Source organism: Arachis duranensis, chromosome 7, assembly GCF_000817695.3.
Source record: "Arachis duranensis cultivar V14167 chromosome 7, aradu.V14167.gnm2.J7QH, whole genome shotgun sequence".
Taxonomy (NCBI): Eukaryota; Viridiplantae; Streptophyta; class Magnoliopsida; order Fabales; family Fabaceae; genus Arachis; species Arachis duranensis.
The window spans coordinates 71,125,241-71,197,329 of record NC_029778.3 but is presented as its reverse complement, the minus strand read 5'-3'; the positions used below and the strand labels follow the sequence as shown (position 1 = coordinate 71,197,329).

The window sequence follows — 72,089 nt, the reverse complement described above, 5'->3', positions numbered from 1 at the left end:
TTCTCGACCCAGGAACTTGAATAGAGATTCAACTTGAACTGGCATTTTAGCACTTCTCCTAAGTTTGATTTTGATGTATTAAGAAGAACAAGTTGTAGAGGTTCTAGTAATTCTGCAATAATTTTTTGTTGCCGATTTATGAATTGACTTCATATTATTTCTATCCTTTTGTTTTCACCATATTTTCCTTTTGTTTTTAATGTAGTGGATATGGATAGAAAAATTTCTAATCTCAATGCCATTCATCAGAGTCTTCTTACCCGCTGGACTGCTGAATCAGCCAGAGAACAGGGATCTTCATCAGCTACTCCTTCCGATGTCATAATTAAAGATGAGACCCCATTTCCGGTTAATAATCAAACTCCTTCCGATGTCATAATTAAAGACAAGTCCCCAATCCTGGTTAATATTCAAAATATTCCTGAAGAGCCATCGCCATCACCACTTCATTCTCTTCCAGAAAAGAATAGAAAAAAAGGCGAAGATACTGAGGCAGGTTGTGCTAGTGAAGTGGTGTCCGACCATGATTTTGGTTTCGTGTTAAAGAATACTTTTGATGCAGGTGGTTTTATCGACCAGTACCTTCTGAATTCATCAACTGTGGAGGTGTTGGAAAATATTCCTGCTAATGAGAACATTAGTAGGATGCAGCGAATGCTCCTAAAATCGGCAATCTTATGTCGCGACATGGAGAGGAGCTTTTCCGATTTGCAGAAGTTGAAGGAGAAGCTTGTTGCTAAAGAAAAAGAGATAGCTTTTCTCACTGCCCAAAATATTGAGCTATCGAGTAAAACTATTGAATTGTCTTCTCAAGTGTCAAGGTTAGTAGAGGAGAAAAAGACAATATCTTGTGACCTGAAAGCTTCTGAAAAGAAGGCCTCGGAGTTCAAGAGGAGCTTGGAGATTTCTAGGGACGAAATGGGTATTTTGAAGGATAACTATAAAAAACTTGGTATAGTAGTATTGGAGGGAGTGACTGATGTTGAGAAGAATATCAAGCAGCAAATTCAGTTGTTGGCTCCCAACTTGGATATTTCTAAAGTTGGGGCTTATCGTCATGTTGTAAACGGTCAAATTGTTGACCTTCTTAACTAGTGAATTTGTGATTGTAATAGTTTAAGCTTTTCTCTTTGTTTTTGTTTTCAATGCTTGGTAGTCTAATATTGCCTAGCTGCGATTTTTATACTATGAAGTATGAACTTTCAGTTATGATTGAATTTCGAGAGTGGATATTTCCGCTCTTATTTTAATATCGCTCTTATTTTTTTATAAATTCATGTAAATATAAAATAGAAAAAAAAATCATGTGTGAAGTGACATAAAAAATGTGATTGACATTATCATTTTTTTTCTAATTTTTAGTAATATTTACTTTTTACTATGTTCGTGCACCAATTGTTTAACTCGGATGTAAGGTTGAATAGTTTAAACTTTGATTTTGTGAAGAGTTTGCGTTTCAATATATTTGCATTTAATGGATCAATAAAAAGAGGAATTGGATTCGAAAGAGACAGAATAAAATTGTAACGTGAGAGTAGAGATAAAAGATAAGTATTAGAAATCAGCAGATTTTATAATTTATAACTATTAATTAATTACCATTAGTGTTTTTAATAATGTAAAATTATTTATTTTTTTTATTAATTAAATATTGACTAATCCACTAAACTTTCTCATTACGAAATTTGGCCATTTCAAATAATTTAAAACTCTAGCATCGATATTATTGTTAATGCGAATCTCGTTAAAACCATAGTTATAACTTATAAGAATCAGATTGGCCAATCTGACTGAAAATCCGGTAATTTAACCAGTTTGGTTCGACATGAAGATCATAGGTGCTAATACTCCATCCAGTCAACCATGATCAAAGTCGCTGAAAAATATACGGTTAACATGAATCGGTACGGTTTGGGCTGACTTCGAGCGCGTATACGCTGCACACGTAGTTTGTTAGCTGACGGTGCACAATTGCACATGTGGAAGCCTTTTGAATAAATTGATTAAATTCAAAAAGGTACTTCAGCTGCTGAGATTCGAAGCCAAGGCATAGTTTCCGCTCACAAGTTATAACCTATGCTAATAATTAATTGGTGTTCGTTGTAGTATCTAAAAGATATTGTTTAATTGTTAAAATAAATTAAATAATTAATTTTAAATTTAAAATATAAAAATTAAAAAATTTTAAATATTTTAAAATTATTTTAAAAGATAATTTAAGTAAAATTTAGATACTAAATAAAAAATAATATAAAATTGGCCTAATTATATACATTTGTCTTTGGACTGGAGGGCATGTATGTCATTTTATTAGTAGTATTATCATTAGTTAATACATCCCGTTGAAATAATTTTTATAAGGAAGATTGAATGATAATTATTATTCAAAATAAAAAGTAAGATCTACTCTAAATAAAAAACGATTTATAATAACCAAAGAGATAGTAGTATTTTCCATAATTATATGAATACCTAATTTAAATTATATATATAATTTAATTAATCATTTAATAATACTATTNAATATTTATTTTATTATAAATTTATATATGTATTTAACTATTATTGGGTCATTAGGGACGGAGCCAAGCACAACGATGAAGGGCAATTGCCCCACGGTGTTTTTAATTTTTGTTTTAAAAAATATAATTATATATAATATGTCTCTATTTTAAATTTTAAATGGTCTCACTACAAATAAAATAAAGAGGAGTGTTAGGCGGTCAATAATTTTTGTGTTTGGTAATCATCAATTGACCATCAATAATATCTTTAATGGTGTGAGATTAGATCCAATAGTGGGAAATTACTCACTTTTCTTTTGATGGTTAAGTGCAGGTCACAAAACACAAAAGTCGTTGCCCCTTAGACTTTTCCTAAAATAAATTCAATTAGTTAAAATTTTAAATTTATTTTTTTATTTTCTATCATTTTGACTATTATTTAACCTAATCAAATTTAATTATTGTACCGTCACTCTTTTATTCTCTTAAACCCTCTTCTTATTTTTATATTTTCAACCTTTTTTTTCTATTCCTTATCTAATGATCATCTTCTCTTCATCAAAAAGTAAATTTTAAATTCTCCAATTTTTTTATATAGCTCTCCATGACTCTATCTATCTTTCAATTTCATTATTTCTCTTTTTGATATTTTCAATTATAATTTTTAATTCAAACAATTATAGTTTAGGTATTAATCTAATTTTTTTTCGTGACTTTATATATTTTATTTTATTCTCGATTTATTTATCTTTATTACTTATTTTTTATCTTTTGTTCTATTATATGTATATTGTTTATAAAATTTTAAAATGAACTGATTAATTTACTATTTAAAATATATTTTTTATTTTTAAAAATAATAATAAAAAATATTTGAATTACAATATATAATTAAACAGATGCATAGAATCTTTTATCTAACATTATATTAAAATTAAATTAAAAAATATATAACAAATTTAATTATTTTTATATAAACATATTTTTCATATAAAGATTTAATTTTTCTAGTATTTATATATAATTCTAATTTCAAATTATAAATACTAATGTATTATTAGGCGCTAATGTGCCAGTTAGTTCAGTCTTTTATTATTAAATATGTATAAAAAATTAGTTAGGATAATAAGTTATCTATAATTTAATTAAAATATTTTAATTTTAAGTTTTAGAAATAAAAAATATTTTTTTATAAATTATATATAATGAATAGTATTTTAAGAATAAAAGTGTTCACTAACTCTTTTTAATTTTTATATCTCCATATAATTAATAATATTTAACAAAACTTATTTAATATATATATTTTTGCCTCCACTCCTAAAATTTTCTGGGTCCGTCACTGCATGAAATTCTGAAATCAAATAACAAACTCAGGTTTATTGATGGTAGCTTAGATAAATAGAAAAGCACGATCCCATATTTGAGGCATGAGAACGATGTAACACATATGTAGTTGAATGGATCAATCGTTCACTAGAACCTCACATTTCTAAAAGTGTGAATTAGAACACTATATGTAAGACCCAGAACCTTTGAAAAGTCTTATTATGATCAAGTCTCAAATCATATATTTATTTATAGCCTTAATTTCAGAAATTATTTTATTAAAGACAATTAAGGCAAGTTTTGATTTATTGAATTTGAGACGATTATTGGATTATTTTCTATATTTAAATTATAAAGTTGGCAGTTATGAAATAATAAGGATTTTATATGATTTGGATTAGATAAGTAATATTTTAAATATTAATACTGCTATTTTGGAAAATGAAGGAATTAAGTATATTATTTCTAATTATTTGACTTGGGCATTTTATTGAAAGTAATTTGTAAAAAAAATTGATGAGCAAATAGTGTTTTTCTATATGCAAGTAGTGTTGGATTTAATTTGGGTTTCAATTACTATATCATTCCCAATTTTATGTGAAATTACAAAATTACCCTTGTACCTAATTTTACCCTAATCCTAAAATTCAACACACACAACCCTAACCCTGGAACCCTACCCGGTTACCCGGTTCCCTGAAACACACACACTCCCTAATACTACAGCAGCAGCAGCTGAAAGATGAAGGAACGAAGAATGAAAGGGTTAGGGGGAGAAGGAGGAAAGGCGGCGCGGTGGGTGTCTCTGCCACCGTCGCCGCCGTTGCTATTAGAGGAGAAGGGAGATCTGAGAGGGCGAGGAACAGATCTGAGAGGGGAGGAGGGCGACGCAGCCGCTGAGCCCGTCACCGTGCCAATCGTCTTCCTCGCCGCTAGTGCCGTCTTTGTCACCGATGATGGAGGAGAGAGGGGAGAGTGCTCACGAGGAGCTCCTGCAGAAGCCACCGCCGTGCATCCTCGTGCCGTCGTTGGAGATCTGGCCGTCGTCGTTGATCATCCTTGCGCCGCGTCGGAGACAGAACTACGAACTGAAGGGAGCGCGACCCACAGCCACCAACAGAGAAGCAAGAGTGCGGGGAAAGTGAAGCCACCACTGTCACCGTCGCCTGTGGAGCCGCTGCCGCACTTGACCTCCATTGCTGTTGCACTTTTACCGCCGCCATTCTTGCCGCTGGTAAGCTGCGTCGGAAGGAAAGCGCCGCCGCCGTGCCCTGTTAGAACTTCTGGAGCCGCGTTGGAGCTTGCTGCGAAAAAAAAAGGACGAGATTAGGGCTAGCGCTTTTGTGCCTGGTAAGGTCCTACAACAGCTGCTGCTCTTGCTCCATTTTGGTTTATTCTGCCTCTGTTTAATGGTTATCCTTGGTGCCGTTCTGTCCGTTAGAGCTGTTGTTGTCGATTTGGAGTTGCTGCGGGATGGGGCCACTAGGAGAGTATTGCTGCTACTGAACCACGGGCTCTGCGGCCGAGACTCTGCCATTGAAGAACACTCTTCCAGTAAGGATTTTAATTGAGGTTTCTATCTTTTTGGATTTCGAGAAGGTTTTAATGCTGCGTGGTTTTTATATTTGATCCACCAGAGCTTCTAGCTGCCGCCGGAGCTGTTGCCGGGCCTATTCGAAATCGTAGCTGCCTAATTGTATTATTTCAGTAAGAAATTATGTTTCGAAAAGTCTCGCGTTAGTTTTCGGTTGTGTTTGGTTAATAATGAGTTTTGGTAACGTGGGGTCGAGTCCTGATTATTATATGTTGCGATTAGTGTTGCTATGGTTATTGCGAAAGTGGCTGGGAACTGAGGTTTTGGTTGCCATAGATTTTGAGTTGAGGCGAAAAGGACTCTGAGACGTTTGAGTTATGGATTTGCGTGTTGAGGTAGGGGTGCTTTCCGAAAACTATAGTTTATTATTGGAATTATTATATATGGATACTGATGTGATGCAACGTGTATTTGGTAATTGTATCAGCCTTGTGTATTATTTGATTGTCTCAAAAGCTTATGAATGTTTGTTGGCTGTGCGGCTTTGTGAAATGGAATGTTTGTAGTTGATTCTTTAAATATTTAAAATTTGAGTTTAATCCGTTGGGGATTAATTTGAGCTGAGTTGACTCTCTTGATAATGTGAAAGATAGAATACTCTTAAAATTCAGCCTGGTTTGCTTTAATTGATTTGGTTTTGATAAATGATTTGTTGCTTAACCGATTCTTTAAAGCTTTGGAAATGAGTTAAATCGGTTGATATCGAGTTGATTTTGAAATAATTTCCTTGAGATATGCCACTGAGGCGACTGTTGGATTTACCTTGTTTTTGAATTGATTTCTGGTTTTGAGTTGTTGAAAAGGAATGAGGAACGGTTTAGTTGGGACCCGAACCAGGTGGCAAAGTCCAAGTTTTAGGGGAGGTGCTGCCGAAATTTCTATAAAATCAGAGTCCTTATTGAAATGTTGTTTGGAAAAATGTTGAGTTAAAGACTTCAACTATTTTATTTGAATTATCAAGAAAAGGATGATTCGTGCTTTTGAAATGAGTTATTAAAGCGGAAATTGTGATTTAGTCTTGCTTCTTAAGAAAGGCCTTGTATCTCTTTCAGGAGAAGGTTATTTAGATGAAACTTGTATTTTAAAGCTGTTTGAATGTGAAAAGGGTTTATGCCTTTGAATTTGAATTGGGGGTTTCAATTAAAGAAGTTTCAATGACTTTGAAAGAACCTGAATGCCTATTGACAAGTTTCATTTTGAAATGTTTTGAGAAATGTTTTAAGTACTCTTTGAGTTTTGAATTCTTACAAGACTAAAACAATTTTGAACAGTTGAAACGTTCTAGAATTTATCATGGGGGTTGAAGTTGGTTTTGCCTAAGTAAAGGAAACAGATTTGAAAGAAGTGAATGATTACGTGACTCGTTTTGACTTAGATCCTATTTTATTACTCAAATCAGGAAGCCGATTTGAGAAAAAGTGATTTATGGCTTAAATACCAATTTTACGAATTGATGATGTTGAAAGTGGAAGTGTTGTTTTGTTGTGAGCCGGAATGGCTGTGTATGCTATGAATATTGGCTGGTTCTGGATTGAACCTTGAGCCGGAATGGCTGTGTATGCTATGAATATTGGCTGGTTCTGGATTGAACCGTGAGCCGGAATGGCTGTGTATGCTATGAATATTGGCTGGTTCTGGACTGAACCGTGAGCTGGATGGCTGAGATGGGTGAACTGAACTATGAGCTAGATGGCTGAGATGGATGTTGATCCACGGATAAGAATGAATGCATGTATATGCTGAATTATTGATAATTGTGATTTGCACTTCCACTATCTGAGATACGAGTTTTCCTGGGTAGTAGCAGTGGCTAGCCACCACGTGCTCCAGGTTGAGACTTGATACTCTGTTGACCCTACGTCGTAAGTGTGGCCGGGCATTGTGAAAGTCCCGGATGAGCTCGCCCCCATAAATATTCACCAGTGAAGGTGATGGATATGGATCATGATTATGATCAAATTTATGATGAGTATAACTCAAGTTGGGGATGCGCGACAGAGGGACAATCCAATGGTTAGCTACCAAGACTTGTCGGGTTGGCTCTATAACCGACAGATGATATCATCAGCCACTAGGGACAGGCATGCCTCATATGCATCTATGTGACATTGTTTGGGTGTGTATATTATACTTGGTTTGCCTATGTGATTAATTGCTAATTGTTCTACTTGTAATAACTGTTTGTTTGTGCTTGCATCTTCCTAATTGTGTTTGCTACTGGGACTCTGTTGGACTGTGATGATTGGTTGATGGTTGGATTGTTTGGGCCTAGGGCCGTGGTTGGAATGAGATGAACCGATGGTTGATTTCGGTTTTGTGTTTCTAATTTGGAATAATCTATGAAAGGCTATTTTGTTTTAACATAGATAAATCGTTTTGAAAGGCTTTTGAGTTTTTGAGAATTGAATGGTTCCTCTTTTAGAAAAGATTTCCGACTTTACTTTTATTGTAAACCGTTGTTTTTGAAAAGAGGCATAAGACGGTTATTAATCACTGGTACGGTTTATCTTCATGTATCCTATTACAGTAATTCCCAAAAACCCTCTACTGAGAACCCTTTCGAGGATGATGTTCTCGCCCCCCTATATTTTTCCCCTTTCAGGATATGGGCGCTGAAGTCATGAAGAGTTTATTTAGTTGTTGTTGAAATGATCTGTATTGCATTAGCTTATTATTTATTGTACCCTCAACTTTATCCTGATATATTTTGTGAGAGGGATAGGGATTGTATTGGTTAATGTTTGTACTACTATTTATATATATGTATATATATATGGATGTACTCTTTATGAGTTTCTGTAAGTTGTATGGTATGTATGGATGTTCGTTGTAGAGTAAAAGTATTTTTGGGAGCGGTATTTCGGTTTAAAGTATTAAACAGGCTCATATTTTAGTATTAAATAGTATAAGTGTCATCGTAATGTCCGAGCTATCAGAGTTGCGGAGTCGGAAGCGTGAGCTTTGGTAGTCAGGGTGTTACACTATAGCACTGTATCTTTGGGAAAACCTAAAACATAGGTATTATAAAGGTGACCACTTTCGAATCGCTGAGCTACAAGAAGAGTTATATGCAACTAAGCATGGAGAAATGAGAGTGACAGTGTACTTCACGAAATTGAAGACGATATGGGAAGATCTGGATTGCTTTAGAGCAATTCCGTCATGCGAGTGTGAAAAAATTACAATTGTAGACTAGGAGTGATAAGGAACTTTAGAACTGAAGATCAGGTTACTCGATTTCTTAGAGGATTGAATGAACAATATCAGGTCACAAGTCATTCTCATGGATCTGCTCCCAAATGTCAACACTGTTTTCTCTCTTCTCACACAACAAGAAAGACAGTTTCAAAGCCTAGATTTTGTCTCAGAACCAAAAATGTTAGCTCAGATAATCACTCAACCTGCCACTCTCTTGAACACTGTAGAGGCCTCTCAAGGCAGAGGGAGAGGGAGGGATAGAGAAGGCAGGAATCTAGGCTTTGGAAGAGGACAGGGAGGCAGAGGCAAGATGCAATGCTCACATTGTGGCAAGGTGGGACATATTATTGTACATGTTACAAAAAGTATGGATTGCCACCATATTTTAAGCAAAGATATAACATAACATTCACTAACATGAGTGCAGCTGAATCTGAATTTGAGGGAAGCAATGATAATCTCAAAAACCCTTACAGTGGGTAAGATAGTGATGTAACAAGTTTTGATTTTACACCTGAACAAAAATCAGCCTTATTAGCACTTCTCCACAAGAAAGCACAGAAACCAAATCACAATGTTGATCCTCACAAAGAGCCTTTGCCAACACCTCATCTAGATAAGATGGTATATATTATGCATTTCACATCAAACATTCTTGCATTAAATGTTTCAAATAAGAAATTTGCATCATGGGTAATAGACACGGGGACAACTAACCATGTCCTTACTCACTCAATAACTTTCATACATATCATGAAATAGTTTCAATCCTTGTAAAATTTCCTAACAGTGCATTAGCCATCAACAAAATTGTTAAAACTATCATATTCACAAACGAACATTACCTTGTTGATGCATTATAATCCCTTCCTTTATATTCAAACTAATTTCTATTTCCAATGCCACATCACATCTGCATTGTCATATGAATTTTGATTACTAAAATTGTAAGATACAAGATACCAATTCAGAGAAAGTGATTGGAGTCGTTAGAGTTTATAAGGGACTTTACACACTGAACAATGAAGCAGTGAGGCCCAATTTTGCACAAACAGCAAGCATCCTTACCTTGCCAAAGTCAGAAATAAAAGGAATAAATCTTTGGTATTTTCGGTTAGGACATTTACCTTTTGAAAGACTCCATGTAATGAAATATGTTTCTCCTTTTATAGACTGTAACACAAAAATTGATCCATGTGATATATGTCATCTTTCAAAGCAAAAAAAAATTGAGTTTTTCAAATAGCAATACTATTTCAGCAAGCATATTTGTTCTTCTTCATATTGATATTTGGGGACCTCTTGTGATTCCCTCAATTTTTGGCCACAAATACTTTCTAATAATAGTGGATGACAAATTCAGATTCACTTGAACTCATCTAATGAAAACCAAACCTGAAACTAGCACAATAGTAAAAAATTTTGCAAAAACTTACTATGCTGAAATTGGGAAAATGGACATTAGAATAGATAATGGATCAGGATTTTCAATTTGCAAAAACTCAATTCAGCAGCCAAGTAAACATTAGAACAAATAATGGACCAAAATTTTCAATGGAAACTTATTATGCGAAAACTAGAATAATACACCAAACTTCTTGTGTTAAGACCCTTCAACAAAATGAAATTATTGAGCGGAAGCATCAACATATTTTAGCTGACAAAAGAAGTTTGACCTTTCAATTTGGAATCCCAAAATGTATTTGGAATTTCGCTGTCCTTCATGCAGTTTATGTCATAAATCGGGTTCCAAGCATTTTTCTAAATAGTGAATCACTATTTCAAATCTTGCATAACACCACCCCTGATATCTCGACTCTGAGAGTATTTGGTTGCTTAGCTTATGTTAGCACCATCACCTCAAATAGATCAAAACTTAATTTGAGAGCTCAAAAATTAGTATTTTTGGGATTCAGGGAGGGTGTTAAAGGCTATGTACTCATGGACTTAAAAACTAGACAAATTTTTGTTTCAATACATGTATATTTTTATGAAGATCACTTTTCCTTTACTCATGAAACTTGTAAGACCCCAGATTTTTAAAAATTAAATAATTAGTTATTTATGATCATTATATTTGTTGAAATTTTGTTTTTTAAAAAATTATTTTACCAAAAATAATTAAATAGAATTTTATGATTATTGAAGTTTAATTTAATGATGACTTATTCTATAAATTTAAATTATTTATTAGAAACTATTTTAATAGGCAAAATTTAAATTTATTATTATTATTATTAAGACAGAGACTAAGAGACAGAGACTGAAATAAATTTTAGTATTCTGTTTGGTGTAAAGTGGGAGACAAAAATTGAAACAAGAATGAAGCTCTAATTTAATTTGCACAAAGGGTAAAATTAAAATTAGTTAATTGAAATGAAGGTATTTTAGGTATAAAATATTATTAAAGTTTTAGTCTTCGTCTCTAAACATTTCAATATCCTATGTCCCAACTTTTTGGAAGTACTGAAATATTGAAATTTTGGGGATAGAGACAGAAATTTTAGTACCAGTCTCTGAGCCAACAAGCATGATACTGAGTCTTAGTCTTCCAGTCTCTGTCCCAGTATCTCAAAACAAACGCTACCTAAAGAAACTAAAAGAAAGAAAGCCAAATATGGCTTAGCCACCACAAATTTCCATTCATCCCTATTAGTCTTAATCATTTTCATTTCTTTCATTCATACCACGGAAAGAACTTGAAAAAAAAATAAGAGAACAGAGACTGTGAGTGAGAGAAACTAAGAAACCTCCATGGAACCGTGACTTCCAACCTCGATTTCTTGAGCTCCGTAACTCCAATAAAAAATCTAATCCGATAAAGTGTTCGTATCTTCCTCCTCTACATATTAGCATCAGTTTTGTTCGATAAGAGTTGACGGTAATGTAGCTCCCCCTTGAGTTCGGCCAATTGGAGTTCTAGGAGACACAGATGATTTCTGACGTTATCTCCTTCAACAGCTCGGTCAAAAAGCTTCTCCGGAGTTTTCGTTGTTTCGATTTCATACTTAGGTAGGGGATTTTATTTTAAAATTAAGAATTTTTTATTTAAGAATGCCAAAAAGTATAATAGATAACTGTAAATATGTTAATAATTGTACTGATATTGAGTTTGAATTTTGGCTGTGAACAATTGGCTGTGACTATGATTGAATTGTTGGTTGTGATTGTTGATAAATTTGGTATTGCTTTCCAAATTGAGGTTGTGATTGATGCCTTGGTTTGGTTGTTGACTTGAAAAGTTATGAAAGTAAGGGATAGGAAAGATAGATTGTAATTTTTGTGGTTGCGCTTGCTGATGAGAATTAATAATTTATCATATGCTTGATCGATGATGAATAAAGACTTATTATGTGTTCTAACGATGATCAGTGTATATGAAAAAGTTATGTTTGACATAGTGCAGAAAGGTGAAAATTTTGATTATGATTAAATACTTGAAATTGTAAAAATTGTTGAATTTGGGCTCTTGGGCTGTGTTGGCAGTGAAAGCAACTTTGAATAACTAAAAAAAGGTTAGATGTATGATTTTGGAAGGGTTATAACTTTAAATGTGGAATATGGTATGTAACATTGTTGAAAAAGTCCAAGGCAGAATTTCTGCATAATTGCCAGTAGAATAAATCAGTTTCTAGGAGAATACCAGGTCATATTTTTTTTAATAAAACTATTTTTTCATGAAACTTTAATATGTTTTGGGCATCATAAAAAATTCAGAATTTATTGATAAGTGGTTTGGGAGAAATGAATTTTTGAAGATTGATGGTTTCTACAAAAAAAATGCTGTTTCTTTACTGCAAAAGCACCAACTTCCAACCCACTTAATTTTTAATCCTGGTAAGTGTTTGAGCTGAAATCAAAGGCAATTTCAAGCTTTGGGTGCCCACAATCTTCAGTTTAAATTTCATATCAATACTCTTTCTAACCAATTAGATATGTTGCAAAGAGTGTGGGTAGCTCGCTGGATTGTGAAAACAGAATTCTAAAAGACAGGACTATGTTTCTAACCTTATAAATTTTCTATATGACATGGTAATAATCTGGAACTTGATTTGCTAAACAGCTGGAAGAGTTATTTTTGAGGTCATAAATTTTGAAAGGCAATGAGTGAAAATTAGATTTTTAATTATTTTAATAAATTTACTGTCCCATGCTATTTTTCTGTATTTTCTTAAAACAATAACAGAATTTTAAGAGAAATGATACAAGTTTTAGCTATGACCAAATTACCTCAACACCAAGTTTTTATTTTCTAAATCAGTAGCATTATAACAACCAAGGAAAGTTTGAGGTTAATTGGTGATGTGGAGGTATGTGTAATTAAGCGATGATGCGGAGGTACGTTTAATAATATAGGGGATGTGGAGGTGTGTATATGTAATTGGTGATGTGGAGGTATAATGAAAAAAAAAAAGAAAAAGAGAAACCATGAATGAAAAAGATAATTGAAATGGATAATGATTTATGAAAATGGTATGTTGAATGGGCCCTCGTGCCAAATTGCTAATGCGAAAGTACATGCCTAACTAATAGCCTAAGGTTGTTAATAAGGGAATGTTCGCCTAACTGATAGCACTGTTTCTTACTGTGATGTACATTGAAATGTTATTGTAAAATGGCCTAACTGACACGGATAACCATGATACCAAGGTATCCTAATTGACATGGGTTCGCCCATGATGATACTAATGTGCCTAACTGACACAGTAAAAAAATCATATTCGGGATTCATTCCGAGTAACGTCGGGTTGCGGGTAGACAACTGACGCATAAGCTCATGGCATGCGCTAGGAACAGCCATGCATCATAAATTGTTTGCGCACTTGTATTTGATTGTGGTTGTTTATTTAATCTTCCTGTGATTGTGTTGTTTGTCTTGGTGACTTGCTTGTGTGCTTAATTGGATATTTTTTTGATGTTGTGAACTTAGTAATGTATTAAGGAATTCTGTTTGTGGTTAATGAATTATTAACGTGACTGAGACTTTATTTAAGTATGTGAATTAAAGGAAGGGCTTTAAACGCCTTTAGGTAAGACTTAGGAACAATTTTAAAGGTGTACTAAAGAAAACTATTTTTGGGATATGAGTTAACTATTTGTATTTTATTTTTGTATTTTTACGGTATTCACCTTCCCTGCTGAGAACATACGAGAATGACGTTCACACTCCCTACAGATCTTCTGTTTCAATGACAGGTTCATGAATCCTTGGCGAGGAGCCACGATCGATCCACAGAGTTTTATAAATATATGTATTCGTATTTTTTTGTAATTGGTTTAGTCCTAGATTTTATTTTTCATTCGCCGCTTATTGTCTTTGATTTTTAGAGGGGTAGGACTTGTATTTGAGAATCTTAGAATATGTCTATGTAAATAATGATGTGTGTTTATGTATATATCAAGGTTGCGAGAACCGGACCGGTCAATAAACCGGTGTGTTCACTGGTTTAATGGTTCACTGGTTCGACCGGAGTTCAACCGGGGTTCAACCGGAGTTCAACCGGTTTAATTAAATATTAAATAAAATTATTAAAAAACCTAAAAATAATTTTAAATATATAAATTCAATAATTTCTAACTTAATAAAATTTAAAATTTCACATAATAAATTATCCATAACTTAATATTAGAGGTTCACAAACAACTTCAAACATCAAAGTTTATAACTAAACAACTTCATAGATCATTAAGGAAGAGAAATATAGTGATACTAAGAATTTAAAAAGTGCCACGTTCAACTCTTAAGTAGCAAGTTTAAAAACAGAGCAATTTCTAGAAATTTGGGCAGCAAGTAGCAGTAAAATATAAGCACATGAATCCAAAAATTACAATTAACATGAGAAAAGCATGGATTGCATGTATAGAGGCAGCATCAAACTTAATTTCACAAGTACACAAGTACATTTCAGCAGGGCAGCAGGTAGAATCAGGTCACATGAAACAGAAACAACACAGCAATGATCACACCAACATCATTCAGCAAACAAGTAGTATTAAGCCATGTTGGATAATCAGGAATAGAGCAATTATCAGGCCTAGAATCCTCTAACCATAACCTAGCTATCTAACAGCATATATATCTATTTAATCAGCAATCTAAGTAAAATTAACAACAGAATTAATAAAAGAAAGTAAAGAAACAGAGCAAGAAGCAGGGATGAGGCAGGGGACCTAGAATGTAACAGAGACAGACAGGGAAATAGAAAGGGGAAGAAGAGCAGAAGTAGTGCCGCCCAGAGTTGGTGGTGGCCGGCTGAGCTCGCGACGGTGCAGAGAGCGGCACAAGCGGCGGAATGATGCAGGGCAGAGAGATTCAGCTTCTCTCTGTGACAGTGACGAAAGCTGAGGGGGTAGAAGCAAATCAAAATCGCAAACACATAAATCAGAGAATCAAAAACCATGAATAAATAAATAATTCTTCAAAATCATGAGGCAGCAAACAAGCAAATCAAAATCGCAAACAAATAAATCAGAAAATCAAGCACATGAAATCAGAAGGTAGAGAAGAGGAATAACTGAATAAGTGAATAACAGAGTATTACTTACCTGCGGCGAGTAATGGTAATGACGAAAGAAGAGCCGGTGGTGGTTGCGGTGATCAACGCCGTCGTTGCTGTGGCTGCGGTATGCGGTTGCGACGACGATGGGCTGCTTGATTGATGGTGGTGGCGACGTCGTGATTCCTCTTCTGGCTTTTGGGTGTTACTGAAGAGTGAAGATTAGGGCTGTGAAGAATTGAAGATTGATTGATTAGGGCTTCGTTGTTTAGGCGTTTAGCCTTTCTTTTTTAAAAAAAAATAGACAAAACGACGCCGTTTAGGGTTTTACCTTCAAACCGAAAACTTGTTAAAAAAATAGACGGTTTGACCGGTTCATCGGTTAATCACCGATTTGACCGATTTTTTCACCAGTTTTTTGCCAAGCGGTTTCTGACCTTACCCGGACTGGCCAGGTGACCGGTTCTCAGTTAATCTGGTTGAACCGGTCGGTCTGGTTTGATTTTCAGAACCATGGTATATATATGTATCATTTGGCTAAGTGGTTAAAAGTAAAGACTTTTCATTTTCTTGATTAATTTTCGGTTCATATTCGTAAAGGCTCAATATTAAATAAAGATAGTATAAAATAAAAAGGTTTAGAGGTAAGCAGCACCCGAATTTTTAGTATGATCATCAGGTACTAAAAGAGGGGTGTTACGAAACTGACTCCTTAACTACAACTGCATCTAATTAGCAACAATCCATGAGTATTGACCCCTTTTCATATGAAATTTTTCAACCTCATGCACCCTTTAATATACACACAAACACACCAAAATTTAGCTAATCTTGAGTCACACCCAAAGGAGCATGAACTCACTAGCCATTCTTCACATAGTGATGTTTTTCATAACACCACCACTACTATCTCTAACACTAATGTTAATAATAAAATAAGTACTAAAATACCTATTGGTGAGCAGAATGTGTAAAGAAGGACCTCGAGAATAAGAAGACCTCCTTCTTATCTTCAACACTATCACTGCCTAAATAATACCACCAAGCCCATCTCTTCCGTCAATGCCCACTATAAGTATCCTCTATTTAATTTTTTGTCATATGAGAAAATTTCTAAAAATCATATAGCATTTTCGATTGCATTGTCCACAAACACTGAACCCAAGCACTATGAGAAGGCTATGTCTCAACCTTGTTGAAAAATGCTATTAAATCTGAACTTGATTCATTTGATGAAAGCAAGACTTGGAAGATCACCTCTTTGCCACCTGGGAAGAAAGTTATAGGATGCAAATGGGTTTTCAAAGTGAAATACAACTCTGATGGATCTGTAGAACGTCATAAGGCACGTCTTGTTGCCAAGGGCTACACACAAGTCCCTGGCATTCCTTCATAGAGATCTTGATGAAGAGGTGTATATCGTTGCTCCACCAGGGCTAAATGTTGGCAAGGGACAAGTATACAAGCTAGAGAAGTTGCTCTATGGACTCAACCAGGCCAGTAGACAATGGAATGACAAGCTCAAATCTATTTTGTTAGAGCTTGGCTACAAGCAGTGTCATTCTGATTATAGCCTCTTCACCAAATGATGTGAAACTGGTTTTACTACAGTCTTAGTTTATGTGGATGATTTAGTACTGACCGGAGATGATATTCTTGATATCAACAAAATCTAAAGTGTCTTGGATGATCGACTCAAAATCAAGGATATTGGAGACTTGAAATTCTTCCTCGGATTGGAAGTAGTGCGTTCAGATAAAGGGATCGCGTTGTACCAGAGAAAGTATGTTGTGGACATGCTTACTGACTATGGCTTTGCCGATTGCAAACCAATCTCTACACCTATGGATTATAGTGAGAAGTTGAGCAAGGATAGTGGATCTCCTCTGCCCAATTCAATTGAATATAAAAACATAGTTGGTAAATTATTATATTTGACCAATGCACAACTAGATATTAGCTACGCCATTAGTCGTCTCAGCCAGTACTTAGTCAAACCGACAAGCTTGCATCTACACTCTGCTCATCGAATCTTGCGATACCTGAAATCTGCACCTGCTCAGGGATTGTTCTTTCCCACTTCTACTGATTTATGCATCACAGGCTTTTCTGATTCTGACTGGGCAGCTTGCCCAGACACACGACGTTCAACTTCTGCCTATCGTTTTTACTTTGGGCCCGCTTTGATCTCTTGGAAAAGTAAGAAGAAGAATACTGGTTCATGCAGCTTCTCTAAGGCTGAATATAGAGCCTTAGCTACAGCCACCAAAGAGGCTATCTAGTTGGGATACTTGATGAAGGACCTTGGAGTGCCTCTAACTAAACCCATCAGCATCTTTTGTGATAACCAATCAGCCATTCACATTGCATCCAACCCAGTTTTTTACGAGAGAACCAAATACATTGAGGTGGATTGCCATGTGGTACGCAATAAGTTCATGGAAGGATTTATTCATTTGATACCTATCTCGACCAAAGAACAAGTGGCTGACTTGTTGACAAAGCCGTTGTCCCCTGCTGTTTTCTCAATGCTTCATTACAAGTTGGGACTGCTGGACATCTACACTCCCAACTTGAGAGATGGTGTTACTTGATAGAGAACCTTATGCAGACTCACATACATATAATGCAGCAACACACAATAGAATATAACATAAGTAGATTAGTTACTGAGTTTGTTATTGTTATTGCCATCTAGAAATAGTTATTAGAATTGAATTGGTACTATATAATCTTGTTGCCATAGCGATAGTTAGTTTTGTTCTTTCACTGTAGATTAAATTTATGTCAACTCTATTTCTTCTCTCAATTCTCTCTGTTTGTGTGTGTTCTCTCTCTGCTTTGTTCACCCTTTCATAGATCTCTCTGTTTGTGTGTGTTCTCTCTCTACTTTGTTCACCCTTTCATAGTTTTATTTCTAGCACGAAATTCGTTTTTTCTTTTTTTTTTTTGCAATATTTTTTCCCTTTTTGATAATCTTTTTGACAATATCTTTTGTCATAGATTACAGATCAAACCTTTTCGATGTATACCTCCACTTGCAACCAACATCTTTTTATATATAGCTTCTCTCTTATATCTATTTTATACAATTTAAATAAAGTGAACTATTTTTTAAGTCCCATATCTTGAATTCTACCAAAATTAATGGCTATATAATTATTAATGGCCAATTCTTGGGTGTAGATTTTCGTTAGATGAGTCTCCAAATGACATTTATTCTTTAAGGTTGTGTTTGGTTAGTGTATACCAAAAGACATAGACACTGAGACATCAATAAAAAAGACATAGACCCAAAATACATGTATACATATTTTATGTTGGAAACATAAACACACAAGACAAATAAATTATTAAGAAGTCTATAATATCCTCATCATCTACCTTCACCACCACCATTATCAGACTCTTCATCAACCCCTAAAAATAAATAACAAAAAAATTTAAAAATTTCAACAATAAATTCAACCATCAATGACGGCAAGAGCTCTATTTAATAATCAATTAAATAATTTTTTTAAGAAGAAAAATTAAAACAAATCTGAAAAAGAGTGGACAAAGAGAAAGAGTAGGAGAGATACGGCAGGAGAGAAGCAGAAGTGGCAGACGTAAAGAAGGAGAAGAAGAACAGCTAATCTGGAGATAACGTGAAAAATAGATCTGGAGGCAACTATGGCAAAAGGCGACGGCAACGGTGATGGAATAGAAGCGAAGAACAAAGAAAAAAGAAAAACAGGAAGGAGGGAATAAGGAAGAGAGGCAACAGTTATTTGGTTAGAGAAAGGGAGGAAAAATGTGAAGATGGTGGTTTAGGTGTGAAGGAGAAAAGGAAGAAGATCTAATGCAGAGAGAGGTCAAGCGTGACAAATAGAAGAAGGAGAAAGAAGATCTGTAAGGAGCATAATTGAAAAAAAATGAAAAAAAATTGTGCCTATATCCAAACATTTTTTATCCACCCCTTGATCCAATACACAAATTTTATATATTTGTATACTTGCGTGTCTATCTGTGTCTGCTAAAAATTTATATCTTAGTAAACAAACAATAAATATGTATTATTGTGTCTATGTCTTTCAAATCAAATGTTACCTAACGAGATAAAGACTAATCTTAATACAGACAGTGTAGCGTGATTAATTTGTAGAAAAGTGGTCAGATCCCTTATATAAAGTTAGAATTGTTAATGAGCATTGTTAAGATTAATTAGCAAGCCTTTTTTTTTGTTTCTTTTGTTGGGCTTTTTATCACTTAATAATTTTTTTTTTTTGTGCAAGATAGCTTTTACAGACTCACGTTATTTTATTAGGAAAAAACTTTTTAAATGTAACGCAGATACAGACTCATGTAATAGCACTGCTACAACTATTTGCACTACTAATGATATCTATAGAAATAATAATACTTGTTATTAGTACTTATAATATTGATAACAATCATAAATATTATTACTTTGATAATAACAGTTCAGATAACAAAATAATAACAATAATAATAATAATAATAATAATAATAATAATAATAATTGAAAGATAAATTATATTATTCATATTATTAACATTATGATTTAGTACGATTCGTACGAAAAGAATGAACCAAAAGAAAATAAAATATACTGCCTATTTTATAAAAGGAATAAATAATTGTTGTTGTTAGGGGTGTATATGACCCGATCCGATTTGAAGATCTGGTTTGATTCCGAACATTTTAGAGACTAATTTAGTGTGATTTTATTGGATTTAGGGTCGGATAAGGGTCTCAAAAATAGACCCGGTTATTATTTCGAGTCGGGTCCGGGCCATAGTTCGGGTCACCTGAATTCGGCCCGGTCATTATACACAATTAATATTTTGTGTTATTAATGATGGATGATGGCTATTCTTATGTGAAATTTAAATACTGTAAATCTTAATATTGTGTGTTATTAGTCATTATAAGATTATAAGTTCATTTTTATGTTTAAAATGCATAAGACTTTAGACTAATGCATAATAGTGTTATTTGTATTGATTTAAATATTTAGTATTATTAGACAATATTAGTATTGATTATGGTTATGTTTTAATTTTAGAGAAGGGTTGGTTCTTATTATATTTTTTTAAGTGAATTTTACTATGTGAATTGTGAAATAATAGTTGGAGATTAGGTGATTTTTACATGCTAAAGATCCAGTTTTCACTCGGTTTTTATTCGGTTTTCACCCGGTCCGAAGATGCGTAGGTTTCATCGAGTCTAGGATCGGGTTAGGATCTACAAATTAGGCTCGATCTATATTTTAGTCAGATCTAGATTAAGCCAAACTCGATGTGGTCCGACCCATGTACACCCTTAGTTGTTGTTAAAGAATAAACAATTTTTGAAAAGTAAAAAAAAAATCAGAAAATAATTGTTAAGAAAATTTTGAGATATATAAAGTGGTGTATGTATTTAAAATAAATAAATTATCAATTCTTCGTGAACAATTTGACTAATATATAAATTGAGTAGTATATGTGGTCATTTTTTTTAATAATATTTTGAATTTCCAATTAATTTATGAAAAATATAGAATAATGCCCTAGGTTCTTAAAACATTGTTAGTCAAATATTTTAATGATTAACAAAACTCAGGCGTTAAATAAAACTCCAAAGCAATATTATATTGGATTAATCTGTATTTACATCAGACTACTTAACTATATAAAGAAGTTGATATAAAAATTATAAAAACTTCAAAAAGTTATTATATATTTAGTAAATAATAATAATTTTATTATTATGAATTTTGTTATCTAAACTGTTATTAAAATTGTTATTATCAAAGTAATAATATTTATGATTATTATTAATATCAATATTATAAGTACTAATAATAAGTATTATTATTATCTCTATAGATATCATTAGTAGTGCAAGTAATTATAGCAGTGCTACTACATGGATCTATATCTGCACTGCATTCAAAAACTTTTTTCCTAATAAAACAACGTGAGCCCGCAAAAACTATCTTAAACCAAAAAACAGTCATAAGTGACAAGAAGCACAATAAAAAAAACAAAAATAATGAACCTGTTAATTAATTCTAAGAATGCTCATTAACAATCCTAACTTTATACCAATGGCCTGACCATTTTTTTCTGAATCACGTTACCCTGTCTCGACAGTCTTTGTCCCTTCAAGAGATAGATGTCATTTAGGTAGCGTTTGTTTTGAGGTACTGAGTTAGAGACTGAGAGATTAAGATTCAATATCGTGTTTGTTAGTTTAGAGATTAATACTAAAATTTTTGTCTCTGTCTCTAAAATTTCAGTATTTCAGTACCTCCAAAAAGTAGGAACACAAGGGACTGAAATTTTTAGAGATGGAGACTAAAACTTTAATAACATTTTATACCTAAAATACTTTTATTTCAATTAATTAATTTCAATTTTACCCTTTGTGCAAATTAAATTAGAATTTTATTCTTGTTTTAATTCCTGTCTCCCATTTTGCACCAAACAGGATATTGAGATTTATTTTAGCGCAATTCTTAAAACATTTCTAGTTTAATAATGAAATGACTGAAATAATAATAAACATGACCAAGCTAAAATGCAGGCGATTTCAGCTAAGGACGTAATAACTAATTTGAAGCTGATTGGATGTTTTTTAACAGTCATAATAGACTATTAACAATGAGTGGTACTTGACTAGTAAACTGGATTTGGATTTAGTATTTTTTTTTGTAATTGGTTACATGGTAAAATAGGTTATATGAATCCCAACAAGGTGTATATATGTTGGAATAAATTATTTCATAATCCAAATTATTTATACTAATCACAAAAAAATCAGGAAATAATTGTTAAGAAAATTTTGAGATATATAAAGTGGTGTATGTATTTAAAATAAATAAATTATCAATTCTTCGTGAACAATTTGACTAATATATAAATTGAGTAGTATATGTGGTCATTTTTTTAATAATATTTTGAATTTCCAATTAATTTATGAAAAATATAGAATAATGCCCTAGGTTCTTAAAACATTGTTAGTCAAATATTTTAACGATTAACAAAACTCAGGCGTTAAATAAAATCCCAAAGCAATATTATATTGGACTAATCAGTATTTACATTAGACTACTTAACTATATAACGAAGTTGATATAAAAATTATAAAAACTTCAAAAAATTATTATATTTTTAGTAAATAATAATAATATTATTATTATGAATTTTGTTATCTAAACTGTTATTAAAATTGTTATTATCAAAGTAATAATATTTATGATTGTTATTAATATCAATATTATAAGTACTAATAATAAGTATTATTATTATCTCTATAGATATCTGATGGTTTCAGTGGCTAAGAGAAGGGGGTTGAATCTTAGCCCCCTTTTTGCTTGGTAATACTTCTTGGACTTAGATGAATCTTTTCTGTTTTTAGCTCGTCCCTAACCACGAGACATTTTTATTTTATCTCATTACTTGATACGAGACATTTTTTATTTTTCATCTGAACAGTAAAAACAGAATTGAAGTAGGAAGAGAAAGAGAAGATTACACCCAGATATATCCTGGTTCAGCTGCTAAGTGCAGTGCAGCCTACATCCAGTCTCCATCACAACAATGATGGAATTTCACTATAATCATCCAGATTACAAATTGTAAAGTGCTAACCCAACTTACAAGGAGATTCCCATAGAATCATGAAACACAACACAGATGTACAAAGAAACTCTAAGACATCTATGGCTTTTTCTTTTAATTTTGCACTCTCTGCCTTTTTCCACTCTATACCTTTTTCTTACAAACCTCACTGTTTGCCTTTTTTCATGAGACTCAAGACATGACAAAATTAAACAGAAAAATATTAAACAGAAAACATTAAAGGAGAAGAGAAATCTGTTAGCTCAGGTAGCTCTGAGAACTCTGTGCCTTGCACTCTCAAATTTTCTCCTTGCTCCAAACAGTGGTTGTTCTCTCTTTTTAAAGAAGAGAGAAGCCTCCACACTTGAAGCCAATACCCAAACCAACTTCTTCCTCCTTCAAGAAACAGAACCGGTTCGGCCACATAGAGAGAGAAGAGATAACTATGCAAAACCTAACATGCAATTACCTCTAGTCCTTTCTTGATCATCACTCTTCATCAATCCGAGCTCTCCATCCTTGGCTTACTCTCCAAGATGGATTTCTGGCCCTTGATGCTTCATGATGATGATGACTTCATCTGCTTCAATCTCTACTTTAGCCATTACTTCACCACTCTAGCTACTTCCTGTGGTGGTTGAGCAGAATCAAAGACAAGCCATGCTTCAAGAATCTCACATTACTGGCCGAATCTTCTTCCTTCTTTTTGAGTATGAAGGATCCGAGATTACCTCACCAAATCTTACCACATTTGGTGATAATCTCAGCCACATCATACTTTTCTTTTTCTTTTTCGTGCCATCAACTCGATGGTTTTTAGGCTTGCTTTCCCTTCCTTTCGGTAGCTCCAAGTAGCTTCCATGGCTTCCTGGTTAATGACCGAAGAAAGAAGAAGAAAGAGATGAGAGAGAATGTGAAGTTAAAATAAAAGCAATTAAATAAAATATAACATATTGAAAGGTTGCTTTTACTTCCCTAGTGGTTTAGTGTGTAGCGTTAATCATAATGATTCCCATCAAATCAAAGTCAAGTTCTCTCTCATGTTTCCCATGTTAGTGAATTAAATTTCAAATCCTTCCAAAGAGTGAAATGGAATCCGTTGGAAGCATTGAGACTTTTTCTTTGTTTCATGGATTCGGATAAAGCATGGAAACATTCATTAATGTTGGGCTTGGTAGCAATAGATTTCATTTTGGCCCAACTAGTAATATTTGCTTTCCTGATGGATTTTTGGATCAAACATTGAACAAATAGGAAAGCTTTCATTTGGGTTTGTAGTAACAATAACTCAATCTGGCCCAATAACAAGAATAATAATTCAGCCACAACAAATAAAACATTTTTGCATCAATTCTGAATGTACTTATATAACACTTGGGTTGTCACCAAAAAAAAAATATAACACTTGGGCTTGCAATGATTTTTTCCTTATTTTCGGTCCAAATTAAAAATCCTGCAAAACAAAATTATTAAATAACATATGTTAAATGAAAATCAAATTAATAATTTTGTAATTAATTATTTTAATAATATTTACTCATCATAAATACTAATTTAGAATTTTCCAAACTCATCGATATGATTAGTAGTGCAAGTAATTATAGCAGTGCTACTACATGGATCTATATCTGCGCTGCATTCAAAAACTTTTTTCCTAATAAAACAACGTGAGCCCGCAAAAACTATCTTAAACCAAAAAACAGTCATAAGTGACAAGAAGCACAATAAAAAAAACAAAAATAATAAACCTGTTAATTAATTCTAAGAATGCTCATTAACAATCCTAACTTTATACCAATGGCCTGACCATTTTTTTCTGAATCACGTTACCCTGTCTCGACAGTCTTTGTCCCTTCAAGAGACAGATGTCATTTAGGTAGCGTTTGTTTTGAGATACTGAGTTAGAGACTGAGAGATTAAGATTTAGTATCGTGTTTATTAGTTCAAAGACTGGTACTAAAATTTTTGTCTCTATCTCTAAAATTTCAGTATTTCAGTACCTCCAAAAAATAGGGACACAGGGAACTAAAATTTTTAGAGATGGAGATTGAAACTTTAATAACCTTTTATACCTAAAATACTTTTATTTCAATTAATTAATTTTAATTTTACCTTTGTGCAAATTAAATTAGAGTTTTATTCTTGTTTTAATTCCTGTCTCCCATTTTGCACCAAACAGAATACTGAGATTTATTTCAATCCCTGTCTTTTAGTCTCTATCTCTCAGTCTCAGTCTTTCTGTCTCTGTCTCTCCACCAAACGCTACCTTAAGGATTCATCTAACAATATATATATATATATATCACAATTCCTAAAACATTTCTAGTTTAATAATGAAATGACCGAAATAATAATGAACATGACCAAGCTAAAATACAGGCGATTTCAGCTAATTAAGGACGTAATAACTAATTTGAAGCTGATTGGATGTTTTTTTAACAGTCATGATAGACTATTAACAACGAGTGGTACTTGACTAGTAAATTGGATTTGGATTTAGTATTTTTTTTTTTGTAGTTGGTTACATGGTAAAATAGGTTGTCTGAGTCCCAACAAGGTGTATATATGTTGGAATAAATTATTTTATTAATCCAAATCATTTATACTAATCACAAAAAATTATATATATCATAGTGCGAAAACGTATTTTTAGTCATAGAAATTAAAAATTAATTGAAAAGTTGTCTCAGTCTTATTCAATTAAAATCTTTTATATTCTTAATAGGACGGTTGAATTGTAGTTCTTCTGATGGAAAAAGAGTTATTGAAGTCACTATTTATATTTGAGTATGACACTCGTTAAATTCTAAAATCCAAATAAAAGTAGTATCTAAACCCCATAAAAATAATATTTAGTTTCATTCTCATTTAAATCCAAATAAAAAATAATTGTGACCTCTTCAATTTAGCATTTATAAATTATAACAATAAATTAATTCATTGTTATATAAATTATTTGATTTAAAATAGCATAATTTATGATTATAATTATAATTGTTCATAAACAAATTAAAAGATTAAGTAATTTCCTAAGAGTATGCAGGAAAATAATTAAATAATGTTTATAATGGCAAAGCCACAAAGGTGTCCAGATAGATATTTGGATGATCAGATAGGAAAAAAAAGCATCGACAATAACGGATCCAAAAAATTTTGATAATAGGACGAAATATATATAATATTATAATAATTTTTTTTATGTATACGTAGCATAATTAGTGTTATAATTATATTTTGTTATTGTAAAATATGATTAGGTTTCAAAATATCTAATTACAAATTAAAATATTAAAATAGTAATTTAAATAATAACATATAATTTAAAATTTAATTTTTTATATTTCACATTTTGAAACCTTGACAATATAATTAAAATGTCTTTTTTTGTATATGTCGTTAAACAATCATTTAAAACTAAACTTTCATACAAATTAGCTCTTGATAATATTCATAATTAAAAAGTTCATTCAATTAGTATAGTTATTATGAAAAAAACTAAAACTAATTTTAAAAGAAGAAACACAAATAATGGATAGATAATATTCTTTCGAGTCGATTTCTAAAAAAGAACACCAATCTTATTTAAATTTAAAAATTGATCATTATAATAGACATTTAATATGAAATTCTCAAATTGTCTATCAAATATCGAAAGTTGAATAAAAATTTATTGTGAGGTCAAATTTAATAATTTAATGGAGGAAAATAAATATTATTATTATATACTACTCAATAAAATTTCAAATTGTAGTGGGACTCTTGCCCCCACACCCACATGAGTGAATCCGTTCCTGGGTATGGATGTAATGAAAATAATTTTATAGAAAAAAAAGAATGAAATTAGCGAGACACTAAAACGTGGTTGAATGCTTGTTGGAGTGGAGAATAAAAATAATGTATATTAAATTTTAACAAAAATAATGTATATTAAATTTTAACGTTTGTGATATCTGCGGTTTGCGACGTTGTGAAGGAGGATAGTTAAAGAGGACGCTGTTTACTGTTTTTTTCCCTTGGACACTTGCATTTTTCTGTTTATGTGAAGAGGCATCAGACAATGCATCGGGGTTGTGGTATGTGCGGTAGGGTAGACGTTGATGCTGCAAAGCTGGGAAGGGAAGGCTAGGTTCGTGGCTGGCAATTGAAGATTCACTGTAACGAAATTCCACCCACAGCTAAGCCGCACGGGATTGAGCTGCTTAGCCAACTTGTTCGTGGCCGTACACCAAAGGCACGCAGCAACACGTTGGAGTTACCTTTTTCGGATAACGGACTAATTGGTCACCCCCTCATCGTGCTCTACATATTCACATGATTGTGTCAAAATTAAGGTTTAAATTTGAGCCTTCCTTATTTTTAAATCAATATCTGGATACTTCATAATTTCTGAATACAGATGTACTAGTCAGTACACTGGTACATGTGAAAGCTTTCCATATATATAGAGAGAGATAAATGTCTCTATATAATCTATACTAAAAAATTAGCTTTAATTAATTTTTTAAATTTGCCAATAAGTTATATCTCAAATGACATAGTCTCTTCGTACTCACCTAAGAAGTCGTGCGTTCGAGTCTCCTATCTTTCCTATAAAAAAAATTTCTTAAGTTTTAATAACCAAAGCATAGCATAGAACTTCGGAAAATCAACCATGACTGTAGAATCCTAGCATAGAATTTACCATAATCATACATATAGCATAGGTTCTTGCATTGTAACGACAGGACACCAAAACGTACAAAAGGAGCCGGAAGATTTTTAGCTGTGGAAGCAGTTAGCAAAGTCCGACATAGCTATCATCTTATTGGTTATTATTAGCACTCATTGACTTATAAAAGTCATATAATTTCATATTCCAAAGTTCACACCATGCATTCACACACATTCAGTATTTCCCTTTATAAATCAACATCCTAAGACTAGTAGTGTTTGCAAGTGGAAATAAAACCCTTCTACTTATTCTCACATTGATCAATTCTTAAAATTTGTTCATATTCTTCAATATGGCAATTGATGAGGTGGTTCTGCTTGATTTTTGGTCGAGCCCTTTTGGTTTGAGGGCAAGGATTACACTTGCTGAAAAGGGTATTAAGTATGAGTACAAAGAAGAAGACCTGAGGAATAAGAGCAGTCTTCTCCTTGAGATGAACCCGGTTCACAAGAAAATACCGGTTCTCATCCACAATGGGAAATCTATTTGTGAGTCTCTTAATATTGTTCAATATATTGATGAAGTGTGGAGTGATAGATCTCCTTTGTTGCCTTCTGATCCTTATCAAAGAGCTCAGGCTAGATTTTGGGCTGACTATGTTGACAAGAAGGTACTTTTTTTTTTCATTATATTTGTTGCACTATGGCTAATTCGTAAATACTTTTATAAGTAAAAAGTATTGTATTCTTGGTTAATTAAACAAATTTTAGCTCTTTATTTATTATATTATTATTGGTTCGGATTTAGAGTTTGAAATTTAGAATTTAAAATTTAAGGTTTATCATTTAGGATTTAATATTTTGACTTTAAGATTTAAATTTAAATTTCAAATTTAAAATTTTAATTTTAAGATTTAAATTTTAGAATTTAAAGAGTACTACGATCCTTTTTTTTTTTTCTAAACGCATTAACATTCTACACTATATATATAATATAATGATGATTTATCATCATTATTCATTTTGATTTTTGGTCTAGACTAATTCAATTTAAATAAAAATTTGACTGAACTAAAATATCTGGCAATGACTAATTAAATCTTATTTCGTAGAAATTGCATTTAATTTGGATAATATTAAATAGGTAGAAACTTACATATAATTATCCTGCGAAATTGATAGTTGAGAATTGTTAGATGATAATTTAGTCAAATCTATTAAATCATCTAACGACTTTCAACTTTACATGATTACAACTGCATGTGAGTGTTCATCTATTAAATAATATATTGTTTTTATTTGTATGTTTATAATTATTTTTGTAATGATTTTAATCTTGCGTGATTGATCCATGATCTATCACTATGTAATTTGGAAATATCCTATCTATGTGAAAATAGGCAAAAAGTGTGTTAATACATATCATTTGCAATTTTTCTGTCATACAGATCTCTCGCATTTATATGATGTAATATATCAAGTGTGTTAATCCTCACAATGTCAAATAGGTTTTCCCTGCTCAGAAGAAGTTAGCTTTTGCGACAAAAGAAGAAAAAGAATCTGCAGAGAAAGAATTCTTGGATGCCCTTAAATTGTTGGAGGAGCAATTGGGTGACAAGGATTATTTTGGAGGAGACAAGTTTGATTTTGTGGACATAGCATTTGCTCCATACTATAGTTTTTTCAAAATTTACGAGATTGTTGGGAACTTCAAAATGGAAGAAGAGTTCCCTAAGATTTGTGCTTGGGCGAAGAGGTGCATGCAAAAGGAAAGTGTTTCCATGTCTCTCCCTGACTCGCAAAAGGTCCTTGAGTTTTTTATGGAGATGAGGAAGAACTTCTTAGGAACAGAGTAGGTTTGAGGACCTAATGGTCATAAAACAAGTTTGCTTGCTTCACTTTTCAATTGTTTCTGTAATAACAACCCATAAAAGGTAAATAAAAGTTTATCTAATAAAATGGCACTTAGATGGTTGGAGCCCTGGTTTAAGTGGCACATCATGTGCTTCCCAAACAACTATATTTGAGTTTGAACTTAGCTGAAGTCAGAAGTGGAAAATAATCCATGTAGTATGTGTGTGTATAATGTGAGTGTGTTGTGTAGTATTTAAGAATTCATAGTAACTTCTATTTTAATAATACTATTTTTATAGATGTTTTTTTTTTCTGTTATAATTTTACATAGATATGTGAAGGATTACCATGTGTTCATAACACACAGTAGAAGAAAAATAAGGTAATTCTAAAGATCTATTTTGTGCTTAAACTTTATTCCAATAAACAATATATAATATAGATCACATCTAAATACCTTTAGACGCTTTAATAAAAAACTTTATTCTCCTTCGATGGTACGAAGGCGCTATGCGTATCCACACCGAGACCAACCTTTGTTGTCAACTCCTTGACCAATGGACATCTGATCTAAATTGAGAAACCTCTTGCAACTCTTTGCACGCCATAAAATTCTTCTCCAAGAATCAGGCTCACATACATTTATGTGTGTAGAGGTAAAGGAATAAAACCCTTGTGTTTTACTCTCACACATTTTCTCTACTCTTGATACACATATATATAGTATGAGATTTGTTAGAAATTCTAAATCTGAATCCTTCAAATTTATGAATCATATCATAACTTAATTTGAAACAAAATCAGTTAGGATCTCATCCAAATTTAGAAATAGAATAACTAATTATTCTCAAATCTCATTTAATATTTTCAATTATCATACTATTATTATATTCTTGGTGCTAGTAAAAAATATAATAATATTTCATTTGAATTAATATAATTATGTATTTGATCAAATCAAAATAATAATTAAATAATTCTATAGCAAAGATTAGAACACTCGTTAGTGTGTGACCCCATAGGTTCAATACTAAGCGGGTAGTAAATTAGTCGTACTAAATTTATTAATCAAGGTTGGCGTCTAGTAACACTCCTCAACGATCCGATAGTATGAAGTAACATATTTTTATTAAGAACCTTAGAAGAATAAAGTATAATTCCTTCCATCTTTCTAGCTCTTAGTTAACCCTTAGAGTATGGTTTAATTGTCAAACTCTAATTTGTTACCATTATTATAATGAACTGAATGACTTAAGAAACTATTTCTTCATTCGTTCAATCTCCTTGACCAAGGTTTTATTCATCTCAGTCATTATAATCATAGAGCTCAAACTCTTTACGGAGAGTTGACGGATTTCTTATTGACTAATCATTAATTCTACAAGTATTTAAATTATACCCAATATCCATTCAACTAGCACCCTAGGGTATTAGGTGTCCGGAATCAAAGTATAATAAATACATTGTTAATTATTATGATAGTCACAGGTCAAAGAAAACTCTATTACTATGTTCATCTTGAGAATATCCTATTGACAAATATGCGGTAATTATAACCATTAAGAATTCTCAAAGTGAGTCAGTTCAATGGTCATATATCTATATGCACTATATATATATATAATTTAATAAATGAGATCTATTACTTTTCATCCAATGAAGACCATTATATATATATTGGTCTTTCCGGATTATTAATGTCCTTTTTAATAATCCTATGACCAAGAACAATTTAGATTAAATTATAAAAGATTTATCTCTCAATATTATGATCATTATCACAATGATAAATCTCTAAATTTAATCAAGAACCTTATTATATTAACATTTTAATATAATAACAATAACAAATTATTTGACACATGATTGATTGGATTGTGGTCATACTCCTTATTCCCAACAATCTCCCACTTGCACGAGAGCCAATCATGATAGATTGGATCTTGGGCATATTATTATCTCAATAATCTCCCACTTGCACTAGAGCCAATCAATCATCTATATAATTTTTCAATGCACATTTGTGTTTGTCAAAACACCTTTGCTCTTGAGCATGCTTGTTTGACCTTTTGTAAAATACACTTAATGTATAATAAATATCACGTTTTCTCAAAACATGAAATCTCTCACTATAATAGTGCATAATTTTATTTTAAGGACAATCCTTATTAAACTTGATTATAAAAAATTTAAGTAACCATTAGATCTATCTTTATAGAATTGTATCATGATACAAACAGGTTACTTTTTCAAAAAGTTAGTTTGACAATCAAACTTTTTATACTTTCAGGAGAAAGTATATCCTCTATTGAGTGGTATACAATTCTAATAAAAGTAATTGCACTCTCACTCTTTCTTTAAGATGTAATTCCTTTTTTAAAAAAGTTTAACCGCTTATCACAAATACTTTATCTTAAGAAGGGTGATAGAAATAATACTCATTATTTCTTTAGGATAACCAATAAATCTCATTTATCAGACCTAATTTTCATTCTATTGTTGTGCAATCTCTTAACACATATAAGACATCTCCAAATTTTAATGTTCTTGAGTTTAGGCTTATGCCATTTCCATATCTCATATAAGTAAAAATATTGATTTAGTGAAAAATTTGTTAATTTAGCAACATTTCTAAAATATAGTCCAAATATTTAACAAACAATGATACTCAACTAAATCAAATTTTATATTTTTTAAACATTATAAGGTACATAGAGTACTAATATTTGTGCATTAAGAGAATCTTATTCTCTATTCAATAGAATATCAATTAGATAATTAGAGATTTTACTTTAAACTTTTATAATAAAAATACTCAATATCTTTATTATTGGTCAAACCAATCCTTAAAGAGCAATTTTGATACGCATTCTCAATACTCATATTGAGCTTTTCCAAGAAAACCACAAACTTTACTCATATTAGGGCCAATTATAAATTGTTTGTAACAAAATAAATCTCTAAAATTGCTTGTAAGAACAATTCTCGCTAAAGCCATTTGGCTAATAGCATTCTAACTTCTAAAGTTGTTTAATTCAAAATATATTGCCCAATACTCCCACTAGTTTAAATAAAATCTTTGATAGTCATACTATCTTACTTGGGTCACTAGACATCTTCTCAAGATGTTCAATAATAAATAATAGGTATATGCTTTTAAAATTAGAACTCATGGTTGTTAAAACAACCTATATTATAGTAAAATAATATTTTAGATACTTCACAAGTGTTGACTATTCTATCACCAATTTTATTGGACAATATTTTTTCAATAGGATTATCATGTCCATGAAACCCTTTTATACATAAGAATAATTCTCAATGTATAGCCACTTTATTACTTTTAAGTATGCCATACGAAAGATGGACATATTTAAAAATTTAAAATATGAAAATAAATCAAGAAATCTATATTTCTGACAAAATTATGTAGAATCACGAATGAGTATCTTGGTTTTCAAGTTATTACTCATCACTATTCCAAATAAACATGATTAAATTGTATCTCATACAATTATAATCCCAAATAATTATCTGGTTGTCAGACAATTATTTAACTGAATTATATTTTATACCCCTAGGTTGTCTAGGTTCAAGTATAAAATTAATTTTCCTTATATATCATCATATGCATAAATAAATTCTATCTTTGAGTACAAGTCTCCTGATTGTCAGGTTGCTCCTTGTAAACAAGAGATAAATTTATTTTTGGTAAACTCCTAACTTTTAGGATTCATCTCCATTGTTAGAGAATTTTTTTTATCAGTACTCATAGATAAAATTTTATACTCCCAGGTTGTCTAGGCAAATATAAAATTAAATCCCTAATACATCAAATGTATGTACTGATTATTATCTTGAAAATAAAACTCCTGGTTGTCAGGCCACTCTTTATAAGCAAGAACATTAGAAGAACTAATTTCTAAAATTATAGTGTTCAAAACACATCAATCAAACTAAAGTTTGATTTTTCATGTACTAACATTTAGCCATAAAAAATTATCAAATCAAATTTGACCTTTATATATACACTTATATATATAAAAACAAACAAGAGATACTTTACATCTTATTCCTTTTATTGTGATCAAAATCACAATAAAATTTAATAAACAAATAAAATCAAACAAAATATTTGATTATAAATATAACTTTTATATTAAAAAAGATAATTTAATCATAATTAAATAATTAAAATAAATTAACTATTAATTTATTAAAAAAAACCATCTCAATAAAAATAAATACATCATATGCTTAAAAACAATTTGAATTAATCCTATTAATTCACAAACTTTAAGAAAATAGGAATAAAAATTTAAACACAAAAAAGACCAAAGCTCTACTACCACTGAAGAATTACCATGTGTTCATAACACGCAGCGGAAGAAAAATAATGTAATCCTAAAGATCTATTTTGTGCTTAAACTTTATTCCAATAAACAATATATAATATAGATCACATCTAAATACCTTTAGACGCTTTAATAAAAAACTTTATTCTCCTTCGATGGTACGAAGGCGCTATGCGTATCCACACCGAGACCAACCTTTGCTGTCAACTCCTTGACCAATGGACATCTGATCTAAATTGAGAAACCTCTTGCAACTCTTTGCACGCCATAAAATTCTTCTCCAAGAATCAGGCTCACATACATTTATGTGTGTAGAGGTAAAGGAATAAAACCCTTGTGTTTTACTCTCACACATTTTCTCTACTCTTGATACACATATATATAGTATGAGATTTGTTACTAATTTTAAATTTGATTCTCAATTTAAATTTAAATCATATCTTGAAATTCTAAATCTGAATCCTTCAAATTTATGAATCATATCATAACTTAATTTGAAACAAAATCAGTTAGGATCTCATCCAAATTTAGAAATAGAATAACTAATTATTCTCAAATCTCATTTAATATTCTCAATTATCATCATTATAATCATAGAGCTCAAACTCTTTACCGAGAGTTGACGGATTTCTTATTGACTAATCATTAATTCTACAAGTATTTAAATTATACCCAATATCCATTCAACTAGCACCCTAGGGTATTAGGTGTCCGGAATCAAAGTATAATAAATACATTGTTAATTACTATGACAGTCGCAGGTCAAAGGAAACTCTATTACTATGTTCATCTTGAGAATATCCTATTGACAAATATGCGGTAATTATAACCATTAAGAATTCTCAAAGTGAGTCAGTTCAATGGTCATATATCTATATGCACTATATATATATATAATTTAATAAATGAGATCTATTACTTTTCATCCAATGAAGACCATTATATATATATTGGTCTTTCCGGATTATTAATGTCCTTTTTAATAATCCTATGACCAAGAACAATTTAGATTAAATTATAAAAGATTTATCTCTCAATATTATGATCATTATCACAATGATAAATCTCTAAATTTAATCAAGAACCTTATTATATTAACATTTTAATATAATAACAATAACAAATTATTTGACACATGATTGATTGGATTGTGGTCATACTCCTTATTCCCAACAATCTCCCACTTGCACGAGAGCCAATCATGATAGATTGGATCTTGGGCATATTATTATCTCAATAATCTCCCACTTGCACTAGAGCCAATCAATCATCTATATAATTTTTCAATGCACATTTGTGTTTGTCAAAACACCTTTGCTCTTGAGCATGCTTGTTTGACCTTTTGTAAAATACACTTAATGTATAATAAATATCACGTTTTCTCAAAACATGAAATCTCTCACTATAATAGTGCATAATTTTATTTTAAGGACAATCCTTATTAAACTTGATTATAAAAAATTTAAGTAACCATTAGATCTATCTTTATAGAATTGTATCATGATACAAACAGGTTACTTTTTCAAAAAGTTAGTTTGACAATCAAACTTTTTATACTTTCAGGAGAAAGTATATCCTCTATTGAGTGGTATACAATTCTAATAAAAGTAATTGCACTCTCACTCTTTCTTTAAGATGTAATTCCTTTTTTAAAAAAGTTTAACCGCTTATCACAAATACTTTATCTTAAGAAGGGTGATAGAAATAATACTCATTATTTCTTTAGGATAACCAATAAATCTCATTTATCAGACCTAATTTTCATTCTATTGTTGTGCAATCTCTTAACACATATAAGACATCTCCAAATTTTAATGTTCTTGAGTTTAGGCTTATGCCATTTCCATATCTCATATAAGTAAAAATATTGATTTAGTGAAAAATTTGTTAATTTAGCAACATTTCTAAAATATAGTCCAAATATTTAACAAACAATGATACTCAACTAAATCAAATTTTATATTTTTTAAACATTATAAGGTACATAGAGTACTAATATTTGTGCATTAAGAGAATCTTATTCTCTATTCAATAGAATATCAATTAGATAATTAGAGATTTTACTTTAAACTTTTATAATAAAAATACTCAATATCTTTATTATTGGTCAAACCAATCCTTAAAGAGCAATTTTGATACGCATTCTCAATACTCATATTGAGCTTTTCCAAGAAAACCACAAACTTTACTCATATTAGGGCCAATTATAAATTGTTTGTAACAAAATAAATCTCTAAAATTGCTTGTAAGAACAATTCTCGCTAAAGCCATTTGGCTAATGGCATTCCAACTTCTAAAGTTGTTTAATTCAAAATATATTGCCCAATACTCCCACTAGTTTAAATAAAATCTTTGATAGTCATACTATCTTACTTTGGGCACCATACATTTTCTCAAGATGTTCAATAATAAATAATAGGTATATGCTTTTAAAATTAGAACTCATGGTTGTTAAAACAACCTATATTATAGTAAAATAATATTTTAGATACTTCACAAGTGTTGACTATTCTATCACCAATTTTATTGGACAATATTTTTTCAATAGGATTATCATGTCCATGAAACCCTTTTATACATAAGAATAATTCTCAATGTATAGCCACTTTATTACTTTTAAGTATGCCATACGAAAGATGGACATATTTAAAAATTTAAAATATGAAAATAAATCAAGAAATCTATATTTCTAGCAAAATTATTTAGAATCGTGAATGAGTACCTTGGTTGTCAAGTATTCCAAATAAACATGATTAAATTGTATCACATACAATTATAATCCCAAATAATTATCTAGTTGTCAGACAATTATTTAACTGAATTATATTTTATACCCCTAGGTTGTCTAGGTTCAAGTATAAAATTAATTTTCCTTATATATCATCATATGCATAAATAAATTCTATCTTTGAGTACAAGTCTCCTGATTGTCAGGTTGCTCCTTGTAAACAAGAGATAAATTTATTTTTGGTAAACTCCTAACTTTTAGGATTCATCTCCATTGTTAGAGAATTTTTTTTATCAGTACTCATAGATAAAATTTTATACTCCCAGGTTGTCTAGGTAAATATAAAATTAAATCCCTAATACATCAAATGTATGTACTGATTATTATCTTGAAAATAAAACTCCTGGTTGTCAGGCCACTCTTTATAAGCAAGAACATTAGAAAAACTAATTTCTAAAATTATAGTGTTCAAAACACATCAATCAAACTAAAGTTTGATTTTTCATGTACTAACATTTAGCCATAAAAAATTATCAAATCAAATTTGACCTTTATATATACACTTATATATATAAAAACAAACAAGAGATACTTTACATCTTATTCCTTTTATTGTGATCAAAATCACAATAAAATTTAATAAACAAATAAAATCAAACAAAATATTTGATTATAAATATAACTTTTATATTAAAAAAGATAATTTAATCATAATTAAATAATTAAAATAAATTAACTATTAATTTATTAAAAAAAACCATCTCAATAAAAATAAATACATCATATGCTTAAAAACAATTTGAATTAATCCTATTAATTCACAAACTTTAAGAAAATAGGAATAAAAATTTAAACACAAAAAAGACCAAAGCTCTACTACCACTGAAGAATTACCATGTGTTCATAACACGCAGCGGAAGAAAAATAATGTAATCCTAAAGATCTATTTTGTGCTTAAACTTTATTCCAATAAACAATATATAATATAGATCACATCTAAATACCTTTAGACGCTTTAATAAAAAACTTTATTCTCCTTCGATGGTACGAAGGCGCTATGCGTATCCACACCGAGACCAACCTTTGCTGTCAACTCCTTGACCAATGGACATCTGATCTAAATTGAGAAACCTCTTGCAACTCTTTGCACGCCATAAAATTCTTCTCCAAGAATCAGGCTCACATACATTTATGTGTGTAGAGGTAAAGGAATAAAACCCTTGTGTTTTACTCTCACACATTTTCTCTACTCTTGATACACATATATATAGTATGAGATTTGTTACTAATTTTAAATTTGATTCTCAATTTAAATTTAAATCATATCTTGAAATTCTAAATCTGAATCCTTCAAATTTATGAATCATATCATAACTTAATTTGAAACAAAATCAGTTAGGATCTCATCCAAATTTAGAAATAGAATAACTAATTATTCTCAAATCTCATTTAATATTTTCAATTATCATACTATTATTATATTCTTGGTGCTAGTAAAAAATATAATAATATTTCATTTGAATTAATATAATTATGTATTTGATCAAATCAAAATAATAATTAAATAATTCTATAGCAAAGATTAGAACACTCGTTAGTGTGTGACCCCATAGGTTCAATACTAAGCGGGTAGTAAATTAGTCGTACTAAATTTATTAATCAAGGTTGGCGTCTAGTAACACTCCTCAACGATCCGATAGTATGAAGTAACATATTTTTATTAAGAACCTTAGAAGAATAAAGTATAATTCCTTCCATCTTTCTAGCTCTTAGTTAACCCTTAGAGTATGGTTTAATTGTCAAACTCTAATTTGTTACCATTATTATAATGAACTGAATGACTTAAGAAACTATTTCTTCATTCGTTCAATCTCCTTGACCAAGGTTTTATTCATCTCAGTCATTATAATCATAGAGCTCAAACTCTTTACGGAGAGTTGACGGATTTCTTATTGACTAATCATTAATTCTACAAGTATTTAAATTATACCCAATATCCATTCAACTAGCACCCTAGGGTATTAGGTGTCCGGAATCAAAGTATAATAAATACATTGTTAATTATTATGATAGTCACAGGTCAAAGAAAACTCTATTACTATGAAAGGGTTTGGTGGTGAAAAATCTGTTCTTGGAGGTGTTGAGGTCTTGAGAGCTTGAGGAAAAGTGGTTTGGAAGTGCTCCGGTTGAGCTTAGAAAATCAGCTAAGGTATGGTCTCGGTTTCCCGTATCTAATATGTAATGTGGTAGGAAATACTTAGGCTAGAGGCCCTAAGATAGGCATTGAATTGTTGATGTTGTTGAATGGTTGAAATATATGATGTGTTCATATATGTGATGATGATTATTGATGCCTTGATGGTATGATGTACGAGAAATATGCATGTTGTGATATATGCTTGATGATTGGTTATGGTTGAATTGTGGATTGAACCATGTTGATGGTGAGCATGATATTGATTGTGTACAATGATGATTTATTGGAATTGGTGTTGTTGAAAATTGGCATGAGGAAGAGTATATGATATGTCAATGTGTTTGAGTTTGAGCCACTTGGGTGAAGTGGGTTAAAATGATGGGATTAGTGATTTTGTAAATTGTGGTAAAGTGTCAATGTGTGAGTTGAGGAGGCTTGATGTTGAATTTGATATATTTTGATTGATTTCAAAGAAAAGGGATGAAATTAGCATGTTTTGATTGATTTTGAAAAGAGTTGAAAATTACTTGTTTTGAAAATAGCAGTTTGTGGTCTTGTATGAAAATATGGTTTTTGGGCATACTTTGACGGGACAAAACTTGGACTACGGATCTTTGTTTTGTGCCAAATTTGTTTAGAAATGAAATTGGATTCGGGATGTCCATGTCGTTCGAAGAACGGGTGAAAAACGATTTAAAATGAGGAAGTTATGTCCGTTGGAAGATTGGGGGTTGAATCTGTGAATTCTGCAGCTTTTAACTTAGAAAATTTTTAGCAGAATGACCCTCGCGCGTAGGCGCACTTGGCGCGTACGCGCCGTTCTTCCAGAAAGCGCCATCCACCGTGCGCATGATGTGCGCGGGAGCGCCGATGAGCTGCACCCAATGCCCAGCCATTTTTCAGAGGGTTGTGCCTGAACTGTGCCAGTTCTGTGCCTGGGGCACGAGAGTACCCACGCGTACGCGTCGATTGGCTAATTTTCAATCCACGCGTTAGCGTGCATGACGCATACGCGTCGATAAGTTTTGTGGCCATCCACGTGTGCGCGTGGAGTGCGCGTACGCGTGGCCCTGTTTTCATCCCAAAGTTGATTTTTGAGTTTTAAAAGCCAAATCTCATACTTCTAAGCCTCCGATCTCACCACTTATGTCTTAAATCATTATGATATGTCTAGCTATGAGAAGAAGGGCTAGTGAATGTGGTAACTTGCGAGTGAAGTAAGGGAAAAATGAATGATCAATGAGGATCAAGCATGATTATGTGAGAGGCAGAGGATGGTGGTGGAAGTGCTTGTTATGCCATGGGCTGAAAGGCCGTAATTGTTAATGAAACGGCTGGTTATGGATTTAACTGTGAGCCGGGTGGCTGGTTATGGATTTAACCGTGAGCCGGATGGCTAGATTATTGCCGTGTTACGGCGGAGCCATGATTATGGCCAAGTATAATGCATATATATGCTGTTGAATGAATTGTGAATGTTGCACTTCCATTATCGGAGATGAGAGTTTTCCTGGGAGAAAGCAGTGGCTAGTCACCACGTGCTCCAGGTTGAGACTTGAAGCTCTTTTGACCCTATGTCGTCAGGGTGGCCAGGCACTGTGAAAGCCCCGGATGAGCTCACCCCCATAAATATTCACCAGTGAGGGTGATGGATATGGATCATGATTATGATCAAGTTTATATTGAGTATAACTCGAGTTGGGGAGACACGACAGAGGGACAGTCCAATGGTTAGCTACCAGGACTTCTCGGGTTGGCTCTATAACCAACAGATGATATCATCAGCCACTAGGGATAGGCATTCATCATATGCATACTATATGAATTGTTTGAGATTGCCTATTTGACTGCATATTACTTGCTAATTGTCTAAATGCCTTAATCGTTCCTATTTGTATATTTCTTGTTTGATATAACTGTGTTTGCTATAATATACTCCTGCTGGTGGATGGGAGGTCTGAAGGAATTGGAAGGGGAAGTATTAGTTAGAATGAAGAACCTTTAGTCAGTCGCCACATATGGTTTATCTTGTTTATAAGCTTTGATATTATCTGGAGGAAGTTCTAGGATTGCCTTTGGCTTTCCTCTATTATTATGTATTATATATGTGGAAGCTGTTACCATGCTGGGGACCTCTGGTTCTCACCCATGCGGATTTTGTGGTTTTCAGATGCAGGACGTGAGGTTTCTCGCTGAGGCCTGCTGGAGACTTCTGGATTAGCGAAGCTCATTTGTTCTTGGGGACTCTGTTTTAGTTTATATGTTTTGCTTAGATACTTTTATCTCCATTAAATAATACAAACTGTGATGACTCCTCTTATGGGAGATTTTGGAGAATAGGTTTCTGTATTTGTGTCCTTTTGGGTTTCCTTTGGGGTTTTCCTTATTTTATCATATGTATATATTGCTATGCTCGGACCGATTATCTTCGCAGCCGGAGTTTGAGTCTTGATATTCCTGTTTTTGACACTCTTTTGTATATATATAATCTCGCGTTGGTTTATCCTTGTTCGTTACGTTATCGATCGGAGTGTTGCGCTTTTGAGTTGCGATTTTTTTGTTTATCCCTTTTTCTATAAAGGCTCCTAGTTATAATCAATCATTTATACTACTATACGTACTAAATTTTTATTTTAGAGGTCGTAATACCTTGCCATCTCTGAATTATGACTTAAGCATAAGACTCTGTATGGTGGGGTGTTACATTAGAGTGGTTGAAACTCCTTAAAATGCGCCTTCCTCGAAAGAAACTTCTAACTGCCTTGAATACATCCTTGCCCACAGTATCCCAGTAAGATTAGAAGAATTTAGCTGTTATCGCATCTTTCTCTGGAGCACTCTGCGCTTGTACATTTAAGGTAGCTTTCTTTACTTCCTCAAAAGAGACCAGATGTTGTAACCTACAGTTCATGCTAGCTGTAACCTTAGCTCAAATTCTAAGAAAAAAGTCCTAGGATCTGCCTGATTGGTGAAAGTAAAGATGCCCTTGAAATACTCCTCTGTCACCCCTGCGATGGCTGCATTAGAAGTATCCCACTCTCTATTCTCAGCCTTGAGTCTCTAAATCTTATTCCTCCTAGATCTAGCCTTACATTTTCGATGGAAGAAGCTAGTATTTTTGTCTTCTTCTTTTAGCCATTTAATTCTAGATTTATCCTTCCAATAGAGTCCTTCATTCAAGTAGGTCCTCTCTAATTTTTGCTCAAGTTCCATGATTTCAGGACCTCCCATTAAATCTGATGCCCTCATTTCTTCTAGCTACCCTGTAATTTCATTAATCTATTTTTTAGAGTTTGAAAGACTACTCCTTTGCCATGACCAGTCGATGGTCGAATGAGTTTAAGCTTTTAAGCTAGTCGAAACATGGGGGAGACTTCAATTTCTGTGTTCCAAACCTCACTAATCAAAATTTGGACTGAATCCTCCTCAAACCATCGGGTCTGGAATTGAAATCTTTTTTTTTTTGAACGTTCAGTTGGTGGATTAGTGTCAAAAAGGACAGAGGCATGGTCTGAACCCGTCTCGGACAATCTAAGAACTGCTGGATTAAGGAACAGTTACAGCCATGTTTCTCCCACTAAGATTCTCTCCAATCGTTCTTGAATCAATTCTCCTGCTCTCCGCCTATTACTCCAAGTGAAAGGTCTACCAATCATTCCCAAGTCAAGTAAAGCATTATCACCAATAAAATAATTAAAATCTACTATAGAAGACTGTGATTTAAGACTACTTCTACTTTTTTCACTTTGATCAACAATAGTATTAAAGTATACATGAGTTATCTTGTTGCTGTTGTAAGATTGTTGACACCTCTTGAAATTGTCTTGAACAGATCTATTCATGGCTGCTAAAAGGAACACTAACAAGATTTCATTCCACATTAATGGATGTGTCTCTCACTAAAGCCACGATGAAAAAATTTGAACTATCAATTATTTGCACTACCACATTGTTCCTCCAAGCTAGTGCTAAGCCTCCGGCGCTACCCATCGGATCAATAATCTTTCAATTTGTAAAACCACATGACCTTAACTTCATTTTCACTTGTCGAGATTAGTTTCCACTTGTCGAGATTGGTTTTTAGTTTCATATAGAAAAATAATCTCGGGGGAGTGGGATTGTGACATCCCTTTGAGATTGTGAATTGTCAAGAGTCTCTACAAACCCTGACAATTCCATGTAATGAGCTTCATATCTCTTCGGGTGCCATTGAACGGTTGGCACCCTCCACCCTCGTTTTAGCAATCATATCATCAACCATATAGATCTTCTTAGCCTCATTTTCATTTTTCTTCCCTTGATTTCTTCTTTTTATTCATCTGAACAGCTTACTTGAATCAGTCCCTTATCTAACAAGTTATTTTCCTTTAGAACCCCTGCTGGTCATTCCTTCATTACGTAAGTTCTGTAGGGCAGATCCATCAGTGTTCTTAGTACTAGTAATATCTTGCATGACTAATGCCTCACTAGTCTTCTCAATTGACTGTCAAACCACTTCCGAAAAATTATCATCCTCTTTATTACCTCCAAATGTCTCCATAGAGTTATTTTTTGTCCCTTTAACACTCAAGTTGAAAAAATTATCTATCAACCAGTTTGGAGTTAGCTTTTTTCTCGGTTGGAGAGTGCTTGAGTTTGAGTTATTGAAGCTGGAGTTATCACCAGTTCCTCCACATTCGATTCTCTTGCCCACTTGATCTGCTTTAACCCACTTGCCAATACGATCATGTTTAATAGCGCCCGCTAATGAATCCTCCATGAATTTAAAATAGTGTTTGGAATCATGTCCTAAATGAGCATATTAGGTACAGAAAATTTCAATCCTCTCATATCGCAATCCAATTTTCAACACCTTACCATTCAATTCAGCCATACGAATGTTGTCTTTCACCCATTTATTACCATCCAGTCAGACTTTGGTTTTGAGAATTCGAGATTCTCTTCCACGAACAGAGAAAAAATCAATATCTATTACCTTTCTAATTTTCTCCCCAAATCTTTTTTCAACCTGAATAATTTTGAATTGCTCAGACAAATCCCAGAATTGGATCCAGATTGAAAAACAAGTAATACTTTTTCTGGTCCTGTTTATCCGATTCAACCTATTTTCTCTCGTACAAGATATAATTCTTAAAGAGTCAAAGAAATCCTTTTTCAATTCTAAAAATATCAAATTATTCTTAAAAAAAATTGAAATTGATTAGAATCTCTCTCAATCGATCAGAACTCCTCCATTTACCCCATACTCCAGTTACTCGTGAATTTAGCATGATCATCTCAATTACAGGTTCGGTTATAATATCCATGGAAATTCAACTTACTTGCTGACGCATGGGATTACGTACTAACTCACAAACATGAGCATAGCAAGAATCCAACAAAGTAGGGTTGGTATATACTTGCAGGCAAAACCCTCAAGCTTGGACCATTCCTACACTACAATTTTATTTTTCACCTACTCTTTTGTTTGTTGTTATTCTTTGTATTTCTGTCATCTGCTTTTGTTTGTCTTAATTTTAATTTGTTGCTTCATTTTTCTTTAATACTTTTAACTAAGTGATTTAAACAAAAGAATTAAAAAAGTTCACTACCGTACCCTAATTTCTTGATATATAAAAATTTATTCAATAATTCATAGTATAAAAATACTTTGTCCTAATACAATAAATCTCTTAGAAAAAGAAGTAAAACCAAAACGATTTTTGGCCGTTTTGAATCATGTGGCAGTAAGAAAAGACACAAAGTAGATTATGTCAAATGAAAAAAAAAATGCATAGAAAACATCATCGTCGTCACCAAGGACACAATGCTATTTTTTGAAATGCTTATTAAATTTGGAATAGTTTATTTCTATAATAAGCTCCAAAATCAATTTATTTTATTTATATTATATAAAATTAAAATAATATTGTATTATATTAAGATTTTGGCATATAGTATTTCATACTATTGCCAGGTCATCCTAACAGCAAGATTAATAATTTCTTATTCACTCCTATGAAAGATATATATAATTCAATAGAACTTGACAATAAAAAGCACATTAATGATAAACATTAATTTTTATGTTATAACCAATTTATTTTGGATAAATAATTGAATTCGTTCCTAAAAAAATATCCGTTTTTTAATCATTCTCTAAATTTTTTTTAATTAAATTCGTCTTTTAAATATTTAAAATTAATTGTGTTAATTTTTCTGTCATTTTTTTTGTTGACAGTTTCAAAATTTGTTAATGTGTCACGTTAAGTGATACTATAATATATACATAGGAGTTTTAATTGACTATTAGCATGATAAATTTATAAAATTAGATCAAATCAAAACTTAATTTAGAGGAAAACTTGAAGTATTAAAATTTCTTATTTTTGGGTTTATTTAATCTAATTTCATAAACTTATCATGTTAATTTGCCAAGTAAAACTACTAGCTAGGTGTATGTTGTGATATTACTTAATATGTCACATCAACAAATTTTGACGCCGTTAGCAACGGAAGTGACGGAAAGACTAAAATAACTAATTTAAATTCTTTAAAAGACGAGTTTGATTATAAAAATCTTTCGAAAACTAATTTGGAGAATATAAATAACTTTTTGGAGACTAATTTAACTATTTACTCAATTTATTTTATAAATTAAAGTTAACAACACATAAATCTAATTAAAATGATGATTGTTACAAGGGTAATTATCATCTTGATTAAGAGATCGAGGTCATTGTTATATGTTATCTAATACCATATGAGTATATGATATTTCTGATCAAAATTAAAGTAATTGCACACACATAATTGAAATAGTTTCTTTTTATTCTGTGAGTTGAAATATAAGAGGAAATTGAAAAATTTTTAGTGGCAAGTGAGTATATAATTTTATTTATTGATAAAAATTACAATAATTCTTTTATTCCAGAAAAAAAATCAAGAAGTTATATAAAAACGCATGGAATTACTTTACAACTTAGAATTTCAAATTTATCCTAAGAGAACATAAATGTATGTAAAGTCTTTAGAAATGTGTATATTATCTGTTAGTCTGCTACACAAATATTCAAACTTGTAGCTTACAAAATGTGAATTCTTTTTTACATGGGATCATTTTTATTGCATACATACTTTTGCGTAAAGAAAGTCATTAGATTTTTCAAAGTTTGAATTGCTTAATGCAAAAATTAGTATATTCTTTAATTTTTGGATTTCATAATTAGTTAGAAATTTTTAAAACATTAAACTACTAACACAATTAATATATCAATTAGTTTTAACTTTTAATAAAAATAATTTTAAATTAATACAAAGTAAAAGTAATTTATCAAAGAGGAATGCTAGGGACAGCAACTTTTGTGATTTGTAGCTATCAAATAGCCATCAATGATAGTTTTAATGGTGTGAGATTGGTGTGAGATTTCATCCAATGACTCACTTTTTTTTGCTGGTTACATGCTGGTTAGAATTTAACAAAGTTGCTGCCCCTAGACTTTTTCTTTATGTAAAATAGACTTTACATTAATTTCATAAAAAATTACACTATATCCAGTTGTCTATAAATTGAGTATCCCATCAAAATTCATCATCATCATTGAACAACAATGGCAGAAAATGATGAAGTAATAATGCTGGATTTCTGGCTAAGCCCATATGCGAGGAGGGTCCAAATAGCACTAGAGGAAAAGGGCATCAAGTATGAGATCAAAGAAGAGGACTTGCCTAATAATAAGAGCACCTTACTCCTGCAATTGAATCCTGTTTATAAGAAAGTTCCAGTTCTTATTCACAATGGAAAACCCATTTGTGAGTCACTTGTTGTTCTTGAGTACATTGATGAGGTTTGGAATCATAAGTCTCCTTCGTTGCTTCCTTCTGATCCTTATCACAGAGCTCAAGCTAGATTCTGGGCTGATTATGTCGACAAGAAGGTACCTCTTTTTTTATTTTTATTTTTTTCAATTATGTTATATGTACAACAAAAATATTCATTAATTAACCACTACATAAGCAAGGAATACGTATTTGGGGTTCATGAAAAAAAAAATTTGATTATGTTTTTCTAACGTTCTGGTAGTCGGATTATTTTATTCGACAAATATGTAAAGTATAATAATTAATTTAATAATTAATTTTTGTGTTTAGGAAATATTTTTGTAACTTTTTCCTTATATAAGCTTAACATTATATATGCAGTCAACTAATCATATCCTGATATAAAGGTGGTTAGATTCTACACATTCACTTTCTAACTGTTTTTACTTTAGAAGAATTTGATTCTGCAAATTTAATAGTGATAAACCATTTATTTTGTCATTTTATAACTTTTGTCACTTTAAAAACTTTTTTCCTTATCGAATAACCCTTAGTATGATGAAGCAGATATACGACAATGCTATGAAGTTTTTCAAAACAGAAGGAGAAGAGAAAGAAGATGGAAAGAAAGGGTTGATCGAGGGTCTGAAAGTAATGGAAGAACAAGTTGGAGGAGACAGGACATATTTTGGTGGAGACAACATTGGATTTGTGGATGTGATACTTGTCCCATTGTTCAGTTGGTTCTACGTCTACAAATTCACTAACAACTTGAATTTTGTGAGCCAAGAAAGCTTCCCTAACCTCTTTGCTTGGGCCAAGAAGTGCACTGAGAGAGACAGTGTGTCCAAGTGTATTCCTAAGGAACAAAAGGTCTTTGAGCATTTTCAGCAGAGGAATCTCTTGAATTCTGATCAGTGAAATTCATGTATGCCATGCTTCTTTGTTGTGTGTTTTTTTTTTTGAATAATGGCATATATGACACTTTGGTGTGCTATGCTATTTGTTTGCTGCTTATTTGTGGCCTTTTAGTTAGTTTGTGTTTGAAACAAGAATAAACTATCATTTTTACCCACGAAAATTTTAAAGGCTGACAAATCTATTCACGAACAAAGATAAATTACAGTTGTATCCATGAAAGATGGGTTTCATATGATAAAATTATCCAGAAAAAATCACCTAAAATTTTCAAATTATCCTTTTCCTAACTCTAATCACAACATCCTTCTTCTAAATCTCAACCATCCTTTTACTCTTTTCATGGATTTTATCACTTCTATCACTAACATCACCACCACTGCTACCACCAACCATCAGTCTCACCTTCCTCCTTCTTTACTGTCGCGAAATAGAGAAAATCACAGTGACGCGTACGGATGGATTGGAGTTCGCGCAACGACGCGAGCGCGTGTCTGACGCGCACGCGTGGAGAGGAAAATCGTCAAACGACGCGTACGCGTGACATGCGCGATCTGCAGAAAATTCAGAAAACGCTGGGGGCGATTTCGAATCGCGTTTTGACTCAGTTTTTTGCCCAGAAACACAGAATAAAGCCAGGGAACATGTAGGGACTCAACATATACTTAACAATTCATAATTCACAATTTTAGGATTAGATGTAGTTTTTAGAGAGAGAGAGAGGCTCTCTCCTCTCTCTTAGGTTTTAGGATTTAGGATTTCTTTTAGGATTAGAATTTCTACTTCTCAATTTCCAGGTTCAATGTTCCTTTAATTTATTTTCTACTTTTACTTATTCTATTACTTTAATTTATGAACCCTTATGTCAGACTTGATTTCTCTTATTTATGTAATTTGAGGTAATTCATATTTATGACTTTAATTTAGCTTTTTACACCCTTTTGGCCTTGGTTGGGTAATTAGTAACACTTGAGTTATCAAACTCAGCTGTTGATTGAAATTGAAATTCTTTGCTGATTAATTTGTACTCCAATAACTCTAGTCTTTCCATAGCAGTTGACTAGGACTTGAGGATCAAATTAATTAGTCCGCTTGACTTTCCTTTATTTAGTAAGGGTTAACCAAAGTGGGAGCAGAATCCAATTCTCATCACACCTGATAAGGATAACTAGGATAGGACTTCAATTTCTTATACCTTGCCAAGAGATTTTATAATTATTAATTTATTTTCCTTGCCATTTAAATAACTTGTTCCTTACTTTAAAAACCCAAAATTATATTGTTTTCTTTAACCAATAACAAATCATACCTCCCTGCAATTCCTTGAGAGACGACCCGAGGTTTAAATACTTCGGTTATAAATTTTATTGGGTTTTGTTACTTGTGACAACCAAAACTTTTGTACGAAAGGATTTTTGTTGGTTTAGAAACTATACTTACAACGCGATTATTTATTTGTGAATTCTTTTCCGATAGAAAGTCCGTTCATCAAAATGGCGCCGTTGTCGGGGAATTACAAACGTGTGCCTTATTATTGGTTATTGTAAATATTTTTCCTTTGCTTGTTTATTTGTTTTTGTTTTTATTTTTTGTTTTTAATTTTTATTAGCTACTATGAATTCTCACCACTGTCGCTATGAGTTTGGTTCTAATTTTGTTGAAAGGAATGGAAGCTATTAGAGGAACATGCATCAAGGTCAAAGCAATCAAAGATGGAAGGAGTCACGAGGATCTGATCAACCCTTTCGGCAATAACACCTTCCAAAGTACCATGGACGACGACCATTCTACAATGCATGCCAAGACAATAGTTATGGTGGACCCCTTAGTGACAACCAACCTCCACCAATTTACCATGGTCAAGAGCCATTTTGAGGTGCGTACCAAGATGATAGATATGGTGGACCCCCTTGTAATTACCAACAAGCCCCACCCTATGATTATGAACCACCTCCACAATATGCCTTTGAACCACCGAACTCACAAGCCTCTTTCCGCCATTCACCTCCATATGACCCTAACCCTTATCCACCACACCAGCCACCATATGAGCCACACCTAGCACAACCACCTCAATATTCACCATCTCCATATCCTTATCAAGAAGAACCACCTCCATATTATGAGCCATCTCTCCCAACAAATGAACCCTCCTATCCACTCCAACCTCTATTGGATAACAACACACTCATCTCTAACATTATTGGTCTCACCTCTACACTCCAAAATCTTATATCCCGCATGAACCGATCCTCTACTTCCAATATTCAACCCTCAATCTCTAGTGCACTTCCTTTTCAACCACATAATGATCTTTTCATCCCATCACCACCCTCTATTGAAGAGCACCCACATCCATCAATCCAAAAGCAAGATTATCCTGGTTATGAGATTGACATAGAACAAGAGAGTAGGGATCATTTTCACGAATTCATACTTCATAAGGAGCTAGAGGAGGCCTTAAAGGTGAAGGTAGTAGAGACTCTTGAAGTCGAAGGAGTGGTTGAAGAATTAGTGAAGGAAGACATCAAGGAGAAGTATGATTTTGTCTTAGAGCAAGAGGAGGCCCAAAATGTGAAGGTAGAAGAGACCTTTGCAGATGAAAGAGTAGTTGAAGGGAGTTGTCATAAAAGGGAGATCATCAATGAGGAGTACGATTTTATACTTAAACAATTGGACAAAGAAGCAATTATTGAAAAGGAAGAAGTGGTTGCAGACTTAGGAGATGCTGAGCCTCCATTGGAAAGTCCATTCATAGAGCCTCCTTCCAAGGTGTTTGATGTTGATGTTGAGGAGGATGTACAACCTCCAAGGCATATCATAGTTGATGACTTTGAAGGGGACGATCAAGAGATGGATTCAATCATTAATGAATTCTTATCTACATTTGAATTCTCTCCCATTGGACTTGATATGGAGTTTAAAGAAGAAGAAGCACAACCTCCCATGCTCTTGGTGAACAATGAAGAAGAAATCAAATTGGAAGAAAGCTACCAAGAGGAAGAGGTTGATATTGAAGAAGCTTGCAAAGAGGTGGAAGATGTCAAAAAAGAGCACAAGGGAGTGGAGCTTGCAAGATCATTAGAAACACCTCCCCAAAGCCATTACTGTCCAATACAACATTCAAGTGGGTAAAATTTTTATCCTTAACCTTTACTTTCTCACTTGAATATGGGCTTCTAGAGACGGATGGTCAATTTAGAGCTCTTTGTGGCATTAAGAGCAAGAGGAAGATGGTTAGTGGTTGGAGTTGTCAAGCAAGGTTCAACATGGTTGTATGCTCCAAGTTGAAATGCAAGGTTTGGTGTAAAACTCAATTGAATAGGTCTAGGAAGCTGTTTGGATGCCTTAGTGAGAATTTTAATTGCGTCCCACCCGGATGGAATCACCATGGTCCACTTGAAGACGGGTGTAGAATCAAGATTTGGGATCTGGGAATATATGAGGATCAATTTTGGGAGATCAAAGCTTGTGAAAAACTCCATCAAAGCTTGAGGAATTTACGTGGTATTGATAGAGCTTATTGGAAGTCCAAGCATTAGTGGAAGTTTCAAGACAAGTTCAAGCACAAGCCACCATGACAAGGAGTTCACCAAATGTCCAACTTAAGGACTTTAACTAAAAGTGCTAGGTGGGAAACAACCCACCATGGTATGATCGTTCTTTTTCAGTTTAGTTTTATTTTATTTTGTTTTCTTCTTAGTTTTATTTCATTCTATTTTTCTTAGTGTTCATTCATAATGTCTGCATCAACATCTGTATTTTGCATTCTGCATACTGCATATTAAAAAAAAGGGGATCGACGCACACGCATCATATGTCTATGCGCCCTTGAACAGAGAGTTACGCGCGGGAGTGGTGCGTGGCGCAGAAACCATGCCACGCGTTCGCGTACCTCACGCGTACGCGTCCCCTGCGAAAAATTCAAACCACGCATACGCGCCATTGACGCGCACGCGTGACTATGTAAAATCGGCGTAAATGATGTTTGGCCAGAAAGTTGTGTTGGTGTGGGGCTGGAACTATGCTGGGAGCACAAGCTCCATCACGCGTACGCGTCCCTGACGCATGCGCGTTGCTTTTCCACAATGGCCATCCACGCGTACGCATCCCCGACGCGTACGCGTCACTTGAACTTTATGCGATCCACGCGTACGCGTGATGTACGCGTACGCATCACATGCGATGCACGATTGAACCATCTCAGCGCCTGATTATCTTTACCCCAATCCTAATTCTTTTCATTCCTACTTCTTTCATTCTTCTTTCTTTCTTTTCTTCTCCCCCTCTACTCTTTTATCCTTTTAATTTGCTGCATTTATTTATGGTTTTATTATTTTGGTTTCTTTTCTTCTTTCTTTTTCATGCATTCTTATGTTGGTGTTAGAATTCTATTTGGGTCATACCTTACTATACTTGAGCTTGTAGATTTTCTGAGGAGTGATTTGATAATTGCACTTAATTTTGGCACTCATATACATTTGGATTATATTATTTTCATTTCTATTTTCACATTGCACACCAAGTGTTTGTGAAAAAGCTCCTATGGCATTTTGAATCATATTTTGTTTTACTCTTCTACTTTCATGCCTCTTTTTCACAATACTTGGATGCCATATGTATTTGGGATTATCATTAACGATTGTCATCATTACACATGCTCTTTAATTTGGCACATCTGATACTTGATACTTGAGCTATACTTCTCATGCCTATTCCTTGTATGCTTTTACCTCTTGCATCTATTTCATTATGAATTGCCTTTTCGCTCTTAAATGATGTCTTACCTACATGTTGTAGCTACCATGTATTTAAGCTATTATCCTCTTTTTGGCATTTATTATCACTTGGAATCTCTTCCTCCCGATTTTTTGATTCTCTATATTTAATATTCTTCCTTTTCTTTCATCTTTAGACATGGGTACCCAGAAAGAAAAAGAGAAAGCCACTACCAAACCACCAGCAAGGAAAGGAACCAAGAGACCTCCAGCTAAGGCGCCTCCATCTACAAGCGTCAGTGGAAGCTACCCGTCCACTTGCACATCTTAGCATGCACCGAGGACGGTGCAATCTTTAGGTGTGGGGAGGTCGATACCGACTTTCATGGGTTAGTTATTTTCTTCTCAACACCAATGTTTTATTTTCTTTGTTAATTCATTGTTGCATTTGCATGTTTGATTGCATGTTTGTTTGATTTTGTGCATATTTTACCACTTGGTTGAAGTAATATTTACTTTTTCAAGAAACTTTTTAAAGTATTTCACTAATTTGAGTAAAATTTTTTGAAAAACTTGTTTGAAGAAATTTTATTTTGGAACATGGTTTAGAGCTCGAACACACAAAACCTATGAGATTTTTTAGCCTATTTGATTGGTTATATTTTATCAACCAATATTTTATTTTTAGTGTGTGTTGTTCTCTCTAAAATTATGATTTATATCTTACTTAATTCTATATTTCCATGGTTTAATGTATGCATATACTTATATGATTGAGGCCTTGTTTCACTCAGCTTACATACCCATATGGCCTTAACCATTCATTATCCCTTGCAAACCAATTTGAGCCTATTTTACCCCATTTGCTCTTTGTTTTAGCACATCATTAACTCTAAGTGAAAAACAATAATGTCCTTAATTTGAATCCTTGGTTAGCTTAGACTAGTGAAAGTGTTCATGATTTAAGTGTGGGGAAATTGGGGTTGAAAATATTTGGTTTGAGAATTGGGTGTTGTGTATTCTTGTGAAAATGTGTAAAATAATAATTGAGCATATATTCTTGCATTCAAGAATTTAATCATATGCATTGAAAAAAAATTATTAAGAAAAGAAAAATAGAAAAAGAAAAAAAAGAGCAGAAAAATAAAAAGAGGACAAAATGCCCCAAAGTAAATGGCGATAGCAATGTATATGTACTGTACTCAAAACTTGGAATGCATAAATATGTAGCAAACACAGTTAATGGGTAGTTAGGCTTTATATTATGATTACATGGATTGTCTTAAGTTAGGTGAAAAGTTTAAGTTAATTAAGGATTCAGATTTCAGTCCACTTGACCAAATACAATCCTACCTTGACCTTGACCCCATTACAACCCTTAAAAGACCTCTTGATATGTGTATATGTGCATTAAATTTTTGTTGATTGTTAGATGAAGAGCAAGCCATAGAAAGCAAGATTAGTAGAAAATTGAGAGAATCGAACCTCAAACACCTGAGCGATTAGAGTATATACACTTCCAGTGAGGGTTCGATGTTCGGTTCCTTGTTCCATGCTTTCATGAGCTATTTTCTTCTTGCAATTTATTTGTACTTTATTTTGTGATTTGAATTAGTGAAGTCCAGTTCATATTTGTTCTTGAAGGATTTGTTTACTTTTAACTAAGTAGGTAGAAATATTTTGCATGTAGTTGCATTCACATAGATAGGTTACATTTCATAAGTCTTGCTCTTCCCTACTCATTTATTTTATCTCCTTAAGCTAAGCATGAGGACATGCTAATGTTTAAGTGTGGGGAGGTTGATAAACCATTATTTTATGATTTATATTGTGTTTAATTGAGTGGTTTTATCAAGTCTTTACCCACTTATTCATATGATTAGCATGTATTTACGATTCCTTCCCAAAATTGTTCCATGGTTGAAAACTTGCTTCCTAGAGATCTTTTTATTGTGTATTTTAATTCTCCTTTATACCATTCGATGCCGTGATCTGTGTGTTAAGTGTTTCAGGCATCATAGGGCAGGAATGGCTTAGAGAATGGAGATGAAGCTTGCAAAAATGGAAGAAATACAAGAAACCAAGGAGATGACCAGCGAACACCGACGCGGACGCATAGCTCACGCGACCGCGCAAAATAGAGAAAATCACAGCGACGCGTACGTGTGCCTGACGCGTACGCGTGGATTGGAGTTCGCGCAACGACGCGAGCGCGTGCCTGACGCGCACGCGTGGAGAGGAAAATCGTCAAACGATGCGTACGCGTGATCGACGCGTACGCGTGACATGCGCGATCTGCAGAAAATTCAGAAAACACTGGGGTGATTTCGGGCCACGTTTTGACTCAGTTTTCGGCCCAGAAATACAGAATAAAGCCAGGAAACATGCAGAGACTCAACATATACTTAACAATTCATAATTCACAATTTTAGGATTAGATGTAGTTTTTAGAGAGAGAGGCTCTCTCCTCTCTCTTAGGTTTTAGGATTTAGGATTTCTTTTAGGATTAGAATTTCTACTTCTCAATTTCCAGGTTCAACGTTCCTTTAATTTATTTTCTACTTTTACTTATTCTATTACTTTAATTTATGAACCCTTATGTCAGACTTGATTTCTCTTATTTATGCAATTTGAGGTAATTCATATTTATGACTTTAATTTAGCTTTTTACACCCTTTTAGCCTTGGTTGAGTGATTAGTAACACTTGAGTTATCAAACTCAGCTGTTGATTGAAATTGGAATTCTTTGCTAATTAATTTGTACTCCAATAACTCTAGTCTTTCCATAGGAGTTGACTAGGACTTTAGGATCAAATTAATTAGTCCGCTTGACTTTCCTTTATTTAGTAAGGGTTAACCAAAGTGGGAGCAGAATCCAATTCTCATCACACCTGATAAGGATAACTAGGATAGGACTTCAATTTCTTATACCTTACCAAGAGATTTTATAATTATTAATTTATTTTTCTTGTCATTTAAATAACCTGTTCCTTATTTTAAAAACCCAAAATTATACTGTTTTCTTTAACCAATAACAAATCATACCTCCCTGCAATTCCTTGAGAGACGACCCGAGGTTTAAATACTTCGGTTATAAATTTTATTGGGTTTTGTTACTTGTGACAACCAAAACTTTTGTACGAAAGGATTTTTGTTGGTTTAGAAACTATACTTACAACGCGATTATTTATTTGTGAATTCTTTACCGATAGAAAATCCGATCGTCAGGTACTGACGCAGCCAAGCTTCCTTTCCACCCCGTCCCGTTCTCTCTCTCGCTCGTTCTCTAAAACACTCAAACGGCGACCACTTCTCTCTCCAACTTCACTATCCTCTCTTTTTGTGATTTCTGGTTTACGTTCTCTCTTCGCTGTTGCTGCTGCTCTGTAATCTCTTTCCAGCATGGCTGCAATATCTATACTCAAGTCTTACTACTACCTTAAAGATCGACGGTGGAGAGATTGCGATTTTTCTGATGGTGGTAGATTTGGATTTTGACATGGTTAGTTTTGGAAAATCCTAACCCTCTACGTTTTAGGGAAGAAGATGATTGTAAAACAAGATAAAGAAGAAGAAGGTCAAGTGAAACAGATGCTGTTTTGCTGCTGCCATGCTCAATCATAATTGTCATTGGTGTTGTGACAGACTGATAGTGGAAAAGGAGGAAGGTGAGGCTAACAGTTGGTGACAGTAGTGGTGTTAGTGAAAGAGGTGGTGAAATTCATGAAAAGAATAAAGGAAGGGTTGAGATTTGGAAGAAAGATGTCGAGATTAGGGTTAGGAAAAGGATAATTCGGGGTTTTTAAGTGATTTTTCAATGTCTGGTTAATTTTGTCATACGAAACCCATCTTTCATAGATACAATTGTAATTTTCTTTTTTTCACGGATAAATTTATCAACGTTTAAAACCTTTGTGGATAAAAATGATATTTTACTCTTTATATAATTAAGTTGAATCTTTTCTTTTGTTTTGATACAATTTTCAATAATAATTCGTCATTTTGGTTAGAAAATTAAAACATATAAATTTATAATTATAATATGCACAAAACAACACACTATTTTTTGTGCGATATGTAAGTGTTATTTGTCAATTTTCATAAATAAAAATTTGTTCTAAAAAAAGGGCACAAAATTGCAAGTTTATAGAAAAGAAAACTTTTTTTGTTAGTCCTTAAAAAAGAAAAATACCATCACTAGAATGTCTACTATGGCCATAAAATGAGTCTATATTCAAATTTCAAACTCCAAACATCAAAAGAACAGGTGATGAGCCACCATATATGCTATACACAAGTGAGTTCATATAGTTCAATATGTAAATAATACTTAACTATTATTACTAGCTATATAACCAATGCAATTTGGAAATTGGGGGACAGATATTGTGGGAAACAAATATTATTAGCTCTATCTACTTTGATACATGAGTTCACCAGAGCTTTCCCTTAGTCCATCAAAAACTTATTCTTGTAATCCAAAACAGACTCATAAACTTCCTTCCCATCTGCAAGAGTTATAGACACACTTTTTCTCTTCATGCATCTATTAGCCCATGAGATGATATTTGGACAAAATGTCTCAAGTTTGAAGTTTCCAAACATCTCATATGTATAAAACCAGCAATAGAAAGGGATGAGAGCAACATCAACAAACCCAAATTGCTCCCCTCCAAAATAAGGCTTGTCTCCGAGAAACTCCTCCAATTGTTTCAAGCTCTCAATGAAGCCCTTCTTAGCCAACTCTTGCTCATCTCCCTTGGAATTAGTCCATATTCTCCTAGAAAAATGATACACCTGCATTAATTTTGGAGAAAATTACATTGCTACATCGTCATTAGGTGATATGGTACACTAACATTTTCTAGAATCTAGATTATATATCATGGCACTTACTAATTTTATATTTTGTAAAAATACAATGCTAAATAATCAACAAAATTTATTATTTTCAGCAATACACTTAATTAAATTTATTTAAAGAGTAAATTCTAAACTTTAAACTCTAAATCCTAAATTTTAATAGTATATTAAAAAAAAGATTGGCTCAAAATATTGCTTAATATTTATAAATCGTATTCATTGTTTAACATTTTTTTTATTTTAACATAGATTTTGTAGCTTCACATATTAATTCAAAAAATGAATGTTATGTATGCACAAAAGAAAGCAGTTTTGGTAGGTAGATAATGATTTTTATAAATAATGTGAATAATTGGCTCTAGAATTGACTCAATAAAGTAAAAAAATACTCCACCTCCAAATTACCTCTTAAACTTTAACATTAGAATAATCATCTGCACACTTAGCAAGTTGAATATTCAACATCCATTGTTTATATTGTTTACTATTCTCATTGTCTACCTATACTTTTCAAAAAAAAATATGAAGAACTAACTAGTCATCAATTTACCTTCTGATCTACAAAATCAGCCCAGAATCTGGCTTGAGCTTTGTCATAGGGATCAAAAGGAAGCAACATTGGAGCATTATTATTGTTGTTGTTCCAAACCATATCAATATACTCAACAATTATGAGGGACTCACATATTGGTTTCCCATTATGTATAAGAACTGGGATTTTCTTTTGAACTGGATTCATTTCTAAGAGCAAGGAGCTCTTGTTGATAAGATCTTCCTCCTTGTACTCATACTTGATTTCTTTCTCTTCCAATGCTATTCTTGCTCTCATGCCAAACATGCTGAACCCTGAGCCTAACAAAACAACATTATTGTTGCTAATGTCCCCCATTGTAAGAAGACTCAACAAGTGAAGTGAGATAGGGACGTAGCAAGAGGACAAAGCCTATATAAACAATTAGATATTTTTTTGAGTTCTTAACTTGGACATAGGATAAGTATGAAAAAAGGTCAACAAGGGCGGCAACCAGATAGAAAAATAGACTATAGTCTAGAATATTATTTTGGTATTTGAGTTACGAAAAATGATATGATAATTAAATTCAACACTATCTTATCTGTACATAAAAAAATTAATAATTAAATTAGTTATTTATATAATATACATATTAAAATACATAATATATATTAAAAATAAATTAAATATACACAAATGTATAATAATTAATTTTGTGACTAATTTTTAGTATATATATTTTTTAATCATATTCAATTAAATTTATACTTTTAAGTCATCCATAAAATAAGAAAAAATTACAAAGCTGTGTTATTCTTTAGTTTCTTTACACCATTTTTATTTTTTTTCGCCCTAAGTTGGATTATATTTTTTTTAATTTGTGTTTATCATTAATTAGTGTGAAATTCTTGGATAGAAATGATTCCATCTCAACATAACACAACACATTCACAACCACTCACTAGAATATCTAACAAGGTATTATTAGCATAGTGATATTGTCGTCTAGATTGGCTCAAACAGATTAGAAAAGCTGAAATGATAATAAGTAAAGCAAGTGAAATATTACAAAGCAAATACTATATAAGCATTTTGTATTCCAATCAAATACAAAATGCATAATTATTGCACTAACACCTTTATTATACAAAATAGAAGTGTGCTTCTATTTTCCAAAGGCATTCTTTATGGCTTGTACAACATAATCATACACCTTCCTATCATCAACAAGTGACTTAGAAACAGTGTCTCTCTGCATGCACCTTTTGGCCCAAGCCATCAATTTAGGACACTCTGCTTCCATTTTGAAATTGCCGTAATTCTCAAAGGTATAAAACCAGCTATAAAATGTGATGAGACAAATATCAAGAAACCCAAAAGTGTCACCCCCATAAAATGCTTTTTCTCCCAAAATATCCTCTAGTTGCTTCAAATTGGAGATCAACTCCTTCTTACATGTTTCATGTTCTTCACCTTCCGAGAGCCATAGTTTCATCCACGTATTATTATACTGCATTGATAAAGATATCCAATATGGAAAAGTCTATTTATCAATTATCATGCAACAAAAAATGTTAAATTCAAATATTAAAAATTAATAAAATTGCAGAAAATAAATGAGCTGTCAATTTTCTTGTACTGCCTGATTTGGAGTGTATAGCAATTTTTTGAAAAAAAAATCTAAGAGATTACAATTAAAAAAAATTGTTTGTTTAGGATCCGAACCTATTTTTAATCTATAATTTTATCAACAATGTGAAGTAGACCTTTTTACCCTAGAAATAAAATTTCAAGACAAGTAGATAATCAAGGAAGAAAAGCAAATCTCTCCTATATCTGAAGAAATTAAAGATGCAGCTCGGTACACAAGCATCTTGTGTTAACGCAGGATTTAAGGAAGCGCCACACCCAAAGGATGTAGTATGTATGAAAGAATACTGAATGATAGACAAGAAAATCATAGTCTTTCTCTTAAATTAATGGAAACCACATACGTCAAAACAAGTGAAAGCAAGTACCTTTTGGTCAATGAAGTCAACCCAAAATCTGGCCTGAGCTCTCTCATAAGGATCCGAGGGTATGATTGGAAATTTGTCATTCCAAACCTCATCAATGTACTGAACTATAATTGCAGATTCACATATTGATCTACCATTATGGATCAGAACTGGAACCTTCTTGTGAATTGGATTCACCTGAAGAAGCAAAGAACTCTTGCTCCAAAGATCTTGCTCCTTGTACTCATAATTGGCACCCTTTTCAGCCAATGCAATCCTAGCCCTCATACCAAACATGCTTGGCCATGTATCCAACAGAACAACCTCGTTCTCCATATTTATTGTAGTTCCTAATTAAGGATCTAACAAAATTCAAGCTAAGGGATATAAGTTGTTCTGTGGCTCCACTCCTACTACTCACTCCAGTTGTTGACTACAAAAAACAGGGACAAAGTTTTATAACAGAAAAGAATGAAATAATGATGAGCGCGGTAGAAAACTTTTGGAATTTCAAAAGTTAGAGCTTGGGCTTACTAAGGAAGGTATAATTTCGACGCACGTGTAAAGTTACAAAGTTATCCATTCACATTCACATTTCGGACTAACTAGAGCCAAACAGATAAATTATTTATACTATATAATATATTTTAATAATTATTATATTAAAAAAATTTAAAAAATATATTATAAATAAATTTTAAATTTGTTTATTTTTAAAAAAGACATAAATTATTTATATTAAAGTTATACAAAATTATATTTTTATTTTTTATTTTTTTATTTACATTAATGGCTACACTTTATTTTTTTTTTTTTGCGATTTTTTTGTTTGTAAATAATTAAAAAAATAAATGAATGAGAATAAAAAATATATAAAAATGTTATATTAAATTTAAAGAAGTTTTGATAATTAGTATAAGAGATTAAGAAATGAAGAGTAGTAAGAGTCTTAATATGTATAAGTTGTAGAATTTGAATATTTGTAACTGAAATTTTTTTATTATCCCCTTTTCCAGCTTCCGTTTTCACATGGTATCATCGCCGGAAGTAATCCCGGGCATCTTCCATATTCTAAGCTTCTTCATCTACCTCCAGATCCAACATCTTTCCCAGACTCACACAGTAAAGACTGATGAGAGCTGTTCATGGAATCTCTAGGGTTTCGGTAACAGTGTTCCGATTAGCGAGTTAGGGAATCATGTCTTGGAATTGCTTTTGTCTTCGTTCTTTCCCTTTCTTTTGCACTCATTCGACAGAATTTGTTCATTAATCGTGATCTGTTTTTTGTACCGAATCACCTCCAATCTTCATCTCTTGGATTCTCCTCACATTCTTGCTTTTTCTCTTCAATGGATTCCACTCACAGTGACGTCAGCTCCACTGCAGCTTCCAATGTCGATATTAACACTCTTTTGCAGCTTCTCCTCCAACTCACTCAACTGCAGAATCGCACGAGTTCAGGAACAGTGCATCCTCCTATTGATCAGAACAGTCCATACTTCTTGCACCCAGCTGAAAGTCCTGGTAATCCTTTAATTTCTCTCCGCCTCAATTCTCAAAATTACACCAATTGGTCCCGCTCGATTTCATTGGTGCTCGAGTCCAAGAACAAAATTTCCTTCATTGATGGCTCTCTCCCTCGACCGGAGGTTACCGATCCAATGTATGCGGCTTGGGGCCGTTGCAACACCTATGTCCTCTCTTGGCTACACTTATCTCTCTCACACGATATTCTTCAAAGTGTCATCTGGAGAAAGGTGGCTTCAGATCTGTGGAATGATTTAAAGAAACGCTATTACCAGGGAGATTTGTACTATGTCTCTGAACTGTATGAGGAGCTGTATAATGCAAAACAAGGTGATCTTTCAATTACTTCCTATTTTACCAAGATGCAAGCAATTTGGGAAGAAATTGATAACTTCAGGCCAATTCCCATGTGTCTTACCTGCACTAGCAAGTGTATCTGTGGTTTGGAAGAAATGCGACGGTACCGCAATGAAGACTACATTGCAAGATTTCTGCGTGGCCTCAATGATCAATTTGCAACTGCCAAAACCCAAATTATGCTCTTGAAACCCCTCCCTGACATGGATTATGTGTTTGTAATGCTAACCCAACAAGAATGCCAACTCAGCCCTTCAATTGACACTCCAGATTCACAAATTCTATACGTTGCTAATTCTGGTTACAATTCCACCAGAGGCAGAGGCAGAGGTAGAGGGGGTGTGAATGGTAGAGGAAGAAGTTCAGGCAGTTCTCATAGCATAAAGCATTGCTCCTTTTGTGGCAGAACGGGACACATTGTTGATACATGCTTCAAGAAGCATGGCCTTCCCCCGCATTTGCAGAAACGTGGAAGCATCAATAACACTTTCACTGATGAGAATGATGAAATCAGTGCATTACCTTCAACTGCTGTTAAAAATGGTGAGAATCCAAGTTATAGCTTGACCAATGATCAACGGATTGCTTTAATGTCTATCCTACAACAGTCAACCCAATCTAATCAAACTATCAACCAACTCACTACATCAACTGAGCCAAAAGACTTACAGATCACCAAAGGTACCCTTTTATTAGCTGCATCATTATCTGTCAATCAAAAATTTCTTAGATCAGATACTTGGGTAGTGGACACAGGTGCTACTGATCACGTTTGTTTTTCTCTAAATATTTTTTAATCTTTCAAAAATATTGAACCTGTTACTATGCACATGCCTGATGGCTCTATTGCTACTACTACCATTGCTGGTACAGTGATTTTTAATACAAATTTTTACTTAGAGAATGTTCTTTACATCCCTACTTTTAAATTAAATTTGGTGTCAGCTTCACGAGTTACAAAGGCATTGAACTGTCTATTTTTATTTTCACATACATGGTGCCAGGTTTGGGATCACCATCTATTGAAGATGATTGACACAGCTAAAAGCAACACTGGTTTATATGTACTGGGTCACTCAAATGATCAAACTGTAGCTCACTGCATTGCACAGCATTCATCACAAACACTACATCACACTTGTGAGAACACGGTCTCATCTACACAACAGTCACAACTATGGCACAACAGACTATGACACTTGAATAATTCAGCTTTGCAAACACTGCAAAAAGATTTTTCCTTCATCAAATGTAACAATAATGCTTTAGCTTGTGAACCTTGTCATTTTGCAAAACAGAAGAAAATTCCTTTTCCTATTAGTAGTTCAATAGCTGACTCGCCTTTCGATTTAATACATGTTGATATTTGGGGCCCTCTATCAATTGTGTCTACCTCTGGTTTTAAGTACTTTCTTACTATCATCGATGACAATAGCCGTTTTACTTGGATTAAGTTCATGAAAAATAAATCTGAGGTTTCATTAATTCTGCCCAACTTCATTAAAATGGTTGAAACCCAATTTTCAAAAACTGTCAAATGTGTCAGATCAGATAACGATCCAGAATTCAGCATGCATAATTTCTTAGCTTCTAAAGGTATTTTACAGCAAAAGTCTTGTGTGGAAACCCCTCAACAAAATGGGATAGCTGAGAGGAAGCACCAACACATTCTTATGGTGACTAGAACTCTACTTTTTCAATCAAATGTTCCAAAGATTTTTTGGGATCTAGCAGTGGCACACGCTGTGCATCTCATCAATAGAGTCCCTAGTCCCATTTTACAAAATCTTTCCCCCTTTCAAAAATTACATGGCAAATTACCTGATCTAAACCACATCAAAGTTTTTGGTTGTCTTGCCTTTGCATCCACTTTAACTCAAAATAGGAAGAAGTTAGATGCACGAGCTCAAAAATGTTGCTTTCTCGGATATAAAGAAGGGATCAAAGGATTTTTTCTCTTTTTCTCGGCTATAAAGAAGGGATCAAAGGATTTTTTCTCTATGATCTAAAAACAAGGCAAACTTTCCTTTCTAGAAATGTCATATTTTATGAATTTGAGTTTCCATTCAAAACCAACCCTGCATCTTCAGATGTCAACCCTGCTGCTGTCACAACCACATCACATGTCCCATGGATAGACCCTTTTGCATATCATGATCATCTTTCGTTTTACCAACATGTGCATTCAACTCCAATTCTGCATCAGCATCAACCGACTTCCGTCACTGACTCTATTTCTCATAACACTGCAAGCTCAATTCCTAATGCACAAGCCTCATCCTTGTCTCATTCACATACTCACATGGACACTCATGCATCACCTCACCTTGCACCTCTTAGGAAGTCTAGTAGGACTAGGCGAACACCAGCATATCTAAATGACTTTCACTGTGCACATAATACCACTGCTCAACAAGTTATGCCAATTTCAAAATGCAAATATCCAATTTCAGATTCAATGTCTTACTCTTTTCTATCCACTAACCAATTGAATTTTTCTCTTGATGTTTTCACACATAATGAGCCAAAAACCTATGAAGAACCCATCCAAAAAGACTGTTGGAAAGATGCCATTAATGCAGAACTTCTAGCACTTGAGCAAACTAAAACTTGGACTCTCACCCCTTTACCACCAGGGAAGAAAACTATTGGCTGCCGTTGGGTGTTCAAAGTCAAATTCAATCCTGATGGATTAGTAGAGAGGCACAAAGCACGCCTGGTTGCAAAGGGCTATACACAACGATATGGTTTAGACTACATGGACACCTTCAGTCCAGTGGTTAAGATCACTACTGTGCGATTGGTACTTGCTCTCACTGCAATCAAGGGTTGGCACTGCCACCAATTGAACGTAAACACCGCATTCCTTCATGGTGAGTTGAAGGAAACAGTATATATGAAGCCTCCCCCGGGATTACCGCTCTCCTCTCCCAATTTGGTTTGCAAACTTGACAAGTCCCTCTATGGACTCAAGTAAGCTAGTAGGCAGTGGAATCTTAAGCTTTGCTCTGTTCTTCGTGCTCACGGGTACCAACAATCGAAGAATGATTATTCTTTGTTCACAAAACACAAATCCGAGACCTCCTTCACTGTGATACTTGCTTATGTTGATGATCTCATCCTTGCTGGAAATGATCTCGCTGAGATTCAATCCATCAAGACCATCCTTGATCACCAATTCAAGATTAAGGACTTAGGGAATTTGAAATATTTTCTTGGCTTTGAAGTTGCAAGAACTGCCAAAGGATTTGCTCTTTATCAGAGGAAGTATGCTCTAGATCTCTTGGATGAGTGTGGCCTATTAGGCACAAGACCAGCGAGCACGCCAATTGATTATAGTCTCAAGCTTTCTAAGGACTCAGGAACGCTACTCTCTGACGTATCATAATACCGCAGATTGGTTGGCAGATTAGTGTACCTCACTAACACGCGTCCAGATATAAGTTTTGCAGTGGGTAAACTTAGTGAATTTCTCAGCAAACCATCTAATATTCACCTCCAAGCAGCATATCGTGTCCTTCGCTATATCAAAACAGCTCCGGCCTCGGGGCTATTCTTTGCAGCAGATTCTGAGCTTCACATTTCTGGCTTTGCTGACTCAGATTGGGCACAATGTCCCGACACGCGACGCTCCATTACTGGTTTTTGTTTCTTCTTGGGCTCTTCACTTATTTCATGGAAGAGTAAGAAGCAATCTACTGTTTCCAGATCATCTTCTGAGGCTGAATATAGGTCACTAGCTGTGGCCACCTGTGAGGCTCAATGGCTCAACTACTTGTTGAAGGACCTCCGCATAGATCACAGACTCCCAATCTCCCTGTACTGTGATAGTCAATCAGCCAGACATATTGCGGCTAACCTTGTATTCCACGAACGCACCAAACATATCGATATTGACTGTCACGTTGTTCGAGATAAGCTTCTCAGCGGCCTGCTTCATCTCCTACCAATCACCACTACAGATCAAGTGGCGGACCTATTCACCAAACCTCTATCCCCTGCTCCTTTTGATTCTTGTGTGTCCAAGCTTGGCATACTTGATTTTCATCAACCAAGCACTGCCAGCTTGAGGGGGCATGTTACCTGAATGTATTAGCTATAGCAGATTGGCATACTTAGCTTAGTTAGCATTTATAATTGATAGTTAGTTACTAGTTAGCATATTCAATTAGTCTAAGATATTTATGATGTAAGTTGTTATATAAAGCAGGGTTTGCTAACTGATTCTGTTAGCTTTCATTTTATCCACATCACTTTCTCTCTCTACCAAAATAGATTTCAGAATCTTCTCTCTACCTTCCCTTCCTATTCTTCTTCACCATTCCAACTCTGCAACCCCCCTTTTCCAGCTTCCGTTTTCACAATAATTATTATTATTATTTTTATGACACTTTATTTTAATGTATGTTTATTGCATTTAATTAGTACTTGATGTTTCAATTGAATAATAATAGATAAGAGTTTTTTGTTTTAATTTTTTTAAAATATTTTACTAAATAGTGATTGGTTGATTTTCATCTTTTGCCAAGTCATTAGAATTGTTGACGTGGCATCATTAGAAAAAAAATGGCTTAAAATTATTGTGAAGAGAGTTAGTATCAACTTTTATATATTATAAATAGATAAATAGATAAATAGATGTTCACGCTATTAGGAGTGATAATCATGTAAGGTAGTTATATTTTGTGACATAAGTAATTAGATACACGTTTAAAATTAAATTTATATTTTATATCAATAAAAATATTTGAATAATAAATAAGTATTGTTCTACATAGTTTATAGACAAAATATTAGCAATATTATTGTCTACGGAAAAAATTGTTTACAGTGACGCTGATAAAGCTTTAAAGTTGCATATATAGTTGTGAGATACATTTGTATCTTTCAACACCTACGAGGCATTGACTTTTTGTTGAGTTAGAATTGATTTTGATATTAAGATATAATGACAAACATTTTTACTGAGTTAAAAGCTTAAATTTGTGCTAATAGATTTATGAGTGTTGGAGGTCCAAAGCCATAGATAGTTAGCAAGGTTTAGCCCACATTACTTATACCACGTTTCAGCCCACATGTAATGATTAGCAAATATATCAATTTTATGAAACTAAGAGAAAAGGTTCAGAAAATCATAGTTGACTAAAAACGAAAAAGAAAATAGAATAGTTAGCAACGTTAGAAAAGAAATAAGAGACAACAAAGACACAAGGACCGATAAGAATCAAACTGTAGAAAATCACTAGCTCAAAACAAAAATTGCATAACAATGGACAATAGTTATAATGGTGCAAAATGAAAAAATTATGCATGCTAAGAAAGACAACAATTCTAAACAACAACAACAAAATTTTGTTCCATTAAGTGAGGTCGGCTAAAAATGACAACTCTAAAAATAACAAAAAATCAAAATTTAGAGATTGGTAGGACAAAAATAAAATACAAGAACAATAAAGATAATTGAGCAGTTCGAAGGACAATAAAAATAGTGGAACACAATAAAAAAGTATTGCATGTCAAAGAAAACAGTTATAACGGGTAGAATCAATAAAAAAATTGGAGAAGTAATGATGGAATTTGAAGAATAAGTTTCATATTATAAAATTAAACTCTTAACAATATTTGAAGACAAAAAAAATAGAGTGATACTAGAACATCATCTCATACATTTGAGTTGAAATATTTTCTTTTAACTTTGTGCTTCATTTGAAATTTTAGTATTATGACTATCTGTACACTTTTTGCTTCAATTAAGAAAAAGATAAATATGGTGAGGTAAAAAAAAATATGAGAAAAAAGAGGCAAGAGACATACATTGAAAAAGTCAAAAGAAATTTTTTGTACATTTGGTTATTGTTGAACTAGGATTAGTTTCCTTGCAAAGTTGTGTAAAGCCGGAAGTTATTAACCATTTAATTAAAATAAAACAATAAATTAATTTTCTGGAATAAGTTCAAAAATTCAGACATCTTAATTTAAAAATTTAAAGATGAGATTTGAATTCAGAAGATTTTTTCGAATGAAAAAATGTAATTTTCTACTGAAAATTGCGTAAAAATTCGTACCAGTAAATTAACCGGCAGTATCACCTTAAGTCTGTCCAGGACTGTATAAGAATACTAAAAACTGCAGAAAAGCTTAGAAAACATTTAGAATTGAAATTCGGACACCAATATTAAAGGTTTTGGCCAAAAATTAGGCCAAACAAACTAAAAATGCTAAACGGTTGGATCGGGTCTAAATTGGACCCAATCCCAACATATAAATACCCAATTAGAGAACCCATTCAGCTTAGGGGTGACAATGGGTAGAGTAGGGTTCGGATCCAACCCTAACCCTACCTGCGAGTTGAGAATATCCCAACCCTAACCCTACTTGCTCTTAACCCACAGGTACCCGACACTACCTGCGGGTTACAGAAAAGATATAACATTATTATATAACTTGATGATAATTTAAAATAGAACTGATTTTTATGTAAAAAATATATATTAAATTATCAATTAATAATTTTAAGAATCTTTTGCATTTAGTGAGAGGTTTTTGGTTCAACATTCACTTAAATATATTTTAAATAAGTATATAACATATACATATATAAAATGCGAGTTGGTCGGATTGGCAACTCTACATGACCCGCACGAGAACCCTACATGACCCGCACAAGAACCTTACCCCGCTGTGGATCGGGTTGGCAACTCTACCCGACCGGGTGGGGTCGGGTTAAATACCCACAGGTAGGGTATATATTGCCACCCCTAATTCAGCTCATAACACACCAAAAAGAGGGAGGAACCAAGTGAGATTGAAGAAGATAGTGAAACTCTATTAACACTATTCACTTTCTTCTTCATTTGCTCATATCTTGAGTTACGGTGCTCCAATTTATGTGTCATTTGTGGTCAGGCGAAGCTCTCGCCGTGCCTTTCATTTCTAGCCAAACAAAGTGGGAAAAAGTTTTCATTTTCTTGCCCTATTTTCTGCCCTAACAATTTAAAACTCTCATATTAGAACAATAATAAACAAACATCAATACCAAATCCAAAATTGGGGACACACACCATAATGCCATTATTGTTTTCTAAAGACATCCAAAATTGAACGAACAATATAAACACATTTAAAATTCAGAGGGGAAATAAAATTTAATACCTTATTTTATTATTAGTTGAATTTTTCATTATCTATTTGAACACTACCATTTTTTCGACCAGCACAAGTAACTTTTTTTATTCGCATTTTTTGGATGTAGGCTGCGTGTTGGATACAGAAAATTAGGCTCAAATAGACATCCAAATGATATATTTACACATCCAAAATGATAATAATGTACGCTAATTTTTCATCAACACATCTGAAATTCATATCTATATGATTTGTTTATAAATCTAAATTTATAAAATTACACATCCAAAATTATATGATTACACAACCAAAATCATAAGATTGTACACCGAATAATTGATAGACAACAAAAATTACCAATAAAAAATGAATAAATCCTTAATACAAATATGAGAATAGAACAACCGACATCAACATTAAAACATTGAAGCTCCTTTGTGATTAACAAACAATGTAAGAAAATTAATCTTTCCTACAAACAAATAAATAAAGAATAATGATAAACAAGCATCAGTATCTCAATGATTACCTACATAAATTGGGGAAACAAACTAGAATGCCATTATTCTTTCATGACACATATAAAATTCAGAATTTGCACATGCAAAATAAATTATTACAATATATATAGGAATATCTTTAGGCCATTTTATTTCATTATTGTTCACAAAGAAAAAAAATCTTGTACAAAATAATAGAAAAAGCAATGGTGACAGGAAATGCATAAAAGAAAATCGATGAACACTGACACATTCAAATACCTGAGATGCGTTTTCGGCGCGAAAGAATTGGCGACGTGGAGGAATGGCCACGGGGAGGATATGGGGATACGGACGAACAGTGAATGGCGCCGAGTAGGACGAAGTGAAGCTAATGAATGGTGACGAAGAGGATGCAGCAGCGACGAGGATAAGCGCTGAGGAGGAAGGCGGTGTGGAGAAATTGGTCATGCAGACAAATGGCGATTGTAACACCCTACCATGCAGAGTCTTATGCTTAAGTCATAATTTAGAGATGGCAAGGTATTACGACCTCTAAAATAAAAATTTAGTACGTATAGTAGTATGAATGATTGATTATAACTAGGAGCCTTTGTAGAAAAAGGGGTAAACAAAAATCGCAACTCAAAAGCACAACACTCCGATCGATAACGTAACGAACAAGAATAAACCAACGCGAGGTTATATATATACAAAGGAGTGTCAAAAACAGGAATATCAAGACTCAAAATCCGGCTGCGAAGATAACTGGTCCGAGCATAGCAATATATACATATGATAAAATAAGGAAAACCCCAAAGGAAACCCAAAGGGACACAAAAACAGAAACCTAATCTCCAAAATCTCCCATAAGAGGAGTCATCACAGTTTGTATTATTTAATGGAGATAAAAGTATCTAAGCAAAACATATAAACCAAGTCATAATCCCGAGAACAAAGGATCTTCGCAAATCTAGAGGCAATCCTAGAACTTCCTCCAGGTAATATCAAAGCTTATAAACAAGCTAAACCATATAAGGGCATATGATTAAGAATTCTTCAGTCTAAAATAATACTTCCCTTCCAATTCCTTCAAACCTCCCAACCACCAGCAGGAGTATAATGTAGCAAACACAGTTATATCAAACAAGAAATATACAAATAGGAACAAATAAGGCATTTAGACAATTAGCAAGTGATATACAGTCAAATAGGCAATCTCAAACAATTCATATAATATGCATATGATGAATGCCTGTCCCTAGTGGCTGATGATATCATCTGTCGGTTATAGAGCCAACCCGACAAGTCCTGGTAGCTAACCGTTGGACTGTCCCTCTGTCACGCATCCCCAACTCGAGTTATACTCGTCATAAACTTGATCATAATCATGATCTATATCCATCACCTTCACTGGTGAATATTTACGAGGGCGAGCTCATCCGGGTCTTTCACAGTGCCCGGCCACACTTATGACATAGGGTTAAAAGAGCTTCGAGTCTCAACCTGGAGCACGTGGTGGCTAGCCACTGCTTCCTCCCAGGAAAACTCTCATCTCCAACAGTGGAAGTGCAACATTCACAATTCATTCAATAGCATATATGCATTTATACATGGCCATAATCATGGCTCTGCCGTAACACGGCAATAATCTAGCCATCCGGCTCACGGTTAAATCCATAACCAGCCATCTCATGAACAATTACGGCCTTTCGGCCTATGGCATAACAAGCACTTCCACCACCATCCTCCGCCTCTCACACAATCATCTTTGATCATTTATTTTTCCCTTGCTTCACTCGCAAGTTACCACATCCCCTAGATCTTTTTCTAATAGCTAGGCATATCATCATGATTTAAGACATAAATGGTGAGATCAGAGGCTTAGAAGTATGAGATTTGGCTTTTAAAACTCAAAAATAAACTTTGGGATGAAAATAGGGCCACGCGTACGCGCACTCCACGCGCACGCGCGGATGGCCACAAAAACTCATCGGCGCGTAGGCGCCCTTCACGCGGATGCACACATTCAAAAATTAGTCAACGGCGCGCACGCGTCAACCATGCGTACGCGTGGGTACTCTTGTGCCCCAGGCACAAAACTGGCACAACTCTGGCACAACTCTCTGGAAAATAGCTGGGCATTGGGTGCAGCCCATCGGCGCGCCCGCGCACGCGTGGATGGCACTTTCTGGAAGAATGGTGCGTACGCGCCATGTGCGCCTTGTAAAACCCGGTTAATTAACGGCTAATTAACCCATAAATGAGAATTTATTTTAGAAATCCCAAAATGTGATTTTTGTGGCTAAATGTGATAGAGGAGATTGAGACGAGAATTTTGGTACCAATTTTATAGAATTCGGACCAAGATTGGACCAAACGGGCCAAACCGGGCCAAACGGACCCAAAGTGGGCCCTTGGCCCAACATAACTTAACCAAAACCCTAGTTTTCAGCACTCTCTCTCCTCATTTGTTACACACCCAAGCTGAAATTAGAGAGAAAGGGAGGAAGAACACTCTCTCAAGTTCTCTCCCTTGGTTGATCTTCAAACCACCATAACTTTTGATCTAGAGCTCCGATTGCCGCTCCGTTTGCGGCCGCGCGTTCAGCGCGGAGAGCTCTACAAAACCCATACAATCAATCTTGAGGTAAGCCACGTGTTGCTGTTCGAAATCTCAGCCCTTATTTTCGAGTTTCTTGGGTGAAATGTTGAGATTTTGGGTTCTTTGATGTTATAGGACCCAACTCTCTTGAAGGAGAAGGTTAATCTTGTCTCCTTGGACCTTGGGTGTGGTAAGATTCTCAACTCTAGTGTAATTTTGTTGTTTTATGATGTTTGAGTTTTGAGATGTTGTGTATGGGTATGATGGTTGTGGCTTAGGTTGTGTATGTGTGGATATTGGAGCTTGATTGGTGATTTTGAAAAGCTTGGAAAGGGCTTGGTGGTGAAAAATCTGTTCTTGGAGGTGTTGAGGCCTTGAGAGCTTGTGGATAAGTGATTTGGAAGTGCTCCGGTGGAGCTTGGGAAAATCGGCTAAGGTATAGTTTCGGTTTCCCGTATCTAATATGTAATGTGGTAAGAAATACTTAGGCTAGAGGCCCTAAGATAGGCATTGAATGGTTGATGTTGTTGAATGATTGAGATATATGATGTGGTTATATATGTGATGATAATTATTGATGCCTTGATGGTATGATGTATGAGAAATATGCTTGATGATTGGTTATGGTTGAATTGTGGGTTGAACCATGTTGATGGTGAGTATGATATTG

The 72,089-nt window shown here is 33.3% G+C and overlaps 6 protein-coding genes across 7 annotated transcripts in view; 4 read left to right on the top strand and 2 right to left on the bottom strand.

Moving 5' to 3' along the window:
• The window catches only part of LOC107459405 (uncharacterized), a 5,881-nt gene extending 4,733 nt beyond the window's left edge, over positions 1-1,148 (top strand). For both annotated transcript variants that reach the window (XM_052252257.1, XM_052252258.1), the window contains one exon: positions 206-1,148. In XM_052252257.1, coding sequence (XP_052108217.1) covers positions 206-1,095 — 890 coding nt within the window. In that variant the 3' untranslated portion in view covers positions 1,096-1,148. The remainder of the gene's footprint in view (positions 1-205) is intronic.
• A 14,041-nt stretch (positions 1,149-15,189) lies between these two features.
• Positions 15,190-17,404, top strand: LOC110273634 (uncharacterized mitochondrial protein AtMg00810-like). Its single transcript, XM_021126854.1, has 3 exons — positions 15,190-15,249; positions 16,457-16,656; positions 16,801-17,404. The coding sequence occupies exons 1-3, from the start codon at positions 15,190-15,192 to the stop codon at positions 17,402-17,404; spliced, it is 864 nt and encodes a 287-aa protein (XP_020982513.1).
• A 10,249-nt stretch (positions 17,405-27,653) lies between these two features.
• LOC107459586 (probable glutathione S-transferase) lies at positions 27,654-29,534 on the top strand. Its single transcript, XM_016077818.3, has 2 exons — positions 27,654-28,053; positions 28,891-29,534. The coding sequence occupies exons 1-2, from the start codon at positions 27,736-27,738 to the stop codon at positions 29,236-29,238; spliced, it is 666 nt and encodes a 221-aa protein (XP_015933304.1). The 5' UTR covers positions 27,654-27,735; the 3' UTR covers positions 29,239-29,534.
• Positions 29,535-46,082: 16,548 nt separating this feature from the next.
• LOC107459915 (probable glutathione S-transferase parC) lies at positions 46,083-47,404 on the top strand. The gene is made up of 2 exons (XM_016078223.3): positions 46,083-46,432; positions 46,884-47,404. Exons 1-2 carry the CDS (start codon positions 46,106-46,108, stop codon positions 47,235-47,237), a joined length of 681 nt encoding a protein of 226 aa, XP_015933709.1. The 5' UTR covers positions 46,083-46,105; the 3' UTR covers positions 47,238-47,404.
• An 8,934-nt stretch (positions 47,405-56,338) lies between these two features.
• On the bottom strand, positions 56,339-57,736 carry LOC107459946 (probable glutathione S-transferase). The gene is made up of 2 exons (XM_016078264.3): positions 57,366-57,736; positions 56,339-56,749 (listed from the first exon to the last, which is right to left on the bottom strand). The coding sequence occupies exons 1-2, from the start codon at positions 57,702-57,704 to the stop codon at positions 56,402-56,404; spliced, it is 687 nt and encodes a 228-aa protein (XP_015933750.1). The 5' UTR covers positions 57,705-57,736; the 3' UTR covers positions 56,339-56,401.
• Positions 57,737-58,440: 704 nt separating this feature from the next.
• On the bottom strand, positions 58,441-59,850 carry LOC107459580 (glutathione S-transferase 3). Its single transcript, XM_016077814.3, has 2 exons — positions 59,348-59,850; positions 58,441-58,839 (listed from the first exon to the last, which is right to left on the bottom strand). Exons 1-2 carry the CDS (start codon positions 59,660-59,662, stop codon positions 58,495-58,497), a joined length of 660 nt encoding a protein of 219 aa, XP_015933300.1. The 5' UTR covers positions 59,663-59,850; the 3' UTR covers positions 58,441-58,494.
• Positions 59,851-72,089: the final 12,239 nt, after the last annotated feature.

Bases quoted from the DNA above. Each gene is read 5' to 3' on its own strand.
- LOC107459915 (XM_016078223.3), top strand. From the start codon at position 46,106: ATGGCAGAAAATGATGAAGTAATAATGCTGGATTTCTGGCTAAGCCCA. The intron at 46,433-46,883 runs GTACCTCTTTTT...ATGATGAAGCAG, and splicing joins CTGATTATGTCGACAAGAAG to ATATACGACAATGCTATGAA.
- LOC107459946 (XM_016078264.3), bottom strand. From the start codon at position 57,704: ATGGGGGACATTAGCAACAATAATGTTGTTTTGTTAGGCTCAGGGTTC. The intron at 56,750-57,365 runs GTAAATTGATGA...AAATTAATGCAG, and splicing joins CTGATTTTGTAGATCAGAAG to GTGTATCATTTTTCTAGGAG.
- LOC110273634 (XM_021126854.1), top strand. From the start codon at position 15,190: ATGACGAAAGAAGAGCCGGTGGTGGTTGCGGTGATCAACGCCGTCGTT. The intron at 15,250-16,456 runs GTATGCGGTTGC...ATGGATCTGTAG, and splicing joins CCGTCGTTGCTGTGGCTGCG to AACGTCATAAGGCACGTCTT. The intron at 16,657-16,800 runs GTTAGAGCTTGG...CAAAATCTAAAG, and splicing joins GACAAGCTCAAATCTATTTT to TGTCTTGGATGATCGACTCA.
- LOC107459580 (XM_016077814.3), bottom strand. From the start codon at position 59,662: ATGGAGAACGAGGTTGTTCTGTTGGATACATGGCCAAGCATGTTTGGT. The intron at 58,840-59,347 runs GTACTTGCTTTC...TTATCAATGCAG, and splicing joins TTGACTTCATTGACCAAAAG to TATAATAATACGTGGATGAA.
- LOC107459586 (XM_016077818.3), top strand. From the start codon at position 27,736: ATGGCAATTGATGAGGTGGTTCTGCTTGATTTTTGGTCGAGCCCTTTT. The intron at 28,054-28,890 runs GTACTTTTTTTT...AATGTCAAATAG, and splicing joins CTGACTATGTTGACAAGAAG to GTTTTCCCTGCTCAGAAGAA.